Below are 69,168 nucleotides of genomic sequence, written 5' to 3'. Positions count from 1 at the left end.
AGCCCTGAGCACTGCTGGGTGTGACCCCAAAACAAAACAAAAAGTGTGAAAGGCCACCAACACTTCCTGCATGTCACGTCTCTGCTCACTTAACCCTCTCCACGCCCTCGCGGCCGACAGTCAGTTCAGCCCGTGTGGGAGGCGGTGAGCGACTTGCCCCACGCGGGCAGCCTCAGACCCTGGCAGCAGGACCACCTGCCGCTTCCGCAGCCCGCGTCTTCCAGCCTTCTTTCTTTTTTTTCTTTTTGGGTCACACCCGGCGAAGCTCAGGGGTTACTCCTGGCTCAGCACTCAGGAATCACCCCTGGCGGTGCTCACCTATGGGATGCTGGGAATCGAACCCGGGTCGGCCGCGTGCAAGGCAAACGCCCTCCCCGCTGTGCTATTGCTCCAGCCCCTGCGTATTCCAGCCTTGCCCTCTATGTGCGTGCCTCTTCCGGTCTAAAGCTGCCTCACTGTCCCCTGTCCCAACCCATCCTGTTTGTTTGTCTGTCTGTCTTGTCCAGGTCTGTCAACTGGACAGGATGTTGGGAAAGACCAGGGGGCACAGCTGCTCCCCTGCTGGGCAACAGAGATGTGGGGGTACCTGCAGCTACCCCCACGGGAACCAAGAGGCTTCCACAGCCCCTCATCTCGGGCCTGTTCCTGGCTCATTCTCCTTTTAAAGTTTTGTACCTTTTTATCTTTAGCGTTTTCACTGAAGTGGCAGGTTTTACATGCTGTGGATTATACCTTTCATGCTGACATCGTTCCAACCCTACACCTAGCACCAGAGAGCCGCTCCCCTCCACCAGGGTCCCAAAGGGTCCCTCACAGTCTCCACCGCCCCCCGCCCATGTGAGCTCAGTTTTGTAGACAAATCTCCAACCCCCATGCTTTGGGCCCTTTGCTGTTCTATTATGTTTCTACACATCCCACATATGACAGTGATCTCTTCTTTAAAGATTTTTTATTGTAGAGGTGGTGACACCTATACATTTATAGACAAGCAGATCAAAAGCCCTGAAATTCCACAGAACTGTACATCAATGAAAAGTCAATACCGAATTTTTAAAAAACTCTAGAGTCTTCAAAAACTCAAAAACCTTGGGGCTAGAGCCATAGCACAGCAGGTAGGGCGTTTGCCTTGCACTCGGCCGACCCAGGTTTGATTCCCAGCATCCCATAGGGTCCCCCGAGCACCGCCAGAAGTAATCCCTGAGTGCATGAGCCAGGAGTAACCCCTGAGTATCGCTGGGTGTGACCCAAAAAAGAAAAAAATAAAATTCAAAAACCTCTAGAAAAGGAATATTGACTTCTATTAGAAAATATTGTAGATGATGCTTAAGCACCTGCATTAATAAGTAAAGCATATAATGAAAACCTCTGTGGAAGTCAAAAATTATCTGAATAGACATAGAAGATTCAGTGTAAGTGAAACATTCATTCATTATTGAAAAAGTTTAGAAAACCCTTAGCAAGTTAAGAATAAATAGGGCTGAGCCAGGGAGATGGCATAGTGGGGAGGGCGCTCGCCTCAAGTGTGCCAGCCCTGGGTTGTTCCCAGCATCCAGTAAGGGTCTCCTGAGCACCTCCAGGAGCGATTTCTAAGTGCAGCATCACTAGGTGTGGCCCAAAAACTGGAAAAAGAAGGAGGAGGAGGAGGAAGAAGAGGAAGAGGAGGAGGAGGAGGAGGAGGAGGAGGAGGAGGAGGAGGAGGAGGAGGAGGAACAGCAGACATTTCTTAATCTAGTTGAGGGCAACCATAAGTACCATGAGTAAATGCCATACTCAATGGCAAAGTGCTGAGAGGTTTGGTTTTTTGGTTTTAGGGTTTTTTATTTTTTTTTTGGCTTTTTGGGCCACACCTGGTGATGCTCAGGGGTTAGTCCTGGGTGTGCATTCAGGAATCACTCCTGGCGGTGCTCAGGGGACCACATGGGATGCTGGTAATCGAACCTGGGTTGGCCACCTGCAAGGTATATACCCTCCCCACTGTACTGTCCCACCATCCCGAGGTTTGTTTCTTAAAGGAGGTTCTTTAGCTTCCCTTGTAAAACTGATTCTGTGGTTGTGAATTTCCTAAATTTTTGCCTATTGATGAAGCCCTGTATTGTTCCCTCAGACCTGTATGATAAGCTCGCTGAGTAGAGTATTCTTGGAGGGGGTTCACTTCATGAGGCTGGTTGGCTGGTTGGTTTTTGCTCTATCTCACCATTCCCTCTGGCTCTCAGTCTCTGATAGATCTGCTATCAGAGTCTTACGGGATTTCCTTTGTGGTTAAGTTCCTTTCTTTTTATTTTCTTTTTATTTTTATTTTTGAATCACCATGAGAACAGTTACAAAGCTTTCCAGTTTAAATGTCAGTCATACAATGATCAAACACCCATCCCTTCACCAGTGCACATTTTCCACCACCAAGAACCCCAGTATACCTCCCACCCCACCCCTCCCCCACCTATGTGGCAGATAATTTCCACTTTACTCTCTCTCTCTCTACTTTGATCACATTCAATATTTCGACAAAAGACCCACCATTATTATTTGGAATTTTCCCCAACAATCAGACCTGCCGAAAAGGCATCATTAGATCATTTGTTCCCTATTGCCGATTATGAAGAGCATATGATGTCATGCGGCCGCAAAGCAGCCGCGCAATTTTGGATTTTTGATAGTTTGGTAATAAGTCTGGAGGTATTTCCGCCAAAGCCTCTGGGTTCTGAGGTTGGTTTGTGTGCCTCTGGGATCATGGCTGTTCAGGAGCCAGGAGCTGAGGCCTTGTCGGGGCGGGGAGAGGGTTAAGTTTGATCTTGCTTTCCTGATCTTACTGTCAAAAAGTATTCTGTCTCCATCCTTGGCATTTGCCATGTGGATTATAATGTATCTTGATGTTTTTCCATTGTGTCTATAGAATAGTTTTTCTGTCCTGTAGAGATCTTCATGCCTCTTGGATCTGGGTGCCTGCACTCCTCGACTCTGGGAAATTCTGTCTATGATTTCTTCAACTCATAGTTCTCATAGTTCTTCAACAAATTTGCTTCCTCTTCTTCAGGGTCCCTGATAAGATATATTGTTCCTCTTTAACTCACCCCACACTTCTCTGATGGCTGTTTATTTATTTTTAGACTTTTTTCTGTAGTTTTGGTTTGGTTTCATTTTGGGAGTCACCCCCAGCCATGTTCAGGGGTTACTCTTGACTCTGCTCTCAGGAATCACTCCTGGTGGTACTCGGGGGATCGAACCCGGTTCAGCCGAGCTCAAGGCAAATGCCCTTCCCACTGCACAATTGCTCCAGCCACCCATCGTCTGTTATTTTTTAGGGGTTTCCTGCGTCTTTTATGCGACTCCATGATCTTTCACTGAGTCACTGTGTTTCCGCACTGCTCGAGCTACTGTTGGGCATTTTACATCTCCGGCCACACTCTTCTTTTCTGTCACTTCTGATTGTAGTTTTCTCATTCCCACTCTCATACTCCTTTTTCTTTCTTTTTTTTTTTTTTAATTGAGTCACAGTGAGATACACAGTTACAAAGTTGCTCATGATTGGGCTTCAGTCTTACAATGTTCCAACACCCGTCCCTCCACCTGTGTCCATTTCCCACCACCTCTCCTACTGTCTTGTGCCTTGCTGGACACCTGTGCCATCGTTTCTTTGGGCTCATTAAACATCCCCCCCTCCAGAGTCCCTAAAGTCATTCTGGGAGCTTATGCAGAGCTGGCTGGTGTTGGGAGAGCATCTGTGCCATCACGTCCACTGACTGAGCTGGGCAGGCTTGTGGGCACGTCCCCATTGGGTCTTCGGAGCTGCTGCTGTGCCGGGGGTGAATCTTGGCAGATGGACCCCCTGGAGTCTCGGAGGGACTAAGCTGGTGATACATTTCCCGCCCCCCTCCCTTGTCCATCTTCACCTAGAAACAGGAGTATCAGTGTGAGCGGGTGGGGTGTGACGGGTGTGTGGGATCCAGAACCAGCTTCCTGTTCCAAAACCGGGAGCTTCAACCTCACCTGGAGGACTGGCGGACCGAGCAGAGGGTCTGCGATGTGGCGGTGGGCCTGCAGGGGTCTTCTCTTTCATTCTTTCTTCTGTAAGTTCTTTTTCAAAAAATTAATTGTAAGGTTTTTCAATAGTGTTGATCATAGGGTCTCATACACACAACCATTCCAACACCAAAGTGCCCGCCAGCGCCTGTCCCACCCAACCCCACACCATCCCTGCTCCTATGTGTTTGTTTATTTGGCTACACCTGGTGGTGCTCAGTGAGTACTCCCGGATCAGTGCTCTGGGCTTGCTCTTAGCAGTCCTCGGAGGGTTACGTGGTGCTGGGGGTCAACGCTGGAGCTCCCGCGTGCAAAGCCGGTGCTCCAAGTCTTTGAGCCAGTCTTTGGGCCCCCCAGGCTGTGTCTTGAGCTGGTCTGCTAGATGAGCCCACAGCACCGGAATGCAGCAGACACTCGGCCAAGATCCGTAGGAAGGAAATACTTAAGAGATGTAGGGGGGCTGGAGCGATAGCACAGTGGGTAGGGTGTTTGCCTTGTACGCGGCCAACCGGGGTTCAATTCCCAGCATCCCATACGGTCCCCTGAGCACTGCCAGGGGTGGTGATTCCTGAGTGCAGAGCCAGGAGTAATCCCTGTGCATTGCCAGGTGTGACCCCCCCAAAAAAAAACCAAAACAAAAAGAGATGTAGGTTCGGGGGCTGGAGTGATAGTATAGTGGGTTTCCCTGGCATGCGGCCGACCTGGGTTCGATCCCCGGTATCCCGTATGGTCCCCCGGAGCACTGCCAGGAGTGATTCCTGAGTGCAGAGCTAAGCCTTAATCCCTGAGCATCGCCAGGTGTGACCCCAAAAAAAGAAAACAAAACAAAACAAAAGAGAGGTAGGTTCTTCCGGCCAGCCCGGAGGACAGCCCCGTGAGGACCCTGCACCCTGGTCCCGGCAGGTTCGACCACCTGGTGGCCATCGAGCGATCGGGGAGGGCGGCCGACGGGAACTACTATAATGCAAGGAAGATGAACATCAGGCACCTGGTGGACCCCATCGACGACCTTTTCCTGGCCGCGCAGACGATTCCTGGGATCTCATCCACCGGTAAGCCGGGGACTGCGGGACTTGGACGCGTTTTCAGCGGCTGCGGCCACAAGACAGGAAAGCGGGACCAAGGGCCACTGTGTCCCACTCCCCACGCGGCCTCTGAGGTTCCCTCGAGTGAGGAAGGGAAGTGACACTAAACTCGGCACCAGAACCACCCGCTCTAAATAGCAACAGGCGCCGTCGAAGCCAGGGGGCCTGGATGGTGTCCTCGGCCCCTGTGTGCCACAGGACACTGTGCGTCTCCTGGCACACGTGCCTGCTTACCACTACCTGTGCTCTGTGATCGGTGCAGTAGTTTGATGAGTTGCCATGGAAAGGCATGTGAGCCTTTGGACTTCTATGGGTTTTTTTGTTTTTGTTTTTGTTTTGTGGGGGGGGGGACACATCTAACAGTGCTCAGGGGTTACTCCTGACTCTGCACTCAGAAATCACTCTTTTTTTTTTTTTTGCTTTTTGGGTCACACCTGGCGATGCACAGGCTCATGCACTCAGGAATCACCCTTGGCAGTGCTCAGGGCCTATATGGGATGCTGGGATTTGAACCTGGGTCTGCCACGTGCAAGGCAAACGCCCTACCCACTGTGCTATCACTCTTGGTGGTGCTCAGATGACCATATGAGATGCTGGACCTCAAACCGGAAACGGCATCATACAAAGCAAACACCCTCTCAAGCCCCTGTTGGTACATGACCCCCAGAAGGGCTCACCGCCACTGACTTGCTTAAGCTGCTTTAAATCGCGAGGAATGGACGCTGGAGAAGTAATACCATGGATACCAGGGCACTTCTCTTGCATGTCACCAGCCCTGGAACCCCTTATGGTCCTCCAAGCACTGCCAGGAGTGATCCCTGAGCACAGAGTCAGGAGGAAGCACTGAGCATCCCTGGGTGTGGCCCCAAAACCAAAAAATTAATTTAGGAGCAGAGCCTGGAGAGATAGCATGGATGGTAAGGTACGCGCCTTGTGCCCACCTGGCCCAGGTTCCAGCCCTGACGTCCTAGAAGACTCCCCAGCACCGCCAGGAGTGACGCCTGAGTGCAGAGCCATGAGTAAGGCCTGAGCACTGTCAGATGTGGCCCCGGCAGAAAAGCCCTAGGAGTGGGGCCAGGAGAGAGGACAGGGGCCAAGGTGCCTGCCCAGGAGGGATTTGCCCAACCCAGGTTCAATCCTGGCACCACGTGGTCTCCAGAGCCCCCGGCCCCTCATCCTCAGGCCCGAGCACTGCACCCCCAGTTAGCCAAGTATCGCCACGGTGTGGGCCCTGCGTCCCTGAAAAGCACTTGGAAAGACACGGAAAATAAAATAGAAAACAAAAATATATAAGTCAATTAAATAAAACCCAGGGGGAGGCAGTCCTGTCCCAAGAACGGGGGGGGGGTGCCCAGGGAGGGTTTGAGGGGCCCAGCTACTTGGGGTTGCGGGACCCAGTCTCCCAGGAGCCTCCCCGTGTAGCCGTTCATGCAGGGCTGGGCGGACCCCCCAGGAGCCGCCCTGCTCCCCCAGGGTCGGAGGGCAGAGGCCAGTGTCGGGGGACTGGCTCCTTCAGAGCTGCCGTGTTCCCAGACTCATTAGCCGCCTCCGGCGTTGGAGGTTCTGATGAGCCAATACTCCCGGGCTGGTGGGGATTGTCCGCAAATGGCGTCCTTCCCAGAAAAGGCCTCGGGTGTGGCGCCGCGGCTTCCTGAAGTGGACCCAAGGGGCCTGCGCCCGGAGAGGCACGTCCAGGGTGGAGTTGGAAGGGGTCCCTGAGCCAGAGGGTGGGCCGTGCCCCAGGGAGCTGCCAAAGCACGCACACTCGGGCCCCCATCTGTGTCCAGGACGCCCCCGGGCCCCGGAGGAAGCACGGGACACCTGGGAGGGTCACACCTGCCTGTCACAGAGCCTGGAGCCTGGCCTGGCCTCAGGAGCCCAGACCCACCCCCGCGGGCTGTGCCAGGGCCCCCAGCCCCTTCCCACGTGCTCCTCCCCCACCGTCGCCCCACCAGACCCCCAAGCTCCTGGTCCCCAGCCCACACCTGCCAGGGACAGAGCACACCAGCCCCCACACGCTGCCAGGGGACCTCAAGGCCAGGGCAGACCCCAGGAGGGATCCAGAGGAAATGAACAAAGTATCAAAATGCCAAATCGGGTGTCTGTCCAGCCCGTTCTACCATCTCTCGCCTTCAGATGTATTCACCACAGCCACAAGTACCTTCTGGTGCAGCCCCTCCTGACTGCCGTCTCGGCAGAGAATCGCAAAGCCCCCACCACCCCCACCCACCCCTGAGTCCCTGTTGCCCGTGAGGGGGCTTCAGAGACCCCTCTGGCATGTACCGAAATGAGCGCATGCTTTTCCACCTTCCACGCTCCACCCAGGAGCCTCGGAAGGCGTCTCAGAGCTGCTCTGACCATCTGTCCACCTCAGGAGCGACGGTGCAGTGGGGAGGGTGCTTGCCTCGCATACAGCCGACCCGGGTTCGACACCGCATACGGTCCCCTGAGCCCTTTCAGGAGCGAATCCTGAGTGTAGAGCAAGGAGTCAGCCCTGAGCACCGCCGGGCGCATCCCCCCAAACAAAAAGCAATCTATCCCGCCATCCTCTGCCAGCAAGGGACATCCCATGGGCGGAGGGCCCCAGAGCCCCTCTCTGAGCAGGAAGCCACTGGGGAGGCCCGAGGACCCCCCAAACATATCTCCCATGAACCTGGCACCTCTGCGAAAAGACCCCCCACCTTTGGTTTGGGGGCCACACCGGCGATGCTCAGGGCTTACTCCTGGTTCTGCACTCAGGAATCACTCCCGGCAGTGCTCATGGGACCATACGGGATCAGGATGAAACCCGGGCCAGCCGCACGCAAGGCAGGCACCCTGCCCGCTGCACTCTTGCTCTCGCCCCAGCTGCCCGCTTTCTGGAGAGTTCCAAAACACCAGCTGCTTTTGTCACTGGAGAACTTTCTAGAACACCTGAAAATGCCACCACAGCGTCTCTTGGCCTGAGAATATATCCGGAGACAACCCCGTTCCCCTCCGTGATGCCTCGAGGCCCTTCTGTGGGGTCGCCCTGTCTGTCCCCCACCCGTTTTGCCCATCCCGCAGACTGACACGGTTCCCTCGGCCCAGGGGTCGGAGACGGAGGCAACGAGCTGGGAATGGGGAAAGTGAAGGCGGCCGTGAAGAGGCACATCCGCAACGGGGATGTCATCGCCTGCGACGTGGCAGCCGACTCTGCCGTCATTGCGGGTGAGTGTGGCTGGCCGGGACGCGGCCCATCCCCCTGAGCGGGTCAGGAAGCCCCCGGGCCACGAGGTCTGTCCGTCCGCTGACAGCCTCCCACACGAAGTCCGTGTCCACACTCTGTCGGGCGCGGGCCGCTCCACAGCTCCCCTCAGTGCTGGAGACAGACAGACAGACACACACACACACACACACACACACACACACACACATTCCAGGGATACACACACTCCAGGACACACACTCACACTCCACGGGCACACACACACTTCAGGGACATACACACTCCAGGGACACACACACTCCAGGAACACACGCACGCACACTCCAGGGACAGACACACTCAAGGACACACACACCCCAGGGACACACACATGCTCCCGGGAAACACACATTCCAGGGATACACATAGTCCAGGGACGCACATACTCTAGGGACACACTCACTCCAGGGACACACACAATCTAGGGACACACTCACTCCAGGGACACACACATTCCAGGGATACACACACTCCAGGGACACACACACACTCTAGGGACACACACACACTCCAGGGACACACACATTCCAGGGATACACACACTCCAGGGACACACACACTCTAGGGACACACTCCAGGGACACACACAATCTAGGGACACACACACTCCAGGGACACACACACTCCAGGGATACACACACACTCTAGGGACACACACACACACTCTAGGGACACACACAATCCAGGGATACATACACACTCCAGGGACACACACACACCACACACACTCCAGGGAGACACAAGCACACACCAAAGACACACATACATACACTCTAGGGACACACATACACACTCCATGGAGATACACACACACACAACCCCAAGGACACACACACTTCAGGGATACATATACACACTCCAGGGACACACACTCCAGAGACACACACACACTCCAGGGACACACACACACTCCAGGGACACACACACACTCCAGGCGCACACACACTCCAGGGACACACACACTCACACACACATATGCACACACTCCAGGGGCTGGAGCAGTAGTACGACAGGGAGGACTCTTGTCTTTCACACGCTAACCTGGGCTTGATCCCCAGTGCCCCATAGCATCCCCTGAGCACCACCAGGAGTGATTCCTGAGTGCAGAGCCAGGAGTAACCCCTGAGCATTGCGAGGTGTAGCCCCCAAATTTTTTATGGAGTCGTTTATACCCCCAAGAACCCCAAGACTATTCGGAAGACATCTGTACTCTAATGTTCATCGCAAGACTATTCACAGTAGCTAACTCTGGAAATAGCCCAAGTGCCTGTGAGCAGCTGGCTGGATAAAGAAGCTGTGGCACCTCTCCACGTGGAGTACCACTCGGCTTTGGGAAAGGATGGACGTGTGCGATTTGCTGCCCCGTGGATAGAGCTTGAATCTGTTATGTTGAGTGAAGTCAGTCAGGAGAGAGGCAGGCGCAGAATGATCTCTTATTTGTGGGATATAAAGAGACAATAGAGAATTACAAATGCCCAAAGAAAGTGAGAACCAGTCTCCTGCAGGAAGTTTACCATGGGGGGGGGCGGGGGAGGCAGGACAGCGGGACAGTGCTGGAGGGATGGATACTCTGGTGGGGTGTCTGGTTCTGGGATGGTTCATGTGTGAAACCCTACCAATAACAGTTCTGTAAACTACCATTCCTAAATTCATTTTAAAAATTGGAGGAAGGGCTGGAGCCATAGCACAGCGGGTAGGGCGTTTGCCTTGCACGCGGCCGACCTGGGTTCGATTCCCAGCATCCCATATGGTCCCCTGAGCACTGCCAGGGGTAATTCCTGAGTGCATGAGCCAGGAGTGACTCCTGTGCATCGCCGGGTGTGACCCAAAAAGAAAAAAAAAAAACCTTTAAAAAAATTGGGGGAAAAAAATAAAAAAGAGGGCTGGAGCAATAGTACAGTGGGTAAAGCACTTGCCTTGCCTAGAGCCAACCCGGGTTCAATTCCCAAGCCCTATAGGCTCCCCTGAGCGTGCCAGGAGTGATCCCTGAGCACAGAGCCAGGAGTAACCCCTTAGCATCGCCTGGTGTGACCCCAAACAAGAACAAAAGAAAATAAGTGATTTATAGTTTGTTGCTGTGTTTGGTGTCCAGAACAAAATGCTACAACAATAAATAAGCCCACAATGAGGGGAAAAAAGAAATGAAACTCAGCCCGCCAACCCCAGCAACCCGTGTCTAGAGCAGGTTCCAAGGTGACAAGCTGGGACGCCTGCCAAAAAAAGAATAAAAGTTCTGCAGCCTCGGGGCCAGGTGGCGGGCATGTGGCCGCTTCTAATCCCATGATGCATCTCTCCCGTTCCAGGTGTTTCCAACTGGGGGGGCTACGCCCTGGCCTGTGCGCTCTACGTCCTCAACAGCTGTGCCATCCACAGGTGCTACCAGAGGAAGGCCATCGGGCCCCCCAGGGACCCTGGGGAGCAGAGCTGGGCCCGGGCCCTGCCCTCCGTCACTAAGGTAGTGACCCCAGCAGGGTCCCCACCCCCGGAAGCCAGAGACAGGGCCTTGGGCACGGCTGAGGTCCAAGCAGGCCCAGGCCCTGGAGGGGGTGACCCTTGACCCGCTGTGACCGGGGCAGAGGGCAGAGGGGGAGCCCTTCTCGCACCCGGCCCTCCCCAGGGCCGCGGCTCCCTCTCCCTGAGCCCCCTGGGACTGTCTGTGAATTGGGCAACACCATGGCGGGGTCTGAATGCCCAGCCCGCGCGTGGGGGTTGCCAGCCTGGTGACCATGGGTGTCCTTCTTGGGGTTCACAGTCCAAGCTGTGGCAGGACAGTCAGCTGCCCCCCACAGTGCTGAGAGGTGGGGGCTCTGGGGGGGCTGGAGCCAGTGAACCAAGCAGAAATCGGGGTCACAGAAAAGGTGGGGACCGCTGGGGAGAGGCAAGCTTAGTGCTGGCTGGGAGACTGTCCTCAGGGGCGGGGCACGAAGCAGGGCCCCTTCTTTCTTCCCACCAAGAAGGGATCGGGAGGGGCCGGAGTACAGCTGGGAGGGTGTTCGCCTCGCACGCACAGCTGACCGGGTTTGGTCCGGCATCCTATATGGTCCCCGAGCACCGCCAGGAGTAATTCTTGAGAGCAGAGTAGGAGTAACTCCTGAGCATTGCTGGTGTGACCCAAAAGCCAAAAACCACAGAAAGATAGAAAGACAGGACAGAAAGACAAAAGAGAATAAAAGAAAGAAAGAAAGGAAGAAAGAAAGAAAGAAAGAAAGAAAGAAAGAAAGAAAGAAAGAAAGAAAGAAAGAAAGAAAGAAAGAAAGAAAGAAAGAAAGGAAGGAAGGAATGAATTCACACACACACACACACTGTGTGTCCAGTGAGCACTGTCATGGCCCCAGTGAGCACCACCTTGGCTGCAGTGAGCACTGTCATGGCCCTAGTGAGCACTGTCATGGCCCCATATTCTACTCTTGATGGGCCCAGACATTAGCCAGTGGGCGAGGAACCTTAAAGCAGTGGCAGGAGGGCACATCGCTTGTCTGCCTCACGCCTGGTCCAGAATGCAAGCGTTCATGGTAGTATGTATGTATGTATATATATATATATGAACACACGTGTGTTCTTGGGCCAGTGCCTGGCTCTTCCCTCCTTTGCAAGATGCCACCAATCCAGGGGACAGCACCCATGTGGTGATAAAAGAGGTCCCCTAGGTTCACATGCCCAGTGGCAGACAGTCACGGAGGGGACAGAGAAAATGAGCCCTGGAGGAAATGGGCAGTGATTGATTGATCCCTGCGTCAGAGCCAGGGCCTCCCACTTGGTAGGATGGAGAGAGAGATGGCGAGCAGTGGGGATGGGGGGTGCACGATGACGGATGAATGGAGATGGAGAGGTATGGGTGCATAGGTGGGTGGATAGATAGATGGGGGGGTGATGGATATACATGGATGGATGGGTGGACATCATGGTTGGATGGGTGGACAATGGATGGATGGCCAATGGGTAGATGATGATGACCGGATGGATAATGGAAGGATGGATAATGGGTAGATGATGATGGATGGATGGATGATGATGGATAGATGATAGTGGGTAGATGATAATGGGCAGATGGATAGATGGATAATAATGGGCAGATGATGGATGGTGATGGATGGATGATGCAGAATGATGGATAGAAGGATAGAGAGATGATGGTGAATGGCTGGATGATGGGTAGATATATAGAGGGTGGAGGATAATGGGGAGATCATCATCTCCCATTGTGATGAGATACAGATATTTGATGGATGGCTGATGGACGGAAGGGTAGAGGCATGATGGTAGATGGCTGGATGCTGGTTGGATGGCCAACGGATGAATGATAGACAGATGGCAGAGAGATGGGTGTGTGGTTAGGTGACGCGTAGACAGGAAGGAATAAGGGCTCTCATTCTCTTCCAGCACCTTCATCCTACCCCACCTTTAATTTTTTTTCAAAAATTGGAGGACTGACTCTCGTAGAATACATAGACCTAAGTGTGCGGTGGGATGAGCTGAGAGCTGTTCAGTCCTCACCAAGACCATGACCAGGGCAGTTCCAGCCACCCCCCACCCCACCCCCCCCACACACACACACACTTGGAGCTGCATCATCACCATCAAGACCAGCCCCTCAGGCTTCCAGAGTGAGACCACAGCCGCCCTCAGCCTCAGCCCAGCCCAGATGCCACCCTGGGGTCTCCTTCCCCATTTCCCTTCAGCTGGGCCCCCAGTTCTGTCTACTCTGCCTCGAGTCCATTCTCCATCTCTCTCTCTTCTTTTTTTTTTCTTTTTGGGTCACACCCGGCGATGCACAGGAGTCACTCCTGGCTCATGCACTCAGGAATCTCCCCTGGCAGTGCTCAGGGGACCATATGGGATGCTGGGATTCGAACCCGGGTCGGTCGCGTGCAAGGCAAACGCCCTACCCGCTGTGCTATCGCTCCAGCCCCCATCTCTCTCTCTTCTGCCTCACTCTCCACCGGGTCTAGTAAAGCAACATTCAGGTGCTCTTCCTCCAGTGCTCCTTGGCCAACCCTCTCCCGGCCCCCTCCCCCTGTAGGCCTCCTGGCCTCCGTGAGCCCCTCTGGAGATGTGTAGTCCTTCGGTGATTCCTGGCGGTCAGCAGGTGGTGGTGGCTGTGGGCCTGGCTGTGTCTGCGGCTCTCGGGCTGGGAACCCGCCAGTTCCCAGGCTGCTGGCGCATGACGCGCACCCTGAGGACCCCAGAGCCCTTTATGGGACCCAGAGGATGCGGGTGGCGGGGCCGCCCGGGCTGGAGGAAACGGCCCCTCGGTCCCAGAAGCATTCCTCCATAAAGAGAGGATATGACCCAGCGCTAACAGAGGAAGGAGAGTGAAGCCCAGACAAAGGGCGGGAAGTGCCACTCCGGGCCGGGCAGCCCCTGGGAAGGGCCAGTGGACAGAGCCCCCCTGGCAAGGCTCTCTGTGCCCCAGGCAGGATGGACGCGGGCCAGCGGGGAGCAGAGATGCCCGAAGTGGGCGCTCCATTGCTCGGGAAAGTCTCCGGAGCCATCCTCAGCGCCCCTCGGGCTCACCCCTCCCGGTGCCACATGTGGTCAGTGCTCCCCATGTCCCCTGCCCTGGGCTGCGGCCCCCTGGACAGAGCCTGTGGGATCCTCTTCTGACTGGGGTCATGGGGGGTGGGGTGAGACCGCTGCTGAGTGGGTGGGGGCACCGTCAAAGGAATGAGCGGTGCTGGGAAGCGGGTGGGTCCCTGGCACACCTGTCTCGTCCTCGTCATGTCCACGGTGTGGGGGGGTGGGGGGGCACCTCCTTTGCTGGGAGATGAGGGAGGATTTGTTGGATACACAGGAGCCCTCCAGATACATTAGTGCCTTGGCCAAGTGGTTCTTTGGCATCTTTAGTTTTTGGAAGCGAATCAAGCGAGTCAAATTACTTCTTAAAAACAATAAACAAGCCACAGGAAGAAAGTTCTGAGCTAAAGGCCGGGGACCTGGCCTCTGATAATCATTAGCCCGATTCCGTGATCTCTGAACCTAGGACCGTGCTCCGTGCTCTGCTGGCTTTGTCTAATTTCGTCCTCACGACAGCGCTCCAAAGGGTGCATTACAGGGCCCGGGGCGGGGAACGGGGGCGGGGAAGAGTTTGCCTTGCATGCACCCCACCCAGGTTTTTTGGGGTTTATTTTTTGCTTTTTGGGTCACACCTGGCGATGCACAGGGGTTACTCCTGGCGCATGCACTCAGGAATTACCCCTGGCGGTGCTCAGGGGACCCTATGGGATGCTGGGAATCGAACCCAGGCCGGCTGTGTGCAAGGCAAACGCCCTACCCCCTACCTGCTCCAGCCCCCCCCACCCCAGGTTTATTCCCCAACATCACATACAGTCTGCCAAGGCCTGCCAGGAGGGACCCCTGAGCACAGAGCCAGAAGGAAGCCCTGAGCACCACCAGGTGTGGCTCAAGAGGGAAAGGAAAGCCAAGGAGGCATGGTAGTAATTGTCATCGTGGTCATCATCGACATTCCCTTTACACGCATGCGACCCCGAGGAGCGTGTAGGAAAGCCCCCGGGGCCAGCCGCCTGACCCCCGCCGGAGCTGCTCCATCCAGACCTCCCACCCCCACGATGAGTGGCCCCCAGCGGGGCAGCACTGCTCCTGCACAGGGCGCTGCCAGAGAGGGGACATCCAGAGTGGGCAGGGCTAGGTGGACAGGAGGTGGCACCGCCCACTGGGCCGGCACAAGGAGGGGCGGCTCCGGGTCTGGTTCCATGGAGGGGCCGGCCAGGGAGAAGAGCCCCAGATGGGTCCGGGTGGCTGATTTGGGGTGGGGGGTGGTCAGGGCCTTGCAGTGTGCTGCTGTGTGTCGGGGTGTCTTCCTGTGGCATCAGTGCTCGGGGGGCAGCAGGGTGGGCCACGTGAGCAGAGCTTAGGTGGGGCTGGAACCCAGGCCACCCCCCTGCAGAGCATCTGCTCCAGCCCAGCCCACTGGGGGCTCGCTCTCTCGCTCCCCCTCTTCCCCTGTCTCCCCCTCTTTCCCTCTCTCTATTTCTCTTTCTCCTCCCTCCACCTGTCTCCCCTCCCTCTTTCTCTCCCTCTCTCTCCCTCCCTCGTCTCCCCTCCCTCTCTCTCTCCCTCTCTCTCCCTCCCTCCCTCCCTCTCTCTCTCCCTCTCTCTCTATCTTTCTCTCCCTCTCCCTCTCTCTCTCTCTCTCCCCCTCTCTCCCTCTCCCTCTCTCTCTCTCTCCCCCCATCTCTTCCAGCCTCCTCTCTGAAAGCTCTAGTTTTTGGTTCTGATTTGGGAGGGGATGTTAAGGGATGCTTTTTAGGTTTTGTTTTGGGGGTTTTTGGACCACACCTGAAGATGCTCAGGGGTGTTACTCCTGGCTCTGAACTCAGGAATCACTTCTGGCGGTGCTCGGGGGACTCTATGGGATCCTGGGGATTGAACCCAGGTCGCCATGTGCAAGGCAAGAGCCCTACCCGCTGTGCTATCTCTCCAGCCCCTCTAACTCTAGTTTTAGGGTTTGAGGGGTTGGTTTCGGGGGTCACACCCAAGCAATGCGTGGGGCTTACTCCTGGCTCTGAGTTCAGGAATTACTCCTGGTGATGGTGCTTGAGGGACCACAGGGGAAGTCGAGGATCCAACCCCGGTCAGCCACGTGCAAGGCAAACACCGTCCCCGCTGTACTATCGCCCTGGGTGCTCTAGCTTTAGTCTTTTAAGAGAGCAGATTGAGGGGTCAGAAAAACGTCTGAAAGGGCCGGCGTGTATGCGCTATAGGTAGGTGCCCCCGCTTCCACTCCTGGCACCACACGGTGCCCCCAGTATCGCCCGATGTAGCCCCAGAACCAAAAAGGAGAGGGAGGGAGCGAGCTCGCGGGTCAACTCCCCATCCTCTGCGCCGTGAAGGCTCTCTCTGGTGCCTGGCCTTGCTCCTCCCTCTGCCCCCGTCTCTCTGCAGGAAGAGAAGATGTTGGGCATCCTGGCACGGCACCAGGTCCGGAGTGGGGTGACGGGCGAAGTGGGCATGGTGGTGGACGGACTGCCCTTCCACGACACGCATGCCCCCATGATCCAGAAGCTGGTGGACGTCGCCGAGGGGCGGGGCTGACCACACGCACACGGGCCGGGTGCCTGAAGGCGAGTCCCAGACGGCCACGCCTGGGTCTGGGGAGCTCCCCGCACCCCTGCTTCTCTCCACGGCGGGCCAAGAAGCCCCGAGCCTGGCCGAGCAAGGAAAAGGCTCCCCGCGAACCCACTTCCCGCGAGTGGGTGATGCAGATAAGGAAGCATTTGTCTGGGGCTTCGAGTTGTTGCTTTCATCCGTCCGGTGTGAGAGGCAGGGCCTGTGGTCCTCCCCCGCCCCCGCGGTCGGCTCTGACCCATCCGACCCATCACTGACGGGAATCGCGAGTAGGTAGCTGGCAGGCGGCCCGAGCAGGAGGTAAGGGCCATGAATAATCCCCCGCGCTGGCTCGGGAACGGTAAAACACCGCCGCGTGGCAGGGTGTCTGTGCACGAAGTTCTGGGACTCTCCTGAAAGTCTACTCAGCACCACCACCAGCACAATGTTTATACCTTTGAAAAGCTCTCTCTCCTTGGAGGGCTGGGTGTCGGATCACTGTGTGACTATAAACGGATCGTGAACAGCTTTGAGACTATGAATCTCGCAGTGACTCAATTGAAAAAAATTTAATTAAAAAAAAAGGAAAAAAAGAGAAACTCTGTTTCTTGTTTGTTCAGTTTTGGGCAGGGAGGGGGGTACACAAACCCGGTGATGCTCAGGGCTGACTCCTTGTTCTGTGCTCAGGGGTCACTCCTGGTGGGACTCAGGGGGCCATGGACGGTGGTGGGGATTGAACCCTGGTCAGCTGCGTGGCAGGCCAGAGCCTCACCTGCTCTATTATCTTCTCTGGGTTTTTTGTTTTGTTTTGTTTTTGGTTTTTGCCATTTGGGTCACACCCGGCGATGCACAGGGGTTACTCCTGGCTCTGCACTCAGGAATGACTCCTGGTGGTGCTTAGGGGACCATATGGGATGCTGGGAATCGAACCCGGGTTGACCGCGTGCAAGGCAAACACCCTGCCCGCTGTGCTATCGCTCCAGCCCCTATCTTCTCTATTTCACTTTTTGTGCCACACCCGGAAGTGCTCAGGGGCTACTCCCAGCTCAGGGTTCGGGGGTTACTCCTGGCAGTACTCGGGGGACCAGGCAGTCTTCGGGTGTGGAACCTGGATCTCCTCCGTTCTAAGCATTCCACTTTCAGCCGGGCATCCATCCCTCTGCCCCCTGAAAGGCCCTCGGGTTCAAATAACATTTTTTGTCTACTGAGGTCAAAGGTCGCTCCAATGTCGCCCTACTGTGAGGACCTCCTGATACCGTGCTGGAGGCCACCCGCTCGCTCCTCCTCTGCTCAGGACAGGGAGAGCCACACCTTGGCCGGGACCCAGGACCATGTCCCCCTGGGCAGCGCTGGCGGCCTTTTGTCCTCCTCTCCCCAGGAGGCCCGTTCCAGCTCAGGCTGACCCTGCCTCAGTGTCCCTCGGCCGGCTCACTCCAAAGCTCCTCTGGCTGCTGCGCTTCCGTTTGCTTCCGCCTGTCTGATTCTTTCTTCGTCTTTTGTTTCCTGGGCCACACCCGGTGGTGCTTGGGGCCTACTCCTGTCTCCGCACTCAGGGGTCACTCCCGGTGATGCTCCGGGGGCCAGAAGGGATGCCGGGGATCTGGGTTGGTCGCATGCACGGCAAGCACCCTCCCCAACCTGCTTTAGCTCTGACTCCTCGAGTTTGGTCCCGCAAGGGCCTTCGGTGTGAACCGTGGTCTGTGCGCTACCCAACTGGCCTGTGGGCAGGACAGGAAGTGCTCACTGGGCAGTGATTAGGAGCCGCCATGGGAAGCCAAACCACAGCGGACCTGGGTAGCTCCGTTCTGGGCTATTGGAAGCAAGTGGAGAGGGCTTTTTTCTTTTTCTTTTTTCTTTTTTTTTTGCTTTTTGGGTCACACCTGGCAATGCACAGGGGTTACTCCTGGCTCTGCACTCAGGAGAATTACCCCTGGCCGTGCTCAGGGGACCATATGGGATGCTGGGATTTGAACCCGGGTCGGCCGCGTGCAAGGCAAACGCCCTACCCGCTGTGCTATCTCTCCAGCCCATCTGTTTTTTTTTTTTCTTTTTTTGTTGAGGTTTTTGCTTGTTTGCTTAAGGCCTGGGGGTGGGGGGTGGGGCAGCTCACCTCCTCCGCAATAAAATAAATAAAACGTCACTATTGTAGGGCGCTTGTACACACAGTACAGTCTGGAAAAGGCACTGGGGCTGGTGTCAGACGTCCCCTGCATGGAAGCCTGAGGAAGCTCCTGGTAAAAAGAGCAGCAGGGTGGGGAGTCAGATCCCCACTGGTCTTGCCGGCGGGGGGGGGGGGGGGAGGGGGGGCTCCTGTGTGTCTGCAGGGGAGGGGAGGGCAGGGCGGGTGGCCCCTCCTGAGCCATCTCTCTCCGCTCCAGAACTGGCCTGAGTGTCGCTCCCCCGGCCCCTGACCAGCAGCGAGGTCCCTGGAGCTGGGGGCTCAGGCCGAGACGGTGCACGTAAGTCTTCACATGGGGGGGGGGGGACGAGAGAGAAATCCTCACTCTGCCAGTGCTGCTAGCACTCCTCTGACTCAGATCTGGGCGGGGGGGGGCGGGGAGCACTTATGGGGAGCCCTTGGTTTTGTAACAAAAACAGCAGAATTCTGAGAAATGACCTCACGCTGGGTTATCTTCACTAGGGGTGGAAGTTTATGGGGAGTTGGTTACTGGGAAAGAGACAGGCGGAGCCCAGAGACGACTGGGAGGTCCTGCTGCACCCCAGGAACAAAGCACCCTGCTCCCCTCCCCTCCCCCACACGCCTCCCTCGCTCCCCTCCCCGCCCCGACATGGCAGAGGCCGTTGGCTCTCTAGCCCAGGCTGGTGCCTGTTCTTCCTCAGCTCTTCCTGCACGGGCCTTTGGAGAACCCCGCGACCTCCTCATCTTGGCTGTGTGGTTTTCATTTCTTTAGGGCCACACCCAGCGGTGCTCAGGACTTACCCCGGGCTTTTGCACTCAGGAATCACTCCCAGCAGTGCTCAGGGAGTCTTATGGGATGCCAGAGACTGAACCTGGGGCGGACGCGTGCCAGGCCAGCAGCCTTACCTGCTGTACTTACTCTCTCTCCAGCCTCAGATCCTGGCTGTGTTGGAGAGGGGTCCGTGTCCCTGCCTGGGGCGAACCGAGAGCCCGGTGGTGGCATCTGCAAATGCTGTTTGCAGCGGGACCAGACACAACCTGGAGGGAACGTCCAGGGTCCCAGTGTGAGAGCTGGGCTGGGGTGTCCACCAGGAGGGATTCACGGGGCAGGGGAGCGTCCCTGGAATGTCGGGGCACACTGGCAAGCACTACCTGGGCTGCCCACACTTGAGGTTCACTGGCCCCCAAACCTGCAGTGGATCCAAGGCAGGGAGCCAGCCTGAAGTCAGGGATCACGAGCCCCTCACCGCCATCTGGCACAGGCTGCGCCAGGGCTCACCCGGGCGAGTGGCTCCCCCGCCCTCCTCCCCCCTTCACATCACCCCCTCTGCTGTCTGGGTCCTGCTGAGCCCAGCCCCCTCTTCTTTCTGCCCACTGCATCCTGCTGCTTTTTTTTTTCTTTTTGGGTCACACCCGGCGATGCACAGGGGTTACTCCTGGTGGCACTCAGGGGACCCTATGGGATGCTGGGAATTGAACCCGGGTCGGCTGTGTGCAAGGCAGACGCCCTCCCCACTGTGCTATCGCTCCAGCCCCCGCATCCTGCTTCTTTAGGCCCATTTTGGGGATAGGTGTGTGCGTGTGTATGTGTGTGTGTGTGTGTGTGTGTATACAGGAGTGTGTGTGGACACTGGTGGGTCGGTGTGTGTCTGTGTGGACATAAGTGTGTGCATGGACCCGGGTGGGTCTATATGGACACGTTTATGTGTGTGTGTGTGGACACAAGTGGGTGTGTGTGGACACTGGTGGGTGTGTGTGTGGACATGGGTGAGTCTGTATGGACACGTGTGTATGTGTATGTGCTTGTGGACACAGGTGTGTGTGTATGGACATGTGTGTGTGTGTGTGTGTGTGTGTGTGGACACAAGTGCCAGTCAAGTCCAGCTCTGACTGCAAAGCTGTGCACGGGTGACTGTGCAGCGGGCAGAGATGCAGGCACAGAGCACGCGAGAAGAGCCGGTGTGGCCCCCAGCACCCTCCGTCCTCGGGCCCGTCCTGCAGACTTCCTCTCCCTTTGGGTCCCAGCATCGTGTTGGAATAACGGGCTTTGTTCCGTTGAGGTCCTGAAAGTGGCTTTTAGTGCGGAGCCTGAGCTGTGTTGTTACACAGCAGGTGGGGCGCTTGACTGGCACATGGCTGACCTGGGTTCAACTCCCTGCACCCGTATGGTGCCCTGATCCCCTATCACTGAGTGCAGAGGAGAAGTGAGCTCTGAACACTGCCACTGGGGGGTGGGGGGGGCAGGAAATAAGGAAATAAGCTCTCACTGGCTGGATGTACAGTGCTCCATCCCTGCCTACATAGAGGAGAGCAAAGGTGACGCCCCAACCAAGGTGACCGAGCCTCTCCTGGGAGAATCCCGGGTCCCTGCCCGTCCCTGGGAAAGGACATGCCAGGACTCAGCCTCATGCTGATTTTTGCACCACTGGTAAATTTTCCTTCTTTGAAGTCACCAGGATTGGGGAGGGGTTTTTTGTTTTTGTTTTTTGGGGTTGTTTTGTTTTGTTTTTGGTGGGAGGGGGAGTGTGTTTGTTTGGGGTTTGGGTTTTTGTTGTTCGTTTGGGGCCAACACCCAGCAATGCTCAGGGGCTACTCCTGGCTCTGCACTCAGGAACTACTCCTAGAGGTGTTTGGGGGACCCTATGGGATGCCAGGAATTGAATCCGGGTCAGCCGCGTGCACGGCAAACGCCCTACCTGCTGTGCCACCGCTCCAGCTCCCCCGTATGTGAATCTTTCCCTGTGGCCCCCAGGGATGTCCCGAGGGCTCACAGAAGCCCCGTGACCCCCAGCTGAGTGATGCGGGTCTAGATGAATTCCGAGACTGCGGAATACCGTTAGAAGCAGAGGCGGGAGGCGGTGGTCTGGGAGGTGGTGGCGAAAAGCACCCCCAACCCCAGGGCACGCCCGACTCTCCTGGGCAATGCCCGTGGGGAGAAAGCAGCAGATGGTGGTGTATTATGTTCCTGAAAATGTTTCCCCCTCTCGTCTGGCCAAACCACAGAGCAGTGTTCGTAAACAGGAAGATAATCCCTCCTTTTACTAAGCCACCCTGGTGAATAAGAAAGCAACCTCATGCCTTCTGCCACCTTCCAGCCGCACCAGATGGATCTCTTCTTCCCATCCTCTCAGGAGAGAAATAATCCCGTGTCCTCACAGAGTCTGTTTGGGAGAAGGTTCGACTCTGCCAGAACACTCCCCGGTTCCCGGAATCTGATCCACGGGGGGATTAAGATACCCAACCCCAATTTACATTTTAATACGATGTCATACATCCTTAGTCATAAACATGGAGCCTCGGGCTGATCAGAGAAAGTCATAAACATGGAGCCTGGCGCTCCAGCCAGAAAAAAAAAAAAAAAAAAAGGCACCAATAAAATCCTGCCAGAGGCCACCCCTGAGACAGGCTTTCCTGGGCCGCCTGGCCCCGTCTTCTCTCAAAAGGAGGGATGAGGGGCTGGAGGGAGAGTACAGTGGGCAGGGCGCCTGCTTGCAGGTGGCCGACCTGAGTTTGATCCTTGGTGGCCTGTAAAGTCCCCTGAGCACCTTTGAGGGTTGAAATCCTGAGTGCAGAGCCAGGAGTAACTCCCGAGCATCGCCAGGGGTAACCCCAAAACTAAGAGGAGGAGCCAATCAGGCACCCCTGCCTCGGCTTAGCTGCCACGTGTGGGGCAGAGGGGCTGTGTGCCAGGATAAGGGGGCCACAGTCTTTGACCCACAGGGCTGAGCTCTGTCCTCAAGAAAGGGGTGACCCCGGTTAAGCCCCAGGGTGCATCTGCCCACAATGTACTATGAGCTGAAGGCGCTTCCTGGCTCCCCAGAGGAAAATTAAAACAAAGAGGATCACTTAAGATTCTCTTAAGTGAATCTTGAGAGATAGCACAGCGGGTAGGGCGTTTGCCTTGCATGCAGCCGACCCGGATTCAAATCCCAGCATCCCATATGGTCCCCTGAGCACGGCCAGGGGTGATTCCTGAGTGCGGAGCCAGGAATGACTCCTGTGCATTGCCAGGTGTGACCCAAAAAAAGAAAAAAAAATTCCATCCGCCTCAGAGCAATGGCGAGTGTCTAGCTGCGCAGTCCTGGTTTTCTCTAAGATCCTACCCTGGACCTTCCAGGCAGCTGTTCTGGCGTGTGTGTGTGTGTGGGGGGGGGGTGCCTGTGGATCCCGCAACCCCCCAATAAGGACTGTGGCACATTATAGAGGTGGCTGGTCACTCGGCTTTATTTGCAGGTTCACACTGGCTCCATGACACGTGCTCACGCTGGCACATGGCACAGCCCGGCATGCGTGCACTTGGCCTCCAGCACAGGGTAAGACGAAAATACAGCTCTCCAGAGTGAACTTGAACAGCCCCGCCCCGCCCCGCCCCTCCGCAGGGCTGAACGGGGGCAACACCACAGCATGACGAGGCAGGGGCACCGTCACCCAGGGCCGGGACGCTGGGCCCTAGGGCCACTTCCGCCCCGAGAGACCCGGCCTCTTCCTTCCCCAGGAGTGGGGGAGAGGGTGGCCCCAAGTTATCGGAGATGCAGCTTATGGAGCTAGGACAGAGACCACCCACGGAGGTCGGACTCCCCAGTCCCAGAGCTTCCTGGGGCACGCCCCGCCTGGGGGTATCTGCCTCTGGCACCCCTAATCGCAGAGCTGGGGGTGGGGGGAGGGATCGACCTCTTGGAGTGGAAAGCGAGGAGAGGGCAGAGCGAGGAAGAGCCCTCTCTGGCCCGCCTTCCAGCACATTCCAGTAATGCCCCCCACCACCCAACCTGCCCGGGGCCCTCCCCGGGCTGGAGCTCAGCCGATCCCAAGCCTTTGAGGGACTTCAGCACTGGCCCCTGAGCTCTAAGGGAGCAGCGAGGGGTTGAGGGGGCCCGGCCCCCCAAAGAGCAGGAAGGTCCACGGCCCGTTCTCCACGGTCCGGTTCAGCGTGGGCAACCAGAGAGAGGGGCCCGGTCAGTGCCAGCCAGGTCTGTGCCAGCCAGGCCTCCTGGACCCAGCCATAGGGGGGCACTGAGAGCCTCCGGGATCCACAGGACCCCGGGGGCCACCGCCGCTTCTAAAAGGAGGGGAGGAGCCCCCTTCTCTCCCATCCTGGGGACACAGCTTCCGGTCTGGTGCTGTGGGCAGATGCCAATTTGACGGGGGCACCGAGATGCTGCGGGTCCTGACCTTCAGCCCCCACAGGGGAACCCCGGGACTCTGGCGCACTGTTCCCCTCCCCTGATGGCACTGGGTGTCTTTTATTCTCTCTCCCCACCCCCACGTGTGGGGGGGAATAGGTGCCCTCCCAGAGCCCCAGACTCCCCACTTTCCTTCCTCCCACCCAGCCTCCTAGCCCCACTCACGTTCTTCCCGCTGGGGGTCGAGCCTCCTCTGCTCAGGTAAGCTGGGTGTCCTGGGACCGAGGGGCCCCCGGGTACCCCACCCGCCCGGGACTTTGCGCCCCTCCTCCACTTTCCCCCTTTTAAAAAAAACCCGCCGGAGGAAGCTTCCTCATCCGTCCTGCAGCGGCACCCGGGAGCAGAGGGGGCTTGTCCCCCCCTCCACACACAGCCCCCACCCACAGCCCCCCTGGGCGTGGGGAGGGCGCTGAGGTCCACGGCTCCCCGCAGCCAACAGAGGAACCCCGCCCCGCCCTGGGCAGAGCTGCCCGTGTCCACGCGGCCTCCGGGGGGCTAGCCCAGGCCGGCCGTGAGCGCGGTCCCCGCCGCTCCCCCCGAGTGCGGGCCCTGGAAGGGCAGGTGGAGCTTGGCCAGGACCTCGGGGTCCTCGCCGCCGGGGCCGGGGCCGGGGCCGGGGCCCACGGCGTCGGGGGTGCCCAGCGGGGGCGCATCCCGGGCGCGGCCCCCTCGGGCAGCGCAGGGTAGCAGGGCGCGGCAGGCCCCGCGCAGGCGCGCCAGGTCCCGGTGGGTGGTCTCGCTGACGAAGCAGTAGAGCACGGGGTCGGCCACGCAGTTGAGGCTGGTGAGCAGCAGCGAGAAGTGGTAGGCGTCGAAGACGCGGCGCGCGAAGGCGCAGCTGCGCTCCCAGACGCTGCGCACGAGCAGCAGCGCATGGTAGGGCAGGAAGCAGGCCAGGAAGATGACCACGGTGCTGAGCACCAGCCGCTGGATCTGCGCCTTGCGGCTCTGCTGGGTGCCGTGGCTGCGGCGCACGGCGCGCAGGATGCCGCGGTAGGACGCGGCCAGGAGGCCGAGCGGGAAGAGGAAGCCCACGAGCAGCCGGTAGTAGTTGAAGGCGCGCTGCCACGGCAGCAGCGGGTAGTGCTCGAAGCACAGGCGGTGGCGGCTGGGGCCCTCCTCCACCACCTCGGGGTACTGCAGGAAGTACACGCTGACCAGCAGCTCCTTGGCCCAGATGCCCACGCTCACGGCCACGGCCGCCTTCAGCGTGCGCACCTGGTGGAAGCGGAAGGGGTGCGCCACGGCCAGGTAGCGGTCGATGGAGATGCAGCAGAGGAAGGCCACGCTGATGTAGATGTTCTCGTACAGCAGGATGCCGCACAGCTGGCACGACAGCTCGCTGTGCGACCAGTCGTCGTGCTGGAGCACGTACTGCAGCCAGAAGGGGAGCGAGCAGATGTAGCACAGGTCGGCCAGCGTGAGGTTGCACAGGTACACGCCCAGCTCGTTGCGGGCCTTGATCTGCAGGTAGCCGAAGTAGAGGGCCAGGCAGTTGGCGGGGAAGCCCACCACCAGCACGGCCACGTAGACCACCGGCGCCAGGGTCTGGTGGATGGTGTGGTCGATGACGCAGCCGAGCACGGAGGCATTGTCGGCGCTGGCGTTGCCCATGGTGCGCCGCGGGGGGCTCAGCGTCCCACTCAAGGCCGGGGGCCCGGTGCCAAGCTCTCGGTGGACATCTTGCTCAGAGGAGGAAGGAAGGGTGGGCGGGGTCCAGAGGCGGGGCCTGGCTGGCGCTGGGGGCACCCCTGAAAGTCAAAGGCAGGGAGGGCTGAGAATGACAGTGGCCGAGGAGTCCCGCACCCCGGCGCCCCAGGGTCCAGGATGCGCCTCATCTCCAAGATGACACAATAGTTTGCCTCGCATGCCGCTGCCCCAGATTTGGCCACTGGCATCCCTCACGGGTCCCCCGAGCACCACCAGGAATAATTCCTTGAGTGCAGAGTCAGGAGTAACCCCTGAGCATTGTCTGGTCTGGCCCCCAAACCCAAAAATAAATAGATGGGGCTGGAGCGATAGCACAGCGGGTAGGGCATTTGCCTTGCACACAGCCGACCCAGGTTCGATTCCCAGCATCCCATATGGTCCCCCGAGCACTGCCAGGAGTAATTCCTGAGTGCAGAGCCAGGAGGAACCCCTGAGCATCGCCGAGTGTGACCCAAAAAGTAAAATAAATAAATAAATTTAAAAAATAAAACCGTTTTTTAAAATAAATAGATGATTTGACAGCCCAGCAAGGGTATCTGAATGGGGAATGCACCAAGACACTGAGTCACGGCCTGTGGCCCCAGTCCCTTCCTGACATCCTGTCTATTCCACCCCCCTGTCTTTTTCCAGTGGGAGGGGGTGGGTCATACCTAGTAGATTACTCCTGGGTCTGGGGTCACTCCTGGCTCTGTGCTCAGGGGGCTATATGGGAGGCCAGGGATGGAACCGGGCTGGCAGCGGGCAAGGCCAGCACCCTCCCCCCTGCCCTGTCTCTCCGGCCCCGTCTCTCCTTTCCCTGGGCCGGGCAAAGAGCTCCTGGGAACAGAAGCCTGAACAGCTCAGTCTGCCGGAGAGGTCAGGTGGAGACATGGACAGGGTGAAGGCACCTGCCTTGCATCCGGCCGAGCCGGGTTAGATCCCCGGTACTCCATGCTTCCGCCATCAGCCCTGCCTACTCACACCCCCCAGGCCCACTGGGGAAGAACTCCCAAGCACAAAGCCAGGAATACCCCCCAACATTGTGGGTGTGACCCTCAAACCCAATCCTACACCCCCAAGCCCCAAAGGCCAAATCAGAGATCAGTTTCTTTTTTTTTTTTTTTTTTTTTTGGTTTTTGGGTCACACCCGGCGATGCACAGGGGTTACTCCTGGCTCTTCACTCAGGAATTACCCCTGGCGGTGCTCAGGGGACCATATGGGATGCTGGGATTAGAACCCGGGTCGGCTGCGTGCAAGGCAAACGCCCTACCCGCTGTGCTATCGCTCCAGCCCCCAGAGATCAGTTTCTGACCCACGGGGAAGCTGTCCGGAGCCATCAAGGAGTGACTGTCGCAATAATCCAGCAGGGAGGGCATTTGCCAGCAGAGGCCAACCTGGGTTCGATTTCCGGCATCTCGTATGGTCCCCCAAGCACCACCAGGAGTGATTCCTGAGTGCAGAACCAGGAGTAACCCCTAAGCATCACGGGGTGTGACCCCAAAAAAGCCAAAATAAAAAAAGCTATAAAGGAGCCTCAAGCATCGCTCCTGCTTGCTCCCGGACCATGTGGTGGGCTCAGACGCTCCCACCCCTGCCACACCCTGTGCAGGCTTAGTAGAGGCCCTGGACTGAGACTGCCCGCCCACACGTGTGGCCTCTCTTCTCCAACTCAGGACTTGGGGACACAGTGTGGGAGACAGCACCAGGCCGGGGAGCCAGCTAGGCCAGGCTGTGTGCCCTAGGCCAGGCTGCACTACCTCTCAGCTGAGCCTCAGTTTCCTCATCTGTAAGACTGGGACCACAAAAGCACCTGGCCCTGGGGACACATCCACGAAGGCTGTCAGAACTCACCTCGGGGTTTTATTTATTTATTTATTTATTTATTTATTTATTTATTTATTTATTTATTTGCTTTTTGGGTCACACCCGGCGATGCACAGGGGTTACTCCTGGCTCTGCACTCAGGAATTACTCCTGGCGGTGCTCAGGGGACCCTATGGGATGCTGGGAATCGAACCCGGGTTGACCGTGTGCAAGGCAAACGCCCTACCCGCTGTGCTATCGCTCCAGCCCCTCACCTCGGGGTTTCAGCAGAGCCAAAGCAGCAACCTTAACCCACAGCGGGGAAATGTTCTTTCTTTGTTTTCTGGCTTTTTTGGGTCACACCCAGCGATGCTCAGGGGTTCCTCTCCTGGCTCTACACTCAGGAATTACTCCTGGCGGTGCTCGGGGGACCACATGAGAAGATTGAACCCGGGTCAGCTGCGTGCAAGGCGAACGCCCTCCCCACTGTACTGTCGCTCCAGCCCCGGGACTGAGATGCTCACGGTGAGAGGCCAACAAGAAAATGCTCCACGTTTGCAGAAACCTTTGAGCAGAATGATTTGTTGGTGCGGGAAGCGGGGGAGGAGGCTGCTTCTGCTACTTACTTCATTTTGGTTTGTGTTTTAATGACCAGAAACCAAACCGGTCTCCAATGGCGGCTTTTGGAAGGACCGTCCGTTCTCGCCGGTCTTAGCCCTGACCCCTGGCTGGGCCTCGGGCTTCAGAGCAGGTCCCTGAAGACACCCTAGTGGACACAGCACAGCTCTGTCCGAGTGGACGCCTACTTTTCATGTCACGGGAAGAAGAAAGAGCAGAGCTGTGCTGTGGGTTCCGCCCTCAGGCTCCGATGCACACCCTCCTGGGGCTGCGCCTGACTCGGGTCATCCCGGGGTCCCCTCGGCACTGCCCCCGCACCATGCTGCAGCCTCTGACCATCACCGCCTGGCAGCACCACAACACACCTCCTGCTCCTTTTTTTTTAAAAAATTTTGACTTTCTGGGTCACAGCCAGTGATGCTCAGGGGTGACTCCTGGCTCTGCACTCAGGAATTACTCCTGGTGGTGCTCGGGGGACCCTATGGGATGCCGGGGATAGAATCCAGGTCAGCCACGTGCAAGGCAAACACCCACCCGGCTCCAGCCCCACACCTCCTGCTCCTTGCCTAAAGCCATAGAGATGGCTTCTCCTCACCCCTAACATAAAACCGAACTCCTACAGGACCTACAAGACCCAACGTGCCATGGCTCCGGCTCTGCCCACTTGCCCACAGCCACGGTGCCATGGGCTCCTGCTGTCTCACCTAGAGGGCCAGCCCCTCCCCTGTACCCCACTCCCCCCACGGGGCTCCCTTCCTGCAAATCTCAGTTTGCCGGCTTTCCTCCAATAAGGCCCAACTGGCCACCCACTTTTATCTTTCCTATTATCAGTGTTTTTCATTTTCATTTCAAAATAAATTTTGCTTTAGGCACCGGGGCTTACAGTGTGTGACTCAGAGACAGGGAGTCGCGCACACAGCGTTCCAACACCACACCAGCCGCCTGCCGTGTAAGCTCGGTTCTGCAGAATCGCAGGTTCTGTTCCCACTGAGCGCTTGTTCTTTCCTTACTGTGCTTCTTTACAGCCCACCCGGGACAGGTCATTCTGTGTCTGTCTCTCTCCTGGCTGGCATCACTCAGCACGACCCCGTGGCCCCCAGCTGCAGCCATACTGGTGGACTGCAGGAGTTTATCTCATCTTCTATCCCACTGTGGATGGTGCCACCATTTGAAAAGAATGATTTGTTGGTGCGGGGGGTCTGCTTCTATTTCCAGATTTAGGCTATCATGAATAGCGTGGTGATGAACACAAGAGTGCCAATATCTTTTCTGCATATAGGTGTTTCTTTTTTGGTTTTTTTGTTTGGCTCTTGGGGTCACACCCAGCGATGCACAGAAGTTATTCCTGGCTCTGCACTCAGGAATTACTCCTGGCGGTGCTTGGGGGACCACATGGGATGCTGGGAATCGGAACCCAAGTCAGCTGTGTGCAAGGCAAATGCCCTACCCGCTGCACTATCACTCTAGCCCCAAGAAAAAGATTTTTGAGGGGCTGGAGGGATAGTACAGCAGGTAGGGCATTTGCCTTGCACACGGCCAATTCAGGTTTGATCTCTGGCACCCCCCCCCCAGCACCACCAGAAGTAATTCCTGAATGCAGAGTCAGAAGTAACCCCTAAGCATCTCCAGGTGTGACCCCCCAAAACTAAATAAAAAAATAAATAATTCCATAAAATAATTTCTGAAAAGCACACACCTCTTCCTGCAGCACTTAGTAAAATATAGGATGTGGAACCCACCCAAATGTCCAACGGCAGATGAACGAAAACAGAAATTGTAGTACATATACAGGCTGGAATACTATGCAGCCAGAAGTAAGATGGACCCTTGTAGCTTGCTGTGTCTTGAATGGGACTGGAGGGTCCCTTGTGAAATAGAGTAAGTCAGAGGGAGAAAGATAAATACCAGGTACTCTCTCTCACCTGTGGGGTACAGAGAAATAGAACATGGAACTGGAGAGACTCAAACGATGGCAAACCCTCGGTTAATCCAAGATTACCAAACTGTAGGGGGGTTAAAGGGATGGCAAGGTGGACCGGAAACAGTACTAGGTCATTAATGGACACTTTGGTTTTGGTTTTGGTTGGTTTGGGGGCCATACCCAGCAATGATCGGGGGTTACCCCTGGCTCTGCACTCAGGACTTACTGAGCACCTAGTGGGACTATATGGATGCTGGGGATTGAACCCAGCTAAGCTGGATGCGAATGGCTTGCCTTGTACTACCTCCATACCCTGAACTATCTCTCCAGCCCCATTTGGTGGTGGTGAGGGGTGTTAACGGTGCCCATCAAGACACTACCATGTTTATATTACCTAAAATCCAGTAATAAAAACAATAAAAATCAAAGTTGCAATCAGACCTCTTTAAAAATGTTTTTTGGGGCTGGAGTGATAGCACAGCGGGGAGGGCATTTGCCTTGCACATAGCCAACCCAGGTTCGATTCCAGCATCCTATATGGTCCTCTGAGCACCGCCAGGAGTAATTCCTGAGTGCAGAGCCAGGAATAACCCCTGTGTATTTCCGGGTGGGACCCAGAAAGCAAAATAAGTAAATAAATAAATAATAAAAATGTTTCTGGATCCTCTTAACCATATTCCAGTTTGGGGGCAGGAAGGACCTTCCCACTGTCCCACAGTCTTCCCTGACTTCAGGACCCGCCCGTGTCCCCACTGGCCACTCACATCCTGCCCCCTGCCCTCTCCCCGGCCTCCATCTCCCGCCCTCCACCACTCTCAGTAGTTTGGGGACATCACTGAGTGGAACCAGATAATATGTGGCCTTTGTTTTTTCTTTTCTTTCTTTCTTTCTTTTTTTTTTTTTTTTTTTGGTTTTTGGTTTTGGGGCCACACCCAGCTGCACTCAGGGCTTACTCCTGGCTCTGTGCTCTGGGGTCACCCCTGGAGGGTTCAGAGGACCCCTCTCTCCAGTGCCACATTTGTGCTATCTTGGGTGGACTGACGTCACTTAGCATATGTCCTCAAGGCTCATCCATGTGTGAGCTTGGGTCACAATTATCTTCCTCTTATTTTGTTTTTTTTTTTGGGGGGCACACCCGGCAGTGCTCCAGGCTTACTCCTGGCTATGTGCTCAGGGATCAGTCCTGATTAGGGTTGGAATACCTTATGGGGTATCAGGAATCAAACCTCCAAACCTCAGTCTGCGTGCAAGGCAAGTTTGCCCCACCCGCTGTACTATCTCTCGGGTCCTGCCTTCCTCTTTCCTCTTTAAGACTGAGTAGTAGTGGGGGCTGGAGTGATAGCATAGCGGGGAAGGCATTTGCCTTGCACACAGCCGACTCGGATTTGATTCCCAGCATCCCATATGGTCCCCTGAGCACTGCCAGAAGTGATTCCTGAGCACAGAGCCAGGAATATCCCCTGTGCATCGCTGGGTGTGACCCAAAAAGAAAAGAAAAAAAAGACTTGAGTAGTAGGGACAGGAGAGCTAGTATAGTGGGTAAGACACTGGCCTTGCGCATGGCTGACCCCGTCACCCACAGGGTCCCCCAAGCACCGTCAGGAGTGATTCCTGCATACAGAGCTACGAATCAATGCTGAGTATCTCTGGGTGTGGCCCCAAACCCAGGGGGGAAAAGACTGAGTGAGAGAAAACCAGGGAAATGGGCCGGAGCACATGATTTTAAGGTCTTATTGAGTTATTTGTTTTTGTTGGGGGGTTGTTGCTATTGTTGTTTTGGGGCCCCACCTGGCTACACTCAGGGCTCCCTCCTGGCAGACCTAGGAGGCAGTGTGGGTGCCAGGGATCTAACCCCTGTGAGCTGTGTGCAAGGCACGCGCCTACCCACTGCCCTGTGACTCCGACCCTTCTGTGTTTGAGACTCCCGGCTTCCTTCCCCAGCACCGCAGGGTCTCCAAGCACCGCCGAGTCCGACTAGGAAAAAGAAAAAGAAAAAGAGAAAGACGGCCCGCTGCTGCCGCTGCGTGCTTGCACCACATTTTCTCTTTCCATTTGCCGAAGGACCTTCGCATCGTTCCTGCCTTCCGCCGGAAAGAGGCCAGGCAGGCGCCTCTTGGGGTGTCTCTTCCCCTTCCTCCTGGGCATGTTCCCTGAAGTGGAATTTCTGGATCACCCTCGGTGGAACTAATTTTAGATTTTTGAGGAACCACCTTGCTGGGTTCCGTGGTGGCTGAGGCACCAACTTACAGTCCTACAAACCAAGCACAAGCGGTTTGGGGTTCTGGGTGTTTCTGTTCTGGCTTGGGGCAGAGTGGTGGGGAGAGAAAGGGGAGAAGGGGGAAGTGGGGCCTGTGGGCCCCCGAGTGAGTCAGAATCTGGATCCAGAGCCTCTCTTTGCCAGTTCTCTTTCCCCCTCACTCTGCCACTCCCGGGTGTGGGCGCGGGGGGTCAGTGTCCCCGGGAGCGGCTGCTTGGGCCCCTGGGTGTCCCTGCAGCGACCCCAGCTTCTCCCCAGTCCAGATCAGTCCTCCCACAGGGCCGTAAAGTCCATCTTGGACCCAACAGGCCCATGGTGAAGCCACAGTGCAAACACGCCCCGTCACGCCTCTGGAATCCCGTGGCGTCACCGGGCGGGAGCTTGCTGTTTGCGAATGGGAGCGTGTGAGTGGGCCCGGGCCCGGGCCGTGCCTTCCTCTTTCTTTCTTGGGCCAGCGGCGTCAGCCAAGTCCTGGACACCTGAGTCAGAAGTGTACTGCGTCCTGCGGGGCCAGGGGGGAGCACTGACTCCAGCCAGAGGGGGCCCAGCCTCTGCCGTGCGTCTCAGAGCCCAGAGCAGGGCTGCAGACGTCCCGGATCTTTTTTTTTTTTTTTTTGGTTTTAGGGTCACACCCGGCGATGCTCAGGGGTTACTCCTGGCTCTTCACTCAGGAATTACCCCTGGCGGTGCTCAGGGGACCATATGGGATGCTGGGATTCGAACCCGGGTCGGCCGAGTGCAAGGCAAACGCCCTACCCGCTGTGCTATCGCTCCAGCCCCAGACGTCCTGGTTCTTAATCCACCCGGGGGATTTGTGAAAGCAGCTAGCATCCGAGTTTGAGGCTCAGGGGGTCCATGCCAGCTCGTGTCCGCATGTCCAGCAAGCGCCCCAGCTGTGAGAGCCGGTCCCTCACTTGCAGCTGCCGGGCACTAAAGATCTAGATGAGGGCTGGAGCAATAGCACGGCGGGGAGGGCGTTTGCCTTGCACGCGGCCGACCCGGGTTTGATTCCCAGCATCCCATATGGTCCCCTGAGCACTGCCAGGGATGATTCCTGAGTGCAGAGCCAGGAGTAACCCCTGTGCATCACCGGGTGTGACCCAAAAAGAAAAAAAAAAAAATCTAGATGATTCTCTGTCTACTGTTGATTTTTTTACATCTGTTTTTTGGTTTTGCCACACCTCATATGGGCTTATAGTCAGGGGTTACCTCTGGCTCAGCACTCAGGAATTACTCCTGACAGTGCTCAGGGAACTGAACCTGGGCTGGCTGCATGGGAAGCAAGCGCCTTCACCACTAAACCATCTCTCAGGCTCCAGGTTCTAAGTTTGGACATGAGCACTGACCCGAGGCTGCAGGGCAGACAGCTCGCCCCGTGGACAAACAGAAGCAAACAGAGGAGGCTCGGGGCCTCGAAACAGTGACAAGCTATCCCTGGACTTACCCTTTCTATTTGCAAACTATGAGGGTTTTGTTAGGGTGCAGGGGGCCACAGTTGGTGGTGCTCAAGAGATAACTCCCTGCTTGGTGCTTGGGGGCTGCTCTTGGGCAGTGCTTGGGGGACCACACGGCTGAGGAATCAAAACAGGGTCTCCAGCATGCAAAGCTTGTGCTCTACCCATTGAGCCATCTCTCTGGCCCTTGGTTTGCAAACGCTGTTCCAGCCCCTGGCACATTGTCCCCATCTGCACTCTTGCAGGACTTTCACAACAGTTCATTCCTCTCCCCGCTTCCAGGATGGGGACACTGAGGCCCAGGCACATGGTTGCAACCACGTGTCACAGACACGTGGAACTTGGAGATAAGTGAGAAGCAAGGACCCCTCCCTCCCGTACCTCCAGCCTGATCTTTCTTTCTACCTGAGAGCCCCAGGGGTCCCAGCCAGAACCTCTCTCCTGCCACTTCCTACCTGGGCGCTCCATGAGCCCCACCGTCCGGGTCTGGCGGCTCCCGTGCCTACCCCCTCGGCTCCCGTGCCCACCCCTTCGCTGGATGGCCACCCTCAGGGAATACTTCAGGGAATCCTTTGTCTCACCCACAGCTATCAGCTATGTTACCTTTTCTTGGGGGTGGGGGGGAGAGAGGGGGCCACACCTAGTGGTGCTCAGGGCTTGCACCTGGCTCTGTGCTCAGATCACCCCTGGCGGTGCTGGGGACAGACACCATATGCCCACGGTTGAACCAGGGTGCCTTAACCCCTGCACTATCTTTCCAGACCCTCATGCTACCCTTTTTTGCTTTTTCGGTCACACCCAGCGATGCTCAGGGGGGTTACTCCTGGCTCTGCACTCAGGAATCACTCCTGGCGGTGCTCGGGGGACCATATGGGATGCTGGGGATTGAACTCGGGTCGGCCACGTGCAAGACAAACACCCTCCCCGCTGTGCTATCGCTCCAGCCCTCATGCTACCCTTTTTAACTTCAAAACAGTCCCTACATCTTTTTCTTCCTCCCCAGCATCCCCCCAACCCCTTGCCCCAACAGTCGCCCTAGTTTTCATTCTATTTGATTTCAGATTGTGGTGCAAGGGGCCTCCATCACACCCGGCAGTGTTCAGGGGGGTCACCTCCTGCAGTGCGAGGACAGCCGTGAAGCATCAGCGATTGCACGCGTCCACACATGCACGCACGCATGCCCTTCGAGCCCCCGGCAGTGCCCAGATTGGCACGGTGGAGACTTCCTCCCTGACCAGAGAGATGTGACCATCCACCACTCACCCCGCACACTCTGCTCGCTCGCTCGCTCTTTCAGACAACAGGTGCTCACTGTGACAATCTGGCTGCCACTGGTCTCTGGGGAAGGGGCGGGAACCATGCCACAAGCTGCTGAGGAGAGCGCAGGAGGTGACCCACCACTCTCTGAGGAACCCAGCAGCCAGGATGCCAGCCCGAGAAAACTGAGGGGCTGCCAAGGCCAAGGGGCCTCCGTGCCCGTGGAGATAACGCACATAGCTATCTAGAGAAGGGCAAAGACGGGCCCTTTCACATGGAAAAATGCTCTTCATCCCTAATCACCAGGGAGATGCAGATCAAAACAACAATGAGATACCATCTCACACCACAGAGGCTGGCCTACATCCAAAAGAACAAAAGCAACCGGTGTTGGCATGGATGCAGGGAGAAAGGGACTCTCCTTCACTGCGGGCGGGAATGCCGACTGGTCCAGCCTTTTTGGAAAGCAATATGGATGTTTCACGACAAACTAGAAATTGGGCTCTCAAGGAACACCACTTCTGGGAATATATCCTGGGGGCCCAAAACACAGCGGAAACAACCGTCTGCACTCCTATGTTCACTGCAGCACTGTTCACCACAATGGCACTCAGCACAACCTCAGTGTCCAAGAACAGACGAATGGATAAAGAACCTATGGCACATTGGGGCTGGAGCGATAGCACAGCGGGTAGGGCGTTTGCCTTGCACGCAGCCGACCCAGGTTTGATTCCCAGCATCCCATATGGTCCCCTGAGCACTGCCAAGGGTAATTCCTGAGTGCAGAGCCAGGAGTGACCCCTGTGCATCATCGGGTGTGACCCAAAAAGAAAATATATATATATATATATATATATATATATATATAGTAGAAGACTAATATCCATAGCCAGCGAAAACAGGGGTTAGGAGGACCAGTCAACGGTTTGAACTAACCCCAAGTGTGTGGGCACTGAGGGTAGGTAAGATACAGAAGAGACCAGTATGACAATAATAGCTGGGAATGATCACGCTGGAGATCTGAGGGTTAAAAGTAGGTAAAGGGATATTCTTTCTTTTTTTTTTTTTTTTTGCTTTTTGGGTCACACCCAGCGATGCTCAGGGGTTACTCCTGGCTTTGCACTCAGGAATTACTCCTGGCGGTGCTTGGGGGACCATATGGGATGCCGGGGATCGAACCCGGGTTGGCCGCGTGCAAGGCAAACGCCCTACCCGCTGTGCCATCGCTCCGGCCCTGTAAAGGGATATTCTTGATGACCTTTCAGCAGTATCAATACTGTAAACCACAATGCCCAAAAGGAGAGGGGGGGAGAGAGAGAGGGAGAGAGAGAGAGAGAGAGAGAGAGAGAGAGAGAGAGAGAGAGAGAGGGAGGGAGGGAGGGAGAGAGAGAGGATAAATAAGAAAAGCACCTGCCATCGAGGCAGACAGGGTGTGGAGGATGATGGTGATGGGAGGGAACCTGGGGACACGGGTGCTGGGAAATGTGCACTGGCAGAGAGATAGATGTTGGAACACTGTATGACTGAAATCCAATCATGAACAGCTTTGTAAGGGTCTGTCTCACAGGGAGTCAATAAAAAAGTGTAAAAAAAAAAAAAAAGATGGGCCCTTTGGGGAACTGAATGCAGCTCAGCATGACAGGGATGAGGTCTGAGCAGGACCTGTGGAAACCGGGAGCAGTGGGGAATAAATCGGAATTCAACAGGGGGAGGGGAGGTGCTGGGGCCTCACCTCTGCAAGGTCACTGCGCCACAGGGAGCCTTCCTAGTTCCCGGGGACGTGGAGAGGCGGGGGAGCAGGTGGATGAGGGAAAGAACAGAGGAGCGTGTAGGTGAGAGAGGGGTGAGTGACTGAGCGGACGGCTGGGCCCGTGGGTGAGTGCACGGGTGGGAGAGAGGGCAGACGGGAGGGTCATGGGCTGACGGGCAGATGGAAGGAGTGGATGGGTGGAAGGAGGTAGGAAGGTGGATAGATGAGTGGATGGGAAGGCGGACGGACGGACGGACGGATGGATGGATGGAAGGAGGGTGAGTGAATGGGTTGACAGAGGGTGAGTTGATGGGTGGGTGGCTTGATGGAGGGTGAGTAGGTGGACAGGTGGTGAGTGGGTGGGTGGGTGGAGGGTGGGTATCTAAATGCTGGACGGAGAGGGAGAGACGGGAGATGAGTAAGTTCCCGGGTAGAGGCAAAGGGGGGAAGGCAGTCGGACGCTGGTCCAGCCGCTCTCAATGCTCTCTCTACAAGAGTGGGAAGGACGCGCGTCTTGGCTTCCGTTTGAGCTGCCTGTGCTGCTCCCAGGGCCCTGCTTTCCTCCCCGGGGCCCATCAGAGACGCCCTGAGGACAGCCAGCACGCCCAGAGGGAAATGGTACCTCGCTAGCAGTGTCCCTTTCCCACCTGGTCCCCTTCAAGACGTCCCTCCTGTAAAATGATAGGACAGGGGCTGGAGAGACAGGACAGCAGGGGGGGCGTTTGCCTTGCACACGTCTGACCTGGGTTCAATCCAAGCATCCCATCCGCTCCCCTGAGCCCGCCAGAAGTGATCCCTAGGCTCAGAGCCAGGAGCAACCCCTGAGCATCGTCACAGGTGGCCCCCTTAAACAGAAACCAACAAAAAAATAAATAAAATAAAATGATCGGACACAGGGCCAGGGAGGGCTCAATGGGCTGGGTGCAGGCTTGGCATGCAGGAGGCCTGGGTTCAAGCCCTAATACTGCATGGTCCCCCGAGCACTGGGCTAGGAGTAGCTCCTGAGCACTGTTGGCTATGACCTAACTCCCCATAAATGAAGAAACTGGGTGTGGAAGGGCCCTACCTTTTTTTCTATGAATATGGGCTGGAGCGATGGCACAGCAGGTAGGGAGTTTGCCTTGCACACGGCCAACCCAGGTCCGATTCCTCTGCCCCTCTCGGAGAGCCCGGCAAGCTACCGACAGTCTCCCGCCCGCACAGCAGAGCCTGGCAAGCTCCCCGTGGCGTATTCAATATGCCAAAAACAGTAACAAGTCTCACAATGGAGACGTTACTGGTGCCAACTCGAGCAAATCAGTGAGCAAAGGGATGACAGTGACAGTAATTGGGAGGGAGGCATGGCCAAGCCCCATTTATTGAAAGAGGGGGGTGCTTCACCCCTGCACCTTATCCACTTGCACTCAGCAGCACTCACCCCAGCACCCATTTTCCCCAGGAGAAACTCAAGGAGCACAGCTCCGGGGCCGGGCTGCGGGGCCAGGAGGCCGGGTCTGGAATCCAGGCTGGCCTGTCCGGCTGTCCCTGTCGGGCCAGTGGTCCTGCAGCTCTCTACTGACTCCACCTCCAGGCCTCAGAAGGCCCCCAGGCGGGTGAGGGGCCCAGCCCTCTGCCCCTGGAGGCCATCAGCGCTGCCCCCAGCAGGGGAGTGGGGCTGGGTCTCCGGGAGGGCGGGGCTGGGTCTCCGGAGGGCGGGGCTGGGTCTCAGGAGGGCGGGGCTGGTCTCCGGAGGACGGGGCTGAGTCTCCGGAGGGCGGGGCTGGGTCTCAGGAGGGCGGGGCTGGGTCTCCGGGGGCGGGACTGGGTCTCAGGAGGGCGGGGCTGGGTCTCAGGAGGGCGGGGCTGGGTCTCAGGAGGGCGCCAGGTGAGCTCAACTAGCCCTTTGCTATCAGCGCTGCCCCCCAGGCTGCCCCCAGCAGGGGAGCGGGACTGGGTCTCAGGAGGGCGGGACTGGGCCTCAGGAGGGCGCCAGGGGAGCTCACCAGCCCTTTCCTATCAGCGCTGGCCCCCTCCCCCTTACCCCCCCCCCCCCCGCAGCCCCCAGCAGGGGAGGGGGCTGGGTCTCCACCAGGGCGCCAGGTGAGCTCACCAGACCTCTCCTATCAGCGCTGCCCCCCAGGCAGCCCCCAGCAGGGCGCCGGGCGAGCTCACCAGCCCTCTGCTATCAGCTGCAAAAGCCGGAGCCACCCAACCCAAGCCCCTGAAGGCGCATCTTCGGACAAGTGCTCCTGAGCACAGGGACTACGAGAAACTCAGGCCCTCCCGGAAGGAAGGGCCCGGGTGCCCCGCGGGACGCAGTGAGCTGTCACCCCTTTTCCAGGCGCACACAGACAATTACTCACCGGCCCGGCGCCCCACGGCCGAGACAGCTGGGGGGTGACTGCGGCTGCAGCTTCCCTGCCCTCCACCGCTCCGACCTCGGTTTCATTTCCTCCTGCCGCCCCTCCCCGACACACACAGCCGTTCCTGAGCAGGGGGGCTTCCCTCCGGGGAGGGAGGCGAGACCTCCGCTGCCTTTCAGCCAAATAGCTTCACTCCAGCAACAGCCACAAGGGGATCACGGCATGTCGCCGCGGTGGCCTTGTTAGCTCGGTCGCCTTTGGGCTCCGGTGTCTCTCGGAGCCAGGTGTGGCCGCCACAGGGATGCATGTCACAGAGCGGAGCCTGGATCTGAACCCCCCCCCGCCCCCCAGCCAGCAGTCTAGACACCAGAGGCTGCCTCCAGCCTCCGGGACACCCACAGAAACAATCACAGTGTCACCGTAAGACACACACACAGACGAGCATTCACACACACATGCATGCATGCGTGCACACGCACACACATGCATGCACACACGCACACACTTGCACGCACACGCGCGCGCGCGCAAGCACACTTACACGCGCGCACACACTCACACGCACGCGGCGCTGAAACAAACTTTCCCCGAGCAACGCTTACCCGCGGGCTGGCCAGGCGCTCTGACGGCTTTATTCCCGTTTTCTCCAGGCGGATCATGGGGGATGACACGGAGCTCCCCGCCCACTGAGGCTCGCCCGCGGCCGGCCTGGCGCTCGGCCCGCCGGACCCCGGGGCAGCAGGCGGGCCGGAGCCGTCCTCCGAGCACCGGGCCGGAGGGGCGGGATCCCGGCCCTGGCCGCCTCGGCCCGCCCGGCTGGCGCGCTCTGACCCCAGCCCCGAGCCGCAGGGCTTCCTGCACCCGGCGGCGCGCAGGCCGGGGGCGGAGACGGGATCCACCTGGCGCGGCCGCCCCCGCCCGGCCCGGCGCTCCCGCGGCGGGGATCACGCCCCCCTCGGCCAGTTCCGGCCCGGCTGGGGCCCGAGCATCCCGGCGGGGTGGGCCGCTTCCCCCCTCCCTCCGCGCAGTCTCGCGCCCGCGCTCGGGTCCGCAAGCCGCGGCCGCCTGGGGTGAGGACTGGGGCTGGGGCCCCGCGGGCTCGGAGCCTGGGGGCTTGCGGGGCGGGGAGCGGGGCGGAGCGACGCTGTAGGAGGGGAGGGGGCTGGTCCCGTCCACCTCTCCACCTCTGCTTTGTCCTTCCCTGCTGTCCCCAAGGCGCCTGGTGTCCACTCAGCAAATTAGAATATGGGGCAACAGGAGGGAACGGGAACGCGCGCGCGCGCACACACACACACACACACACACACACACACACACACACACACCCCAACACACACACACACACACACCACTCACACACACACCACACACCACACACACACACACAAAGCCATCACATCGCACTTAGAAAAGACCCAGGAGCTAGCCAGAGAGATAGGACAGTGGGGAGGGCACTTGCCTTGCACAGGGCTGACCAGGGTTCGATCCCCGGCATCCCTGTGGTCCCACTGAGCATCACCAGGAGTGATCCCAGAGCACAGAGCCAGGAGTAAGTCCTGAGCACTGCCAGGTATGGCCCCCAAACTAAAAAGATAAAAATAGAAGAAAAAAAGAAAGTAAGAGAAGACCCAGGAGCTTATAGACACAATACGGTGCCCAAGTTCCACTGGCACTCGTGACTTGAGCCTGTCTTTGAGCTGGGGACCTGGAGTGGGCAAGACCCCGTTCCATCCCTAGAACCCCATGCCTGCCCCCCTTTCCTCAGCACCCCTGGGTGTGGCAACACAACAAGGAAACAAAACTCGGGTTGGAGAGACTGTTCAGCAGGAAAGGTCGGGTGAGCCCACCTGGGTAGGATCTGCGCTTAGAGCCATGAGTCATCCCTGAGCACCCCCAGGTACAGCCCAAAACAAACACACAAACAAAAACAAAGGAAAGGGGCTGGAGCGATAGCACAGCGGGGAGGGCGTTCGCCTTGCATGCGGCCGACCCGGGTTCGAATCCCAGCATCCCATATGGTCCCCTGAGCACCGCCAGGAGTAATTCCTGAGTGTAGAACCAAGAGTAACCCCTGTGCATCGCTGGGTGTGACCCAAAAAGAAAAAAAAAAAAAGGAAACAGCCCTGGACGCTGCAGGGCCGGGATGTGGGTGGAGAGACGCATCAGGAAGGCTGCGCTGGGCCTGGACCGAGACAGATGTCCATGATTTGAAACAGCCTGGCTCAGGGCGGGAGGTGGCTCTGGCCTCCGAAGAATCTTCTGTCTCTCAGGGGAACTCATGACATCACGTCAGCTCCTCGGGGCGCACCAGGCCGGGTTTCCTGGCGCACGCTTCTCTCAGAGGGGAACGCATTGTTTTTTTTTTTGTTTTTTTTTTTTTTTTGCTTTTTTTGGGTCACACCCGGCGATGCACAGGGGTTACTCCTGGCTCTGCACTCAGGAATCACCCCTGGCCGTGCTCAGGGGACCATATGGGATGCTGGGATTCGAACCCGGGTCAGCTGCGTGCAAGGCAAACGCCCTACCCGCTGTGCTATCGCTCCAGCCCCGGAACGCATTGTTTTATGCTTTGCTTTTTGGGTCACACCTGGCGATGCACAGGGGTTACTCCTGGCTTTGCACTCAGGAATTACCCCTGGCGGTGCTCAGGGGACCACATGGGATGCTGGGAATCGAACCCGGATTGGCCGCATGCAAGGCAAACACCCTACCCGCTGTGCTATCGCTCCAGCCCCCTGGAGGGGAACGCAATCTTGGATTAACCTCCCGTGCTGGGAGCTGGAGGCGGGAGGAAGGTGCACACGGGGCCCTTGGGGGATGTGTGGGAGCCTCAGAGGGGTCTGAGTGATAGGACAGCAGTCAGGGCATTTGCCTTGCACAACGGCTGTTCGATCCTTGTCAACCCATGTGGTCCCCCAGGACGCCAGGAGTGATCCCTGAGCAGAGCCAGGAGTAGCCCTGGGCACTGCCCCGTATGGCCCAAAAAACAAAACCTAAGAGGGATGCCCTAGAGGCCCTTCTTGGGGTGTGGGGGGAGCTCTATTGGCAGGGGCCCGGGAAACACCCCGCTTGCCTCCCAGCAAACGCCTCCATCAGCTGGGGCTGCCGGAGAGGGGGAGGGGGGCAGGCAGAGGGGCACGGAGGGGCAGGGATGGGCTGACCGGACAGCGGGGCACAGACAGACTCCAAGGTACATGCCGAGCCACCCCCAAGGACACCCCGAGAGAAAGCATCTCTGGCTCTGTCTCAAGGATGGCCCTCACCCTGGGCCGTCTACACCATCACTGTCTACACCCGCAGGGACTGCTGGCCTGGCTCCCCGTTCTCACTTCGATCCTTGAATGAAGAGTGAGGGGCTCTGAGAGAGACCCTCCCCCTTCGGGCAGGCTGCCGGCTGACCTTCTGTTCCAGTTCTCTCTTGGCAGTGAGAGACCCAGTCACACCCAGTTGCCCCCAGAACCTCGGGGAGGACTCTCCTCCTAGTGCTCTCAGCACCCACGGGCCGCCAGGGGTCCTGGCAGCCTGGGCTCTGGAGTTAAACTGGTCCTGAGCTCTGGGCAGCGGGCAGGGCGTCCCAGGGCCCCCGGGGAGAGGGTTGGGGCAAAAGGCTGCAGGCCAGACCCAAGAGGTGATTTTCCACCTGCCCTGCCTGACTCCAGGCCCAGACTGGGGTGCCGTGCACTTGTGCCAGCCACACAGGACGGAGAGGAGGTGCCCTGCCCCTCTGCCCTCCCAGAGGAAGGACACCCCGCCTCGCTCTTGCCGCTCGACTGACTGCAGAGGGCCGGACGGGCCGGGCTGACACGGAGAAGCGCCTGCCGTTTGCCATCTGCTCCCTGGCCGCAGGGACCGTGACTGACCATCTCCCGCTGCTGGCTGGCCTTGACCATCCTCGCTCGGACTTACACAGCTCAGTGCCGGGGGCTGCCCGCAGCGCGTCCAGAAGCAGCCTGGTGGGAGGGAGGCGCGAGGGTCCAAGGAGGAGCAGAGAGGAGACACCCCCAAACGCCCATCGCCCCCACACTGGAAAGTTAGGGGGGCAGTGTGGACAGACACAACCGTTACTGGCCGGGCCCCTTGCTCTGTGCCCACTTTTCTGATTTGCTGTCACACTAGGCAAGGGCTCAGGCATTGCTGCCAGCGGCGTTCGAGGGACCGTACAGGGCTGGGGATGGGACTTGCCTCCAGCATGCAGGCATGCAGAGCCCCTTCTCCCTGCCCTCGGCACCGGGTGTCAGCCCTCACCTGTGCCCCAGGACACTGCAGCCCAGCTGGCAGGGCTACAAGGCCAGTTTGCACCTGGGCTGGCTGGCCCGAAGACAGGACTTTCCACCGCTGAGTTTTACAGGCGCTGCTGGAACTAATAACCATAAATGAACGCAGTGACACAGATTTCTTCTCTCTCTCTCTCTCTCTCTCTCTCTCTCTCTCTCTCTCTCTCTCTCTCTCTCTCTCTCTCTCTCACCACACCCAGCAGTGCTCCGGGATCACTTCTGGCAGTGCTCCAGAGATCAAATCTGGGAGCACCTACCTCTCTGGCTGTTCATCCAGAGAGAAGGTGGCCCCAGAGACGTCCCAGTGACATGTGAGCTCTGGGCAAGCAAGTAGAGGTCAGTGGAGTTCTGAGCTCTGAGTACCCTGAGGTACAAAGCTCTGAGCTCCTGCAGGACCACTGGGGGGAAGTTACTACGGGGTGGGCGTTGTCCCCCAAGAGCTCAAGGCCACATGCCTGGCACAGCCGGGGCAGCTCTGGGTCCAGGTCAAGATTCGAGGGCATCACTTGTGGAATATATGAGACCGACACCCAAGGACAGTAGACACAAGGGCCAGGAATATTGCCCAAAGTTGGAAGCCTGTCTCATGGGCTGGGGGAGAAGGCAGCTGGGATAGAGAAGGGATCACTGAGTCAATGATGGTTGGAGGGATCGTTCGGGATGGGAGATGTGTGCTGAAAGCAGATAAAGGACCAAACGCGATGGCCTCTCAGTATCTGTGTTGCAAACCATAATGCCCCAAAGTAGAGAGAGAGTATGAGGGAAATTGTCTGCCACGGAGGCAGGGGGACGGGTGAGATGGGGACAGGGGATACTGGGAACATTCACACTGTCACTGTCATCCCGTTGTTCGTGGATTTACTCAAGTGGGCACCAGTAATGTCTCTATTCCTTTCAAAACTGAAGTTTTAGCAGCCTCTCCTTACTTGTCTTTCCCAACAATTGGAGGCTCTTTCAGGATCAGGGGAATGAGGCCTATCATTACTGTTTTTGGCATATCGAATACACCATGGGTAGCTTGCCAGGCTCTGCCCGTGCGAGCGGGATACTCTCAGTAGCTTGCCGGGCTCTCTGACTGGGGACATTGGTGGTGGAAAATGTGCACTGGTAGAGGGATGGGTGTTCGATCATTGTATGACTGAAACTGAAACATGAAAGCTCATAACTGTGTCTCACAGTGACTTAATAAAAAAATAATAATAAAAAATAAAAGATGTGAGTGCATTGCACTGCCACTCTCTGAGAACAAGTACGGGGTTCTGGGAACAGGCGCTGGGACTGGAAGGGCTCTCTGGGAACGCCCCCACCCCTCTGGGTGGTAAGGGCCATGCTGAAGGGGCTGGTCTCTTGCTCTAACAGCATAGAACAGTGGTTTGGCACAAAATAAACGGGACAAGAAAAGTAACACTCAATGTCTGAATGAATCAGTGAGTCTCATATGCCTTTTCTTTCTGTTCTTTCTTTTCATTTAGCTTTGTTTTTTGGGGGCACGCCTGGCTGTGCTCAGGGCTGACTCCTGGCTCTGTGCTTAGGGATCCCTCCTGGTATGACGGAATCAAGCCTGGCTGGGCTGCCTCTAGGGGAAGTGCACTGCCACTGTACCGGCACCCTCGGCCCATCGCTTTCTTTTCCTTCCTTCCTTCCTTCCTTCCTTCCTTCCTTCCTTCCTTCCTTCCTTCCTTCCTTCCTTCCTTCCTTCCTTCCTTCCTTCCTTCCTTCCTTCCTTCCTTTTCTTCCTGTCTTTCTTTCTTTCTTTCTTTCTTTCTTTCTTTCTTTCTTTCTTCCCTCCTTTCTTCCTCTTTCTTTCTCTTTCCCTCTTTCTTTCTTTTTTAATTTATTTTATTTTATTTTTTGGCTTTTTGGGTCACACCCAGCAATGCACAGGGGTTACTCCTGGCTTTGCACTCAGGAATTACTCCTGGCAGTGCTCAGGGGACTATATGGGATGCTGGGGATCAAACCCAGGTCGGACACATGCAAGGCAAACACCCTACCTGCTGTGCTATTGCTCCAGCCCCTTTCTTTCTTTCCTTCCTTCTTTTTCTTTCTTTCTTTCTTTCTTTCTTTCTTTCTTTCTTTCTTTCTTTCTTTCTTTCTTTCTTTCTTTCTTTCTTTCTTTCTTTCTTTCTTTCTTTCTTTCCTTTTCTTTCTCTCTCTTTCTCTTTTTTTTTCCGCCTTTTTGGGTCACACCTGGCGATGCACAGGGGTTACTCCTGGCTCTGCACTCAGGAATTACTCCTGGCGGTAATTGTCTTATGAGATGCTGGGAATTGAACCCGGGTCTGCTGCGTGCAAGGCAAATGCCCTACCCGCTGTGCTATCACTCCAGCCCCTTTTTCTTTCTATCTTTTTCTTTCTTTCTTTCTTTCTTTCTTTCTTTCTTTTTTTTTTTTTTTTTTTTTTTTGCTTTTTGGGTCACACCTGGAGACGCACAGGGGTTACTCCTGGCTCTGCACTCAGGAATTACCCCTGGCGGTGCTCAGGGGACCATATGGGATGCTGGGATTTGAACCCGGGTCGGCCGCATGCAAGGCAAACACACCCTACCCGCTGTGCTATCTCTCCAGCCCCTCTTTCTTTCTTTCTTTCTTTCTTTCTTTCTTTCTTTCTTTCTTTCTTTCTTTCTTTCTTTCTTTCTTTCTTTCTTTCTTTCTTTCTTTCTTTCTTTCTTTCTCTTTTCTTCTTTCTCTCTCTACTTAATTTCCTTCTTTCCCCCCTCCTTCCTTCTTTCTCTCCCTCTCTTTCTTTCTTTCTCTGTATTTTCCCTTTTCTTCCTCTTTTTCTTTCTTTCCTGCTGTTCTCTTTGATCTCACCAGCGCCCATGCAAGGCGTTTTCCATGCATTCAGCCCTTTCAACTCTCTAGAGTCTTCTTTAGGGGCATCTCTTTTAGCAGCCTGGCCCTGAAATTAGCAGATAACAAACTGGGACATGAGTCAGGATATGCGCAAAGACACTGGGAGAAGGTCGGTTTTGATTCTGCCAGCAGGGGTAACCCCACCTTCGCCCACCTGTGGCTTGTGGCAATGCAGTACAATGGAAGCCCGTGGAGGCAAGAGTCTTTCATCTCTCCGGAGAGCAGGCAGCTCAGCCTGCCTTAGCCATCCCCACGCCCACCCCCAGCCGCAGGCTTGATGGTTGCCATGACAACCCCAGGGCCTGCATCCCCAGCCCCTCCATGCCCCAGTCTGTCCATTAGTAACCTGAAAGCCCTGGACAGCATTCCCTCCAAAGGCCAGGCAGCCATGCTCTGAAAAGCAGCCTTCTCCAGGGAAGAGGAAGCCACCGATGACGGTCGTTGCACCCCACCGGCAGCTCGTTTTACAGAATCCCAAAAACTCTGTCCCCACGGGCCTCCCCTGGCTGGCAAAGCCAAGCCGGGGCTGGGCAGAGCTGGGGACTGAAGCCTCTACGGTCCCAGAGGGAAAACAAATACCCGGAGAAACTCACCTCCCAGGGAGGACCCAGAGAAAGGAACTCGGTCCAAACGGGCTCTGCATGGCTATTTGTCTCTGCTGGTCTCCACCGAGGGGACAGCCTCCACGAGTTGCCGGGTGAATTTGTCCGTCACCACTGTGCCCAGAGAGAGCCCAGAAAAGCAAAAGGGAAATAATCCTTTTTTTTTTTTTTTTTTTTTGCTTTTTGGGTCACACCTGGCTATGCACAGGGGTTACTCCTGGCTCTATACTCAGGAATTACTCCTGGCGGTGCTCGGGGGACCATATGGGATGCTGGGAATCGAACTCGGATCGGCCGCGTGCAAGGCAAACGCCCTCCCCGCTGTGCTATTGCTCCAGCCCCCAAAAGGGAAATAATCTTTCCAAGAGGTCAATTCCCAACGGCTGGAGGCTGCACACTGGTCCGTGGGGGTCTGAGTGCCCAGCCTGAGACCTAGCGGGGGGGGGGTCTCTGACCTTTCGGCCCATGGAATAAAGGGGAAGTTGCTGGATGCCCCTTCGGAGTGCCCACTTCCCGTCCCTGGAGATAGCTGCTCCTAAAATCTAAGGGGCACGCTGAGAGGTGGCTCTGTAGCTAGCAGTCACCTGAGCCTGTCACCCTCACAAAGGCACCCCCAGCCCCAGCCAGGCCATCTCAGCTGAGGCCCCAAGCTGCAGAGGGCACCACCCGCCCCTCCCCAGCCCTGGTCATAAACTGGTGAGCAAAACCCAATGAGGCTCTTTCCTTCCTCTCTCTACCTAACTGGGACACAAGTAATTTTTTATTTTTGCTTTTTTGGGGTCACAACCCGGTGATGCACAGGGGTTGCTCCTGGCTCATGCACTCAGGAATTACCCCTGGCAGTGCTCGGGGGACCCTCTGGGATGCTGGGAATAGAACCCGGGTCGGCCACATGCAAGGCAAACGCCCTACCTGCTGTGCTATCACTCCAGCCCACATGTTTTCTTCTTCTTTTTTTTTTTCCCCTGCTTTTCAGACCACACCTGGCTGTGCTCAGGGGACCCTATGGGCTGCCAGGAATCAAACCCAGGTCGGCTGTGTGCAAGGCAAGCACCTTACCAGCTGTGCTCTGGCCCTAGTCCCACAAATTTTATTTTCTCCCCCCACCTTCCCACATCACTGATGGGCTGACTTAATTTCCTTCTTTTTGGGCTGGATTACACCCTTTGCGGTTATTGGATTTTCCCAAGAGCTTTGTGAGGTGGGTGCTGAGACAGCACGAGCAGAAGGGTGGAGCGCCAGAGAGATGGAACAAGGAGCCAGTCAAAACAGATAACGGGGTGGCCAGGGGCGGGCGATGGCTGCAGATAAAGGGAGGCCCCTGGCCCCCTCTCTCTCCTCCCTCTCTCTGCACTCCCGGACAATCTGCAGGGCCCCGTAGGACCAACACACGCCAGGACAGATGACAGTTCAGACAGGGACAGGTACCGCGCACAGGAGTCTCACCCACGCATGCCATGGCCATGCCCAGAGGCTGGGAAAGCCAGGCTCGGACCACGGGAACCCCTGGGGTACAGCTGGGAGAGGCCCAGCGACAGAACGCAGGGCTCTCACCCACAGGCAGGTGGATGGAGAGTAAGGGAGGCCAGGGCCGGACACCAGGGAGCTGTTGGGATACGTCCCAGGGGAGGCCTAGGACACGAGTCCAGAGTGGGAAAGCGAGCACTGGCTAGAGAGTGACACAGGGACGGGATCTGGTCTTGGATCCCGGGAGGCGAGTAGACGGCAGGACTGCAGGGAACGAGACCAGGAGGCTGTTCTCCCACAGGGCTGCTGGGACAGGGGGAGTGACACTGTCCAGGGTAAAGGAGAGGCCTACACATTCGGACCCATCTACTGAAACTGTACAGTGAAGTAACTATTGTGGGTCCGCACCGCGCTCCACCAGTCAACAGCCTGTGAACGAACAGTTTCAGCGCTAGACTCCAAGTAATGGATCTTGCACAAAGAGAAAAGTGAATAAAGCAGGGGCTGCAGCGAAGCACAGCGGGGAGGACGTTTGCCTTACAGGCAACCAACCTGGGTTCGATTCCCAGCATCCCACAGGGTCCCCCAAGCACCGCCAGGAGTGATTCCTGAGTGCAGAACCAGGAGTAACCCCTGAGCATCACCAGTTGTGACCCACTTTCATTCCATTGTTCATCGATTTGTTCGAGTGGGCACCAGTAACATCTCTCATTGTGAGACTTATTTGTTACTGTTTTTGGCATATCCAATACGCCACGGGTAGCTTGCTAGGTTCTACCGGGCAGGAGTGATGCTTGAAGAGGAGGGCAAGTTTAGAGTCAAGAACTGAAGGGCAGGTTAAGGGTTAACCGCTGAAGTTGCCCTTTGTAACTACTTGACTGCTTTGAAAGATGTCTTCAGGACCTTCCACTGGGCAGGACTCTGTCACCAAATGGGCCAACAAACTGCCCTGAGGAACTGTAAACAAACATTTGCTCGGAATGGTCAACAAATGTTGAAATTAGCATATTAAGTGAAATAGGTGTGGTTTTCCCTTTTGTATGGTTTTCCTATGGTTTCCTATGGTTTTCCTATTGATCCAATACCTGTGATTTTCTTTGATATGTATGATTCTCCTTTGATTCAATACATGTAATTTTCCCCCAATATGTGTGATCCCCTTTGATATATAGATGTGATTCCCTTTGATATGTGAGATTTTCATTTGTCAACAAATGTTTAGATATGCAAATTAAGTGACCTATGTGATTCCCTTTGATATGTGAGATTTTCATTTCTCCCCCAAAAGGGTATAAATACAGCCTGCTTTTTGGAGGTCGGGGCCTTCAGTTATGCCACGCTATTGAGGCACAATTGAAGGTCCCAATATAGCTATATTGGCTTAAATAAACCCCATGCATTTGCAGAAAGAGTTGTCTTGGTTTTGTTCTTTTGTCTCTCCGAGCCTCCCCCGGGCAGAGATCTGCCGCCCCTAACAATGCTCTTGGTAGCTTGCCGGGCTCTCCAAGAGGGGCAGAGAGGGGCCGGAGCGATAGCACAGCGGGTAGGGCGTCTGCCTTGCACGAGGCCAACCCGGGTTTGATCCCCGGCATCCCATATGGTCCCCTGAGCACTGCCAGGAGTAATTCCTGAGTGCAAAGCCAGGAGTAACCCCTGAGCATCGCTGGGTGTGACCCAAAAAGCAAAAAAAAAAAAAAAAGAAAAAACAAGAGGGGCAGAGAAATCAAACACGGGTCGGCTCCAGCCCAGGTGTGACCCAAAAAGCAAAAAAAAAAAAAAAAAAAAAAGTGAATAAAACAAAGCCGTACATTTAAAAGCCACTTGACAAACAGATTTTGCATCCTGTTTTCTGGATAAGGAGTAATAAATGACAGTGTATGGGTAGACATTTAGTGGACAGGTATGGAGATAAGAGAACCCCAGTGAAGTCAGTCAGGGCACTAAAAAGCATTTTAATCTTTTTTTGTTTTGTTTTGCTTTTTTCTTTTTTCTTTTGGTCACACCCAGGGATGCTCAGGGGTTACTCCTGGCTCTCACTCAGGAATCACTCCTGGCAATGCTTGGGGAACCATATGGGATGCCAGGGATTACAGCCAGTTGGCTGTGTGCAAGGTAAACATCCCACCCACTGTGCTATTGCTCCAGCCCCTAACCTAACTCTTTTTTAAAATTTATTTATTTATTTATTTATTTATTTATTTATTTTTGCTTTTTGGGTCACACCTGGAGATGCACAGGGGTTACTCCTGGCTCTGCACTCAGGAATTACTCCTGGTGGTGCTCAGGGGACCATATGGGATGCTGGGAATCGAACCCGGGTTGGCCGCATGCAAGGCAAACACCCTACCCGCTGTGCTATCACTCCAGCCCCCCCCAATCTAACTCTTAATCCAAGTTTGTGCGCAAATCTTTCATACAGTTCTCAAGAACCCACCTGCATGGGTAAACCCACTTTAGCACTAACAGGTACGGTTTTCCCCAGGAGACGCGGAAAGCAGCTCAGAGACGCCGGGTGCTGAGCTTTTGAAACCAGCGGTGGGAAGGAAGGAGGAAGCCTGTGCACCCCCCCCCACCTTTGCCTCACCTTAGCGCTCAGGACTTGCTCCTGCTCAGGGAACCATCTGGGGTGCGTGGGTTGGAACCCGGTTGGCCACTTGCAAGGCAAGTGTGCTCGTACCGCTGTACTATCATTCCAGCCCCAGTTCCATGTGGGGCTGTGTTTGGTCTGCTTGAGTACCAGCATTGGAGGGGGTGACTGGGCGGGAGCAGACCAAACAGCCCCACGTGGAGAGCTTGCTGCAAACCCTTCTCCCGTCCCTCCTTTTTTGGCCCTCGCCAGCGCGGCGGGAGAACATGACCAGCTTTCTGATCTCGGTCCCATTCGCCTAGGCAAGTGGCCCCCAAAGGCCCCTCCTATGCTTGCTCAGAGCCCACAGTCCCCGCTCCTCCCCCCTGAGCCACCTCCTGCACGGGGGAAGGGTCAGCTGTCCCTCCGGGGGAGGGGGCATACAGGAGGGGGCTCCGTAATCCGGCTGGTGGGTGCCCAGCTGCCCGCCCGCAGGAAGGCCGGCACAGACGCGGGCGCCCGGCTCCGGCCAGGGAAGGGTGCACCGGCTGACACCTTCTTTCCCTTTTCTGGCCGTAATTACCCTGTGGCCTTGGCACCCGCAGAGGGGGCGGCTACTAAACCCGGCCTTAAGCGCCAGAGAGGAAGCGGCAGGCCGGGCCGCCCCGGGTGACCCTGGGGGTCCGCGCCCGCTGGCCGGCTCGGGACGCGCCGCCGCCCCTGCCGCCGCCGGCCCTCCCCGGCCCTCCCCGGCCCTCCCCGGCCCCACGGCTGCGGCCGCCTGGGCTTGTCCACTTCCCCGCTCCGGTCCCGCTTCCACTCCCGCCCTCGCCAGGCCCACCCTCCCGCGCCCGCCCCCCGCATCCGCGCCCCCGGCCCGCCCGCCGCGCCCCTGCGCCACGCTCACCCGGCCCCGCCCCGCCTTGGGCTCCCGCCCTGGCACCGGCTCCCGCCCACCCCCGAGGCCCTGGCCCGCGCCCCCAGTCGCGCCCCCCGCTACCACCCTGGCCCTGCCCCGCCCCCGCCCCCCCCCCCCGCGCACCCACTCGCCCCCACTCCGCGCACCCACCTGGCCATGCCCTGCACGGACACCCGCTCTGGCACCGGCTCCCGCCCACCCGCGCGGCACTGCCCACCTCACCCCGCGCCCCTGGCCACATGCCCTGCGCCGCGCGCTCAGGGGTCGCGGCGGCCGGAGGGCGCAGAGCGGGCGGTGCGCACCCCTCCCCGACCTCAGGCACGCGGGTTCCCAGGCCCGGAGCCCAGGTCGGTGAGTGGCGGACGCTGGTTCTGGCGCCACACGTACCTGCGCGACGGCCCGCGGGGTGGGAGCGGCCCCGCGCCCTCGCCAAGCTGGGTGGACGCCGCGCGGGGGTCGGGGTGGGGGGCGGGCGGAGGACCCGAGGGTGCCCTCCGACGGGTCCTCGCGCTCGCTGCGCCCCGCGGCCCTGTCCTGCAGCCCCCGGCTCGGCCCGGCGCGCTCACCGGACCGCAGGCGGCAGGCTCGGCGCCTGTTAGGAAGAGCCGCGGTGGCCCGCGGGACCGCAAACCTGTCGAGCGCTGCCCGCGTGGGCTGGGGCCGGGGCCGGGCTGCGTTGGCTCGGATCCCCTGCAGCCCCACCCGGGACCTCGAGAGGCGAGAAAAGGGGGCCAGGGTCCGGGAAGCGCCCTCAGCGCCGGGTTCACCTCCATGCGCCCACGCACCCCATCTGGGATCACTGAAAAGACCGCGCTGGGCTTCTTCCAGACCTTTGGATCCCCGTCCTGGTGCTCCTGGAACCCGAGGCTGCAAAGGATGAGGCAGCCCCAGCCCCACGGTCTTCCTGCTGGTTTCACTGAGAAGCCCAGCGTATCCCTGGCATCTAGGACCTCCCGCCACCCTCCGGTTCTGGATCTGGAGCACTTGGTGCCAGGCACGGTTCTCTCAGGCATCCACCCATCTGATGCGCGCCAGCAGTGGAGGCCCGGGAGGGAGGCACAGAGAGGTGTGCCCGCCCGCACACAGTTTAGAAGCAGAGGCAGAGACTGAGGCCAGGAGGCCCGAGTCCAGAGCCCCATGCCCTGTCCTGTCCCCACCACACCACCCTCCGCCGCCTCGAGTCTTGGAACACCTTCAGCTCCACTGTCCTCTCCACCTGAAACGCCTTTTATGTGAGTTCACCTGACAGTGCTCAGGAGCAATGCCCCATTCTGGAAGTGAGGCGCTTGCCTTGTATGTGGCCGACCCAGCCCTGCCCAGCACTGAATACAATCCCCTGAGCCTAGTCAGGGGTCAGCCCGGGCACCACTCCTGGTGCTCTTCAGGGACCAGGCAGTGCCAGGGATGGACCCTAAGCTTCCCACGTGTGAACATGTGCTCCAGCCTGTCCAGTACTGCCAGTCAGAGCACCTGTCTCTGTGTTTGGGGGCGCCCCCCGCCCGCAACGGGGCTGGGGCTTACTCCGCTGTGCTCAGGGGTCCGTCCTGGCACGGCTCTGGGGACCATATTCAGTGCTGCGTGCGGGCCAGGGAGGGTGATGCCCAGTTGGCCACATACAAGGCAAAGTGTCTCTCCTGCTGCCTTCCCGCCCTTCTATGGACTCCTGCCCCAGCTGGCTTTTTCTTTTTCTTTTTTTGGTCACACCCAGAGATGCGCACGGGTTACTCCTGGTTCATGCACTCAGGAATTACTCCTGGTGGTGCTCAGGGGGACGATACTGGATGTCAGGGATCTAACTCGGGTTGGCCGCTTGCAAGGCAAACGCCCTGCCCGCTGTGCTATTGCTCCAGCCCCCCCCTTTTTTTTTTTAAGAAAAGTTACTACTGTGGGGAGCACTCCCTGAAGCCCTGGGGAGAGGAGCCTGGGGGCCCGGGATTCCCACATGTGAGGCTTGTATGTGCTGTGACCCTTGAGCCATCACCTCGGCCCTAATGCTCCAACTACACTTTTTTCTTTTCTTTTCTTTTCTTTTCTTTTCTTTTCTTTTCTTTTCTTTTCTTTTCTTTTCTTTTCTTTTTCTGGCTTTTGGGGCCACACCCAGTAATGCTCAGGGGTTACTCCTGGCTCTGCCATCAGGGATTAACTTCTGGTGGTGGTGCTTGGGGACCGTAAGGAAACCGGGTCAGTGGTGTGCAAGGCAAATGCCCGCCCTGCTGTACTATTGCTCCGCCCCCCGCCCCCAACCCCGCTTTTATTAACAGAAACTCACCTTCTCCCTGGAGCCCTCTTAGTTTCTCCAGGAAATTTGTGGGTCCGCGCCCGCCCTGCAAAGAGGCTCCTGACTCCCTTCCCCACCTTCCTTCCCGGTGTCATTGGCACACAGCTGTCCCCAAGGTCCCGCACTCCCAGCCCAGTGCCTGACTCAGAGCAAGATCTCCCCTTCCCATTTAGGACTAGTCACCCCAAGCCGTGCAGGAGCGTGTGCGGTTGGAATCAGAGCAGATGTCCTGTCGGGGTGCAGGGCAGCTGGGAGTCCAGGCTGGAGATGAAAGGGCGGTAAACCAACATCTCACTTCTAGTGACGGTTTTTAGACCACACCTGGCAATGCTCAGGACTTACTCCTGGGCTCGGTGCTCAGGGATCACTCCTGGCAGTATTTGGGGGACATATGAGGTGCGGGGGGTTGAACCCGGGTCAGCTGCATGCAAGGCAAATGCCCTGGACCTGCTATACTGTCACTCCAGCCCCACACGGTTTGGGTTTGGGTTTTGGCTTTTATGGACCACACCTGGCGGTGCTCAGGGATAACTCCTGGCTCTGTTCACAGGAATCACTCCTGGAGGCACTCATGAGACCCTATGTGGTGCCAGGGATCGAACCCCAGCTCAGCCACGTGCAAAAGGCCTTTCCCACTATGCAATTGCTCCGGCCGATAATGTCGTGCTCGGCCGGTCCACGGGCTCTGGGTAAGCGGGTAGAGCATACGCCAGCAGGAGAGGGAGAGAACGTGACTTTTCTCGCTGGCCCAGCCCAGGGGGTCTCCCAGCCGCGCTTCTCCAAGGCGGCCCCAGCTCCTTCTGCTGGTCCTTTGGAAACCCTTCCTGCTTGCAACATCTTCACCAATGGAGTTTTCCACGTCACCTAGTCATGCCGTAAAAATGCACCAAGGCTTCTGAAAAATCAACAGATGGAACGAGCTTGGCTTCGGAAGGCGAAGGGTCCGGGGCGGGGGGAATTCCAGCTCTGCTCCTCAGCAATGGGGTGACCTCGGGCAAAACCCTGTGCTTCCTTCTTCGTGCGTGAACCGGGACACAGTTTCCCAAGGGGGGCTGAGATGGTGGCCTGGCTCAGTGAAGTAAAAGCCTCAGCTGGGCACCCTGGCCAGGGCAGGGGCCATCCGTGTGCAGTTACTCCTGTGTCCTCTGTGGGGTCCTCTCTCTCACACAGGCCTCTGACCCGAGGGGTGTGTGCCCTCAGCTCAGAGCTATAGGAAACAGGACTGGTTCTCTCCCTTCAGAGAGCCCAGACAACTTCGGGGAAGTGCCTGGGGCTTTGATTATGTAAGGCCTTCCCCATGCCTCTGGCAAAAAAAAAAAAAAAGTGGGGTGTTTTAGGAACTGGATAGATAGATAGCCCGATGGTTTGAACTTACACTTTGCATGTGGGAGGTTCAGATTCAATTCCCAGCACTGCATGCCCCCAGCGCGCACACACACACACACACACACACACACACACACACACACACACACACACACACACACAGAGGTATGCACGCAGACATGCACGCACACACACATGTACACACGCACGCATGCACACACATGCACACACACGCACACACGCACACAGGCACGCACACACACAGGCATGCATACACACAGGCATGCACGCATGCACGCAAACACGCATGTACACATGCATGCAGGCACACACACGCATGCGTACGCACATGTGCACATAAACGCACACGTGCACATACACGCACACGCGCACACACACACTCCCCAGTACCACCAAGAGGGACCCCTGAACATCACTGGGTGTGACCCCAAAGCAAACCCCGGAAGTGGGGCATTTTGAAGCCCATTGACGATGGCCAGGCCCAAGGTTCTGTGTCCTCGGGTCCTCTGGACAGATTGCGCCCCACCAGGCTGCCATGATGCACAGTCCACGTGGGCACATGCTTGTGTGTGTGCGTGGAGCCTATCAGACGGGGGCCGCTGGAATTGGGGCCATGTGACTCCCTTTCAGTCCCACACTATGCTTCTGTTTGGGGCATACCCAGCAGTGCTCAGGCCTTACTCCTGGCTCTGTGCTCAGGAATCACTCCTGGGGGTGCTCGGGGGACCCTGTGGGGTCCTGGAGATTGAACCCAGGTCGGCCTCGTGCAAGGCCAGTGCCCTCCCCTCGGTAGGATTGCTCAGGCCCTGTTTTTTTTTTTTTTTTTTGCTATTTGGGTCACACCCAGCGATGCTCAGGGGTTACTCCTGGCTTTGCACTCAGGAATTACTCCTGGTGGTGCTTGGGGGACCATATGGAATGCTGGGGATCGAACCTGGGTCGGCCACATGCAAGGCAAACGCCCTACCCACTGTGCTATCACTCTGGCCCCTGCTCAGGCCCTGGGTCGCAGTTTCCAAACAGAGCCGGGCACCGTCCGTCTAACTGCCCTCCGAGGGAAGCCCGCCTCCCTTGGCCGTTAGAGCCAGGACCCAGTGCTGAGGGCCAGGAGTGGCCCGAGGGGCGTGAGGCCAGCCAGGCTCTTCCTCGGAAAGTGCTTGATTCGGAGAATCGGGGAACTGCACCACATTGCCAGCACACACCACCTTTGGGGCGGATGATACCGGTGTCTGCAGGATGCCCAGCCTGTGTCGGATGGCCTGTCCTTGGCAGGGGACGCAGAGCTTGTAGCAGACCGTAGCTGACCCGAGACTTCTAAAACAGCAAATGGCTCACTAAGTTGAACACGAATCAGGTGTGGCTGGAGAGATAGGACAGAGGGGAGAGCATTCACCTTGACCGCAGCTGACCTGGGTTTGATCGCCCTGTGGTCCTCTGAGCCCCGCCAGTAGCAACTCCTGAGCATGCCGGGTGTGGCCCAAAAAAATAAAAATAAAAACTAGGGGCCGGCGCGATAGTACAGTGGGTAGGGTATTTGCCTTGCATGCAGCAGACCCGGGTTCGATCCCATATCATCCCCCAGCACTGCCAGGAGTAATTCCTGAGTGCAGAGTCAGGAGGAACCTCTGAGTGTTGCTGGGTGTGACCCAAAAACCCAAAATAAAATAAAAAATAAAAACCAGAATCCGGTGGGACTGGAATCATAGCACAGTGTGAGGGGCGCTTGCCTTGCACGCAGCCAACCTGGGTTCCATCCCCAACAGCCTGTGTGGGTCTTCAAGCTCCAGCAGGAGTGATCCCTGAGCACAGAGCTGGGAGTAAGCCCTGAGCACTGCCGGGTGTGGATCCCTTCAAAAGAAAATAAAAAAAAGAAGCAGGCGATGTTTTTCCAGAACATCGGGCCGAGCGAATAGTCAATTATGGCCTGTGCGTGCGCAGGAGTGCTGATTTGAGCTGCTGTGCTAATCACCGTCCTTCTGGCCCACAGAGATCATCTCCCACACAGCCTGCTCCAGAGATGCGGTCAGAATTGCTCCACGCCGGCCCCAGTGACGCGTGGACCGTCCCTTCCCAACCCCTTGTGGCTCCTGGCTGGGCCCTCCCATAGCTGGATGTGGCGCCCCGGAGGGTCAGAGCAGGGGGGGGTCAGAAACAGGGTGGGTGAAATGGCAGAGGGGGACTTCCTGTAGGCTGTAAGGGGGCAGACCCTGCCCAGACACCCCCGGGGAGTGTCACACCCTTGTCCTCCAGCTGTGGCCCATAGGACTGACCCGGCCATGGCGGACGGCAGGAGAGAGGGCTCTCCGAGGGGTTCTGCTCCCCGCAGGCTGCAGGCTGGACCGATGGCCCTCCCCAGAGAGGCCCCCCCAGCCGGTTCCCTTAGCCCACCCCTCACCTCCCAGACCCCAGGACACTGCACGGTGCCCGGAGCAACCAGTCGGACCCGGAGGGAGTGAGGCAGAAGCACCCTCACTCTCACCAATGGTGAGAGCCCTGATTATCTACTTATAAAAAATTACTGTTTTTCCAGCCCGGCCGGCCGGCCGGCCTCAGAGGCAATCTCTCTTTATCCCCGGAACACCAGAGTGAGTCGCTACTTTCCTCCTGGGCTCCTCACAGTCCCTGCTCAGGCACGGCCCACCTGGGCTGCCCCTCACCCGGGAGAGCGGGTGCTTTGCTGCTTTCCTTCTCGGTGCTTTTCAGAGCCTGGCTCTTGCCTCAGAGGTAAGAGCCTCCCAGGAAGGGCCCACAGCAGGAAGCTGCCCTTTCTGAGAATTGTCTTTCCTGGCATGGAGCAAGTTGTGGCCTAAATTGATTAACCCACAGGCATGACTAACGACCTGATTAACACCACAATGCCATTTCCGCTCCACACTCAGATAATTCTGGGGCTCTCAGAGTGTGACTCAGAACACTCCCTCTTAGTCCCCCCCCCCCACACACACACACACTGGAAGCTCTGCAGCTCAGGGGTGGGGCCGGGGCAGGGGGGAGAGTCAGACCAGGCCAGGTTTAGTGTAAGCATTCATGTCTGCAGGGTGGGGTAACCCTGGCTGGACTTTAGGCACTTGAAGGAGGCCTTCAGGTCAGGCTTGCTCAGGGGGCGATGTGGAGACTGGCGGTGGGTAGCATCTGAACTGACGGATTGCTTTGGGCCTGGGAGAATGCTGCAGCTTCCTGTGCCTCTGTTTCACTTTTGTTACCTTCTGGTGGATTTTTGTTGTTATTTTCATCCCTGGTGTCCCCTAGGGTCCCTTGAGCCCAGTCAGTATTGATCCCCGAGTGTAGGTAGAGCCAGGAAATAAAAACCCTGAGTACCACCAGGTGTGGCCCCCAAACAAAATGTTCTGATTGACTTTGGAGGGTTGGGGGGGGCTACTTCCAAGTGATGCTCAGGATTACCGGGGACCATATAGATGCAGGATGCTGGGGATCGAACTGGGAGTGGCCACATGCAAGGTGGCACCTTATTTATTTTTTTTTTAATGTAGGAGTACTACTATTTATTCAGCTGCTGATTAAGCTGATTGAATTGGGCATGAACTCCACATTACTTTTATTTATTTTTTTTATTGAATCACCAGGAGATAGTTACAAAGCTTTCATGTGTGAGATTCAGCTGAACAATGATCAAACACCCATCCCTCCACCATGCACACTTTCCACCACCAGTGTCCCCAGTATCCCCCCATCCCAGTCCTCACCCTGCCTCCGTGGCAGTTCCCCAATACTCTCTTCTTCTTTTATTATATTATTATTATTATTATTATTATTATTGGGCTGGAGCGATAGCACAGCGGTTGGGCGTTCGCCTTTCACGCGGCCAACCCGTGTTCGATTCCTCCGCCCCTCTCGGAGAGCCCGGCAAGCTACCGAGAGTATGGAGCCCGATTGGCAGAGCCTGGGAAGCTACCCGTGCGTATTGGATATGCCAAAAACAGTAACAGTAAGTCTCTCAATGAGAGACATTACTGGTGCCCGCTCGAACAAATCGATGAGCAACGGGATGACAGTGACTGATTATTATTATTATCATTATTATTATTTATTATCATCTCTCTCTTCCTTTAGGCATTATGTTTTGCTCAAATTTTCCCACCACCATCCAAGCCTGCCTGCCCGGGGCAGATGCTAGATCATTTATTGTCTATTGCTCATTTTGAACATCATGGGTGCCTCGGCCGCACGTTTCTGGAATCTAGGTGGTAAATGGTTGGGTTCCAGAGACATCTCTGTGGGGCACTCATCCATTTTGGGATTCTACTGGGCGTCTCTGGACCAGGGGCTGTTGGTGCACTAAGGTGGCACCTGGAGGCACATTGTGGAGGTGACAGCCAGGCCGAAGAGGGAGGGACAGCCCAGTGCCTCTGCCAGTGGCACCTTACTTAACCCTGTGCTCCCTCTGCCCCCCTCCCCCCTCCCGTGATTCTCTTAACACCCCACCCCACCCCATTTCCTTTAAAGTGAGGTAGCCAGGCTGGGGAGCAGCCCTGAGTAGCCAGGGGTAGACTGCGTGCCTGGTGTCTAATTAAGACTGGAGACGGCCGGCCAGCCCTTGTTTCCCTCTGTTTCTGACCCTCCGCTTGTGGCGGGCTCCTGATTCCCACATCCGGTCCGGGAGCAGATGCGTGTCTTGGACAGCAAATGACTGCCTCACAGAACCCCAGGGCCAGCTTTCCTCTGGCCTCCGGGCTACCCCCTGGGGTCCGGCTTGTGAGAGCAGGCTTGCAAATACCCAGAATTTTGCAAGTCTGTGGTTGAACCCAGCCATTTAAAAATTAATTTTTGCAGGGGACATAGCTCAAGGGTGAAGGCATTTGCCTTGCATACGGCCAACCCTGGTGGGATCCCTGGCACCACACGGTCCCCTGAGCTTTTCCAGGGCGGCATCACAGGGCCAGCACAGCACAGCATCCTTGGCCCTTAGTGACCCCCCTCCCCGCGCCACTGGGCCACACCTGACAGTGTTCAGGGCCTACTCTTGGCTCTGCACTCAAAAATGACTCCAGATGGTTCTCGGGGACCATCTGGGAAGCCGGGGATCAAACCCAGGTCAGCCCTGTGCCGGACAAAAGCCCTCCCCGCTGGACTATGCTTGAGCAAATGACCAATGCCACCCCCCCACCAGCACAAAGTCAGGAGTAAGCCCTGAGCACAGAGCCAGGAGTAAGCCCTGAGCACCGGAGGGTGTGGCCCAAACACAAACTAAAAAACAGACACAAGCAGATTTCCAAGGAGGCATGGCATTTAAAAAATTTTTATTTCTGGGGGCTGGAGTGATAACACAACAGGTAGGGCATTTGCCTTGCACGCAGCTGACTCGGGTTCTATTCCCAGCATCCCGTATGGTTCCCCAAGCATCCCCAGGAGTGATTCCTGAGTGCATGAGCCAGGAGTAACCCCTGTGCATCGCCGGGTGTGACCCAAAAAGCAGACATTTTTTTTTTTTTATTCCTGTAAAAGGTCAGTAGGCCAAGTGCCTCTGGTCTAGCCTTTGGGGCTGCAGGAAGCATGTGGGCCACATCACATCCTGCAGTGATGCTGGGGATTGCAGCTGGGGGCTTCGCCTGCCGCAGGACAGCAGGGCCTTCTAAAACTTTCCACTCACCACCCCTTTCACCTCAGAAAATTTCATGCAGGAGTCAGAGTGATAGTACAGCACAAAGGGCGCTTGCCTTGCACGTATCCGACCTGGGTTTGATCCCCGGCATCCCATATGGTCCCCTGAGCACCACCAGGGATGAGTCCCGAGCGCAGAACCAGGAATAACCCCCTGAGCATTGAGGATTGTGGCCCGAACCCAAACAAAACCCAAAAACCAACAAGCTGGTAGGGGGTTTCCTTCACGCAGCTGCCCTTGGCTCAGTCCTGGCACCCCATATGGTCCCTCTGAGCTCCACCAAGAGTAATTCCTGGGGAGAGCCAGGAGCAACTCCTGAGCATTGCTGGGTGTGCCCCTAAACACACACACACACACACACACACACTCACACACTTTCACACAACTCCAGGTATATAGACATATACAATAGGCACCCACATCAAATGTTGCCTGATCATCCATCAGTTTATTTGAAAACGTTTAGGTTGAGTGACCCCATCTGGCATGTCACGCAGTGTAAGCAGCTGTAGACCAGAGCAGTTTCTCCAGAGGCCCTCTACTGCCATTCCCTGCGGGTGCCTCCTCCCCATCCCGCCCCCTGGCTGGCCCCTTGTCTTGTGCTATGCCCCCAACCCCCGTTTGTGATTTCCGCCGTGGCCCCTGAGAATATCCAGGGGAACCCTATGGCCCCTGGTCGCGGAATGCTGGTCTCGAGTGTCTGAACTTGATGAATGCCGCTTTAGGGGGTTTGACCCCCGGCCGGCCGAGTGATGCCTGAGCGCAGAGCCAGGAGTAGCCCCCGAGCGCCGCTGGACATGGCCCCCAAACCAAAACATTCAGTGGGACCCCAGGACCCCCCCGCGGGCGGAATCCGCATGTTGTCCCAGCAGCTGGCCCAGGACCAGCTGTCCGCAGCCCTGCTTGAAGTAGGGGGGAGGGGACAGGGCGTGGTCAAAGGCGGGGCTTGGGGGTCCTACAGCAGCTGGCCCTAAGGGTCAGAGATCAGGCCCAGGACAGGCTTGGCGGGGCTGGGGACCAGCGTGTGCAGCTGGGGGTGTCTTTGGGACAGCTGACCTGGGGGCTGGGGTCGCACGCTTGGGCCCCCATTAGACGGTGATTGAGGCTTATGGATATGTAGGTGCTTGTTGGGGCACAGGGGCGGGGCGTGCCTTGAGGTAACCCCAGAAGGGACAGAGTCCACCAAGGGAGGGTGTGGCTGGCGAGGGGAACCTTCAGAGAGGAAGGTCACCTGGGGCGAAAGCCCTGGGGTCACCCAGGCAGGGCCTCCTAGCTGAACCCACGTGGGGGAGAGCAGGGAAGGGGGGGTGGGGGGCGGGGGGACAGGCCTGCCTCGCGGCCAGCTGCTGGTGACACTGGAGCTGGCTCAGAGAGTGGGGCCAGGGGTCCGGGCAAGCAGGAAAGGATGAGCGGGGCCGTCTCTGGGGGGTTCCGGCGGAGTGTGGGCAGGGCACCGCTCCCTGGGGTGCTCGGGGGACCCGACGCCAAGCCTGCGTCCGGCTGACCCTGGGGGTCGCCCCCTGAGCACCCCGGCACTGCCGGGCGCCGGCCCGACGGGTGGGGACAGAAACCCGGACTTGCGCTGGTTCCTTCTTGCTTTATTCAGACCCCATCCTCGTTCCAGAAGGAACCGCGACCCGAAGCACAGGGACCCGCGGCCCTGATGCAGACCCCCCCCCCCAGCCTCCCCTCCCTGCCGGTCAGGCCGGGGTGGGCACAGGCGGGAGCAAATCTCGCGAGCCACGTGGCCAGGCTGAGACGTCCTGGCCGAGCACCTTGACGGAGCCGAGACAGAAGGTGCCGGAATCAGACCCGCACCTGCGCAGTCGGCTCGGTATTGGGGGGCGGGGCTCCCTGGGGGCACCGGCAGACCCCCCCCTCTCGACAGCAGGCTTGGTTCCCGGCCCCCCCATCAGTAGGCTCGGTTGGGGGGGGCCCTGCAGGCACCAGCAGGCTCAGTTTGGGGGTGAGGGGTCCCTGAGGGGCATCAGCAGGCCTCCTCCCTGCGGGTCTCCAGGGGAACTTGGGTCCTGCCCCAAGGGGGCGTTTGGGAAATAAACATCTTCTGCCTCAGGGCAGGTCCGACGCGGCGGCCAATGGGAATATTTGGGGGTCCTCCACCCACCCCCTCGGGCAGCTGCGGGCACTCGGCACAGGACGGACACCCGCCACAAGGGGGCGACACCCCTTGGCAGCACCCCCCTCCAGCCGGGGGGATCCAGTGTTAAAATAGCAGAGAATTAGGGCGAGCAGGGACAGAGGAAAGTGCTGGGACCCAGGCGCACGCCCCCTCCCCGAGGGGTTCCTGGTCCATCGGGCGTGGCGGGGGGGGGATCAGAGACCCTGGGACGGGAGCGGAGCGTCCAGAACCCAGAGTGCCCCACGCCCGCGGGAGGGCAGGGTGACACCTGTCCCCGGGCGTCCCCGCGGTCTCGCCGCAGCTTGCACCCCCCGCCGGGCGGGCGGGGTTCCCCCACTTGGCACAGTGTTCTCATCAGCAGGACGGGGGTCCCGGGGCCCCTCACACGCAGCCGTACTCATACCACACAGTCTGGGGGTCCCCGCCCGGCTCCGGGGACGCGGGGATGCTCCGGGAGCTGCCCCCACGACCCAGGTCCTCGGGGGGCGCGGCCCGCCCTGGGCTCTTGGCGGGGGGCCCCTCGCTGGGGCCCCTGTCCGCCTCTGCCGGGCTGGGCCCTGCCCGCACCGGGGCCACGGCAGCAACGTCCCCCGAGTGCGGGGTCGTGGGGGGCCGAGTCCTGGTGACCGGGGCGGCTGTGGGCGAGAGGGGCTGGTACGAGGTGGCGAGGGCGGGGGCCGTGGCCGAAGGTGGCAGGGGGGCCAGGCGCTCCTCCTTGGGGGGCGCCAGAGAGAAGCGCCGCGTGTCCAGCGGGCGGCTGCGGGGGCTCTGGCACACGCCCGCGGCCTTCCCGGGCAGGGGGGTCCGCTCCCGGGCCAGGCTGTGGGCTCCGGCGTCCCTGCCCCCCGCAGGGGCTGTGGGACCCTCCAACTTCTGGGGCGGCTCCTGCTTGCCGGCCTCGGGCCCCAGGGCCCGGAGGAGGTCGGCCGAGGCCAGGCTGAAGGCCCGGCTCAGGGACGCGCTCCGGCCGGCTGCCACCGCGGCCTGGGGCCTGGGGGTCGGCCGGGCCCGGCCCAGGGACAAGCTCTGGGGGTGCTGAGCCGGCCTGGAGGGGGCAGAGGGCGGCACCTCGGCCTCCGGGGGCCGGAAGTTTGGCTTCACGTACTGCCCCGGCTTCTGCGGCCTCCCCTCCGAGGGGCCGGCGGGGACCTTGGGGGTGGGGGCCACCAGGCTGGTGGGCATCTTGGCCCCTTCCTTCCGGGCCGCAGGGCCCAGCTGGCCTCCCGGGGCCGGGCCGTTGTGAGCCTTCCGGAAGTAGTCGCTGAGCAGGTCCTCCTGGCAGTTGGGGGTGTCCTGCAAGGGGAGAGGGTGGCTGAGGGGAGGGGGCTCGAGGGGGCCCAGCGCGTCCCGTCTGCTCCCAGAGGCCCCTCCCGGGAAGGGGGAGCCATGTCCAGGCCCCGCAGCCGGTCCAGACGGTGGCGAGAACGCCTGGGTTCCCGTCCGAGCACTAGACTTGGAGCCTGGCAAGTCAAGTTCTGCAGCAAGTGTGTGCAGGTTAACCACGAAGGCTGCTCCCACCCCGTCCCCTCCTCTCCTCTCCCTCTTCCCTCTTTCCCCCTGCCTCCCCTCCCTCTCTACCTGCTTCTCTCCTCCCTCCCCCCTTCTCTCACTCCCCCACCCCTCCTCTCTCCCCCTCTCCCCCTCTCTGCACGCCCAGCTTGAGGAAGGCTCCCTGCAGGAAACGGGTGACCGTCCCTTATTCCAAGCCAGCGCCAGCTGCTGCCCGTCTTCACCCTGCAGAGCCCGGGCTGGGCAGAGACTTCCCGAGAGTGGCCCTGGCCACCCCTCAGCAGCCCTCTGGACACGAGACCAATGCCTCACGCGGCCCAGAGAGAGGGCTCCGTCCCCTCCCAGCCAGGGGCGGGAAGGGGGTGCCCACACCCCAGTGCTCCGCAAAGCCGTGCAGGCTAAGCCTCAGCTCAGCCGCCACCGAGGACTGTGCCCCCCCACCCTGGTACCTGCAAGGGCCCCGCTGGCCACCCCCTCCCTCGGCCCCCCCACCAGGGCGGGGGCCACAGCCCCGGCCCCTCCCCCGCTCACCAGGGTGGGGGCCGCTCGGTTGCTCTCCTCCAGGAACTCCTCCAGGGTGACCATCTCGCTGCTGGGCGAGGCCCGAGCTGGGCCCCTCTTCTGCAGGCCGTCAGGGGCGGGGGGCCCGTTCCAGGTCTGGGGCGGCTGGGGGCGGCCTCGGGCGAGCCTGGCCGGGGTGCTGGTGTCCCTGCTGGGGATCAGGTCTTCGCTGCTGAAGCTCTCGGACCTGGACCTGCCGTGGGGCGGCTCAGCGGAACCTGGTGGGGGGAGGGGCGCAGAGGGGCAGCGTTTAGGTGCCCACTGGGCCTGCAGCGGCCAGAGCGCCAGACACGCAGAGGACGAGTGCGCAGCCCAGCCTTCCGGGCAGAGCAAGCATGCGGCCCACGGGGCCAGGACGGTGCTGGCCTCGCGCGTGCCTGGCTGGGTCCCACCCTCCCATATCCCAGAGCACCGCCAGGAGTGACTCCTGAGCACAGCAGACCCCCGAATAAACAAAGAGAGTGGGAGTACCATAACTGGGGTAGGGAAACAGAAACAGGGGCCAGCCCAAGCAATAGCACAGCGGGTAGGGCGTTTGCCTTGCACGCAGCCGACCCGGGTTTGATTCCCAGCATCCCACAGGGTCCCCCGAGTACCGCCAGGAGTGATTCCTGAGTGCAGAGCCAGGAGTATAACCCCTGAGCATCGCTGGGTGTGGCCCAAAAAGCAAAATAAAAAAAAAAAAAATGTGGCCCCGGCGGGGGTGGGGTGCCTCCCGGGGCTGGCAGGAGGCAGTGAGGGAGAAAACCCCAAGAGTTTGGGGTCTCGGAGGCGGCAGGGGGCAGGTGAAATGCTGGGGAAATGCGACCCTCTGCGTCACGGCACAGTCGGGCACTGACGCTCCAGAGCGTGCCCAGGGCTCCCCTGCCGCCGTCCATACCCACTTCCCACAGAACCCGAGCCCACGGGTGACTTATCACTCTAGCCCACCCTTTCTCTTCCTTCCTTCCTTCCTTCCTTCCTTCCTTCCTTCCTTCCTTCCTTCCTTCCTTCCTTCCTTTCCTTTTCTTTCTTTTCTTGTCACACTCGGCAATGCACAGGGGTTACCTCCTGGCTCTGCACTCAGGAATTACTCCTGGCGGTGCTCAGGGGACCCTATGCTGGGGATCGCCGGGTGCAAGGCAAATGCCCTCCCCACTGTGCTATTGCACCAGTCCCTCCAGCTGTTTCTTTTTTTTTTTTTTTTTTGCTATTTGGGTCACACCCAGCGATGCTCAGGGGTTACTCCTGGCTTTGCACTCAGGAATTACTCCTGGCGGTGCTTGGGGGACCATATGGGATGCCGGGGATCGAACCCTGGTCGGCTGCGTGCAAGGCAAACGCCCTACCCGCTGTGCTATCGCTCTAGCCCCATCCAGCCGTTTCTTAACTGTGCAGTTTGGGTCCGAAGCCAGCAGCACCCGGAGTGACCCGAGGCTGCAGCTGCTGTAGCCGGGCCAGAGCGCCTGGACCACGTCTCTCGGCTCGAGGGGTGAGGAGGGGTCTCGGGTGTGGAGGGAAGCCACCGCCGAGGGGTTCCCGCTGCTCTCCCAGCTGCTGGGTCTGGGGCAGGCAGGGCCGTGCCACGAGCCCTGGGGCGGGGGCGGTCAGGCTCTCCCACGGACCCCGCACACTGGGGGCCTCCTGGTGGGGAGCCCGGGACAGGTGGGAGGGGGCAGCCCTCCATCACTGCTGCAGCAGAGACCCCCAAACCTCTCGGCCACCCACCCTCTTTTAGAAACAAGAAGCGGCCCTGAAATCGTCTGTCCGCCCTGTCCCCCAGGTCCTGGGGGTCCGTGGCAGGGGAAGACACAGACGCCTTTCGGGGAGACGGCGCTCAGCTTTCTGGAACGGAGAGGGAGACCCCTGCTGGGCCCCACCAGGGCCCCCCGGGGTGGGGGGCGGCAGCGGACACTGGGGTGCTGCACTGCCCCCCAGACCCAGTCACTGGCTTTTCCTGGTGTCCTGCCAGCTGCCCGTCTTCCCCTCAAGCTGACTGGCGCCCCCAAGGAAGCCTCGTCCTTCCCGCCCATCTGCTGCCCAGGGGGGAAAAGGGCATGTGAGGGGGTGGCCAGGGGGGACCAGGACCCGCCCCCTCTGCACACGGCTGGTGCTGTGCGCCAATGTCCAGGGAACTGGGGTGGGGCGGGGTACTGTCATTGCCCCCCTCCCCAGGAGACTCCGCTCCCAGCTTGTGGGTCTCCAGGGAGTCCCGAGAGTCCCCGAGTGAACGCAGAGTACCCAGAGCCCCTGTCAACAAGGAGGATTCAGGGTGAACCCCCAAAAAGAGTGAACAAGGCCCCTCCCTGAGAGGGACAGTTTGAACAGCATCTCTCCTGGTGCAGGGCAGAGGGTTCACTACAGGGCGTCGGGCACCAGAACCGTGGGACCCCCACGCCAGCACCTGTTCATTCCCAGGGACAGTGGTGGAGGGTCTGGGCACTTTAGGGGCTGCTGGGGCACAGTGACTTCATACGTAATACCGGAAACATAAACTCTATTTAACCACGTTGCCTACACTATAATTTAAAAAAAAATGTATATGTGTGTGTGTGTGTGTATATATATATATATGTATATATATATATACATATTTTTTATAAGCACCTGTTTACGGAACTGGAGAAATAGTACAGCAGGTTGGGCGTTTGCCTTGCATGCAGCTGACCTCTCGGAGAGCCCGGCAAGCTACCAAGAATATCTCTCCTGCACGGCAGAGCCTGGCAAGCTCCCCATTGCGTATCTGATATGCCCAAAACAGTAACAACACACCCAATGGAGACGTTACTGGTGCCTGCTCGAACAAATCAATGAACAATGGGATGACAGTGACAGTGACATATTTTTTAAAAGCACCTGTTGATGGGACTGGAGCAATAAAAAAGTGGGTAGGGTTTTTTGCCTTGCACCCAGCTGACCCAGCATCTCATATGGCCCCCCGAGCACCGCCAGGAGTAACCCCTGAGCATTGCCGAGTATGAACCAAAAAGCAAAGAAAAAAAAAGCAAAAAAAAAGCAAAAAAAAGCACCAGTTTATGGGGCAAAAGTGACAGTCCAGTGGGTAGGGCACTTGCCTTGCACACGCTGACCCGGGTTTAATCCCCGACACCCCACATGGTCCCCCTCAAGCACCGCCAGGAGTGATTCCTGAGCGCAGAGCCAGGAGTAAGCCCTGAGCACAGCCGGGTGTGACCCCAAAGCCAATCAACGTGTTTCTTCAAGCCCCTTGAAGCCAACCTCTTTGCTTTCGCCCCACCTGCCCCTGGGGGACTCAGAAAATGAGAAAAGCCCCCCGGGACCATCAAGGACTCGGACATCTGGCTCTGCAGTGACACAGCCCCTGCAGTAAAGGCCTCCTGCCCCCCGAGCCCCGGGCAAGCCCCCCATGTTTCTGCCTGCACCGAGAGTGGGCGCCTGGCATCACAGAGGCCAGCGGGCAGTGAGTGGGCTCCTGCATGCAAACGGAATGCGGGAGACCCTGGCAGAGCCCAGCCCGCACCCCCGGCCCCCACCCGCAGATGGGGTCCTCGCACCCCTCCGGGGTGGGTGCTTGTCACAGCAGCTTGAGAGTCCCGGGAGAGCTGGCGGGACCCTCTCTTCCCTTCTGCAGGGATTCAGGAGCTGAAAATGTGACGGGAAACATGTCTCCACTGGGTACCACCAAGGAGGCCAGGGAGGGGCCTCCTCGCAAACCCAGTGGGCCCTTGAGAGCAAGGGGAGCTCTGGAGCTGGTGACCGCCCCGTCGCCAGTCACACGAGTCACACGCCCAGGTCCCGGGGACGCACATGCATGCACACACGCACGGAAGGAGCATCCCGCAACGCCCCGTCTCCACGGACCATTCCCCAGTTCCGTGGCCGGACGCAGCCGGGGACAAGCCCGAGTCCCCACCCCAGGCCCCGGCGGGTCCGGCCCTGCCACTCACCCAAGTGCCTGTGGTTGACAAACTCCAGCTCCAACGACGGCTCGCACAGGCTGTCGTCTGAGTTAGAGCCTGTGGGGAGGACGGGGCTGGGGAGTCGGGGGTCCCAGAACCTTCCTCGGGGCGCGGAAGGGCCGGAGGGCGGTGCTTCCAGCGCCCGTCTCTCTGGAACGGACTACACACTCCATCACCCCCGTGGGCACCGGGCGGAGCCTGAGCGCCCAGGTCAGACGCTTCAGCACCCAGACACAGGGGTGGGTGTGTGTGTGGGGCGCCCACTCCCACCCCCAGGAACAGGGCACAATCCCTGGCCGTCCAGCGTGA

The 69,168-nt window shown here is 58.1% G+C and overlaps 3 protein-coding genes across 8 annotated transcripts in view; 1 reads left to right on the top strand and 2 right to left on the bottom strand.

Moving 5' to 3' along the window:
- Positions 1-16,965, top strand: part of DGLUCY (D-glutamate cyclase) — a 66,777-nt gene extending 49,812 nt beyond the window's left edge. The window contains exons 10-13 of the mRNA XM_012933133.2: positions 4,921-5,069; positions 8,172-8,291; positions 10,632-10,783; positions 16,231-16,965. Coding sequence (XP_012788587.2) covers positions 4,921-5,069; positions 8,172-8,291; positions 10,632-10,783; positions 16,231-16,380 — 571 coding nt within the window. The 3' untranslated portion in view covers positions 16,381-16,965. The remainder of the gene's footprint in view (positions 1-4,920; positions 5,070-8,171; positions 8,292-10,631; positions 10,784-16,230) is intronic.
- A 5,772-nt stretch (positions 16,966-22,737) lies between these two features.
- Positions 22,738-52,123, bottom strand: GPR68 (G protein-coupled receptor 68). 6 transcript variants are annotated; one of them, XM_055131420.1, is made up of 3 exons: positions 51,875-52,123; positions 46,527-46,649; positions 22,738-25,463 (listed from the first exon to the last, which is right to left on the bottom strand). In XM_055131420.1, the coding sequence occupies exon 3, from the start codon at positions 25,324-25,326 to the stop codon at positions 24,208-24,210; it is 1,119 nt and encodes a 372-aa protein (XP_054987395.1). In that variant the 5' UTR covers positions 25,327-25,463; positions 46,527-46,649; positions 51,875-52,123; the 3' UTR covers positions 22,738-24,207. The 6 variants fall into 6 exon arrangements, with proteins under 6 accessions (XP_054987395.1, XP_054987394.1, XP_054987396.1 ...); XM_055131419.1 differs by lacking the exon at positions 51,875-52,123 and adding an exon at positions 51,638-51,734; XM_055131421.1 differs by lacking the exon at positions 46,527-46,649.
- A 9,208-nt stretch (positions 52,124-61,331) lies between these two features.
- Positions 61,332-69,168, bottom strand: part of CCDC88C (coiled-coil domain containing 88C) — a 96,016-nt gene continuing 88,179 nt past the window's right edge. Inside the window, exons 24-26 of the mRNA XM_055131924.1 lie at positions 68,848-68,916; positions 64,913-65,160; positions 61,332-64,165 (exon numbers count right to left, since the gene is read on the bottom strand). Coding sequence (XP_054987899.1) covers positions 63,254-64,165; positions 64,913-65,160; positions 68,848-68,916 — 1,229 coding nt within the window. The 3' untranslated portion in view covers positions 61,332-63,253. The remainder of the gene's footprint in view (positions 64,166-64,912; positions 65,161-68,847; positions 68,917-69,168) is intronic.

The sequence above is a fragment of the Sorex araneus genome, chromosome 3 (assembly GCF_027595985.1).
Source record: "Sorex araneus isolate mSorAra2 chromosome 3, mSorAra2.pri, whole genome shotgun sequence".
In the NCBI taxonomy this organism is placed as follows: domain Eukaryota; kingdom Metazoa; phylum Chordata; class Mammalia; order Eulipotyphla; family Soricidae; genus Sorex; species Sorex araneus.
Note: the sequence above shows the minus strand (reverse complement) of the source record. Positions and strands in the feature narration are given on the sequence as shown.

Excerpts from the sequence above, each read along its gene's own strand:
- GPR68 (XM_055131416.1), bottom strand. The coding sequence starts at position 51,728 with ATGTGGCCAGGGGCGCGGGGTGAGGTGGGCAGTGCCGCGCGGGTGGGC. Across the intron at positions 25,464-51,637 it reads TCCGTGCAGGGCATGGCCAG|GGGTGCCCCCAGCGCCAGCC; the intron begins GTGGGTGCGCGG and ends TTTGACTTTCAG.